The 72,089-nt window shown below is 36.1% G+C and overlaps 1 protein-coding gene and 1 pseudogene across 1 annotated transcript; both read left to right on the forward strand.

Annotated features, from left to right (window-relative positions):
- The first annotated feature begins 20,355 nt into the window (after nucleotides 1-20,355).
- LOC138159201 (pre-mRNA-splicing factor RBM22 pseudogene) lies at nucleotides 20,356-21,201 on the forward strand (annotated as a pseudogene).
- Nucleotides 21,202-38,117: 16,916 nt separating this feature from the next.
- On the forward strand, nucleotides 38,118-56,961 carry LOC138159202 (uncharacterized). The gene is made up of 4 exons (XM_069085444.1): nucleotides 38,118-38,123; nucleotides 38,288-38,435; nucleotides 39,497-39,640; nucleotides 55,888-56,961. Exons 1-4 carry the CDS (start codon nucleotides 38,118-38,120, stop codon nucleotides 56,334-56,336), a joined length of 747 nt encoding a protein of 248 aa, XP_068941545.1. The 3' UTR covers nucleotides 56,337-56,961.
- The last annotated feature ends 15,128 nt before the right edge of the window (nucleotides 56,962-72,089 follow it).

A 72,089-nucleotide genomic window follows, 5' to 3' on the forward strand; every position in this document is an offset into this window, starting at 1 on the left:
GAGTTGGACAAGATTGATGACTTCTTAGGGGCCTTAGAAATAAGATTTGGCAATTGTATGTCAGCCTTTAATAGAATGATATTTCTTTTTTTTTTTGCCTTTTGGAGGGCAATTTGGGGTTAAGTAACTTGCCCAAGGTTACACGGCTAGTATTTTTGTGTGGGTGTTAAGTGTCTCAGGCTGGAACCGAACTCAGGTCCTCCTGACTCCAGGGCCAGAGCTTTACTCACTGTGCCACCTAGCCGCCCCAATAGAATGATATTTCTCCTTAAAAGCACAAATTTCTTTAATTGCACTGGGTTTTATTTCCTCTGCCCTCTCTGGTGTTTGTTTTAATTTGTGTAGAGGGTAGCAGGGGCTGATCAAGGGGTTCTTGATCAATTGATTTCTCTCCAGTATGCAATGAAATCACATGATGTAAGAAGCAAGAAATAGAGAGAAGGAAGAATTGATAAAATTATGGAAATTAAGGTAGGTGACAATAATATGTTGAATTCTCAAAGTATAAAGAAAGGTTTTCCCTCTGTTACTTCCTTAGGAGAAGTGTAGAAATTCCTTAATCGAACTTGATGGAATTATAGGACAAATTGCAACTGGTTGACCAAAGGATCAGCCTTGCAGCTGCTAACCTTTAAAAAGCATGATATGTGCTCTAGGGACTGAGTCCTGACAGGAGTTAGTTCTGACGTCTGAGTTCTGGCAATGGAGAAGATCCTATCAGGATAAACCTGGTTATTGAGAGGACTCTTCAGTTCTTGGGAAAAGAGATTTCTTTCTTTGTTCCTTCTCCCCCTCCATTGTCTCTGGACTGGAGCTACTGCCTAGTAGGAGGCACCTCACCCTGCTCACCTAGCAGCGAGAAGGTCTAGGGAGCCCATTAGCAGTGACATCTCAGCAGAGATGCTGAGTTTCGGGGAATTTGAAGAGAAAGGACATATGGGTTCTTCATTACTGGCCAATTATCACCATGACCACATGTCTTCCTGTACACCCTTTCCATTGCCATTCTGTTTATCTGTGGGAATGTGTGGCCCAGGTTTACAGGGGGAAATCACTTGTAGCTACTGCTCTTATGATTCCATTTCATTAATGCCTTTGGTTTCAGCTAATTGTGTCCCTGGAGGACCATTAAGAGTCAATGCAACAGTGGAGAATCACGCAATATGGCTTTAGGAGTGAAGACCTGCAGAGTACCCTGAATCAGGGGTAGCTGTCCTGGGAGTATCTGACTTGAAAGTTCAAATTGGGGGGTATAGGTCTAGGGCATGTACTTTTCACTGTAGTCAATTTTTTTCACATTTTTTTGTGTGTCATGGTTATTATGATCTTATTTTTGCACATTTAAGTGTTTCTTCATGAATTTTGCTTTAAAATGAGCTCTAAATCTTTAAAATAATCTCTTATGAGTAAAACACGTTGTCCAACCAACTCTGTGTCCAGCTGGCTAAGGTTTACACAGGAAATGAACACAAGGAAGTTCTGTGGTAGGTATAAGATAAACATGATCCTGTTTATGTTTTGCTGATGTTTTGGTTGTTTAGAAGTTAGAGACTTTTTTTCTTTCTTCCTTTTTCTTTTCTTGTTTCTTTTCTCTGCCCCTCCCACCCTCTTTTATTTTTGCTCTGGGCTGTTCTTTACAAAAACCTAACAATCAGGCTAGTTTTCCTTGTGGCTTTGATCTTTTAACAAAATATTTTGTTATAAAAGGCTAAAAGTCTTACAGTTTGTTGTGTTTCATACTTTGTCAGATCATACCCCCTCAGCACATATTATTCACAGATGGTTGGAAGCAAAAGAAGAAAGGAAGGGGAGAGTGCCTTAAAATTTGACATCTCCTGTAATTTCCCAAGAGATTGTTTTATAAATATTGGCATACTTTTCCTGACTTTTGCAGGTGCTTAAGTAGAACTCTGTGACCTTTCACCTAGCATAATTAGCTTTCTTTTATTTTCAGATGTTTACCATATCTTTTTCTAACCTTTATTTCCAGAGTGCCCTTGAAACAAAACTTAGCCAGTTGTATAGACACCTGCATGGCATAAGACAAACACTGAACTTCATTCTAGCCCCAGGACAGGGGTCCCACAAGCAATCTCTGCAAATTCTTCCCACTGCCGTGTATTCTAGGCTGATAAATCAGATGAAGAGATGTAATCAGTCTTTGGAGGAATGCTGCAGTGACTTGCTTATTTTGACCCTTATTGTACCTTCAGCACCCTGGGTGAGTTGAGCTGCAAAGCTATTTTAAAAAAATTCAATGTTGATGAATCTCATTTGAAAAAGATAAAATTCCATCTCATTAAGACTGTATGTTTTGGGGCTTAATAATGTTTACATTTTGGAAATTTAAATTATTTAGTAACATTAGGTTATTGCTTTCATGTGTACTTTATCTTCTTAATCAATTACACATTTTTGCATTTTGCATTTAAAGTAGTTAAAATTAATTAAATTTAATTATGATCTAATCTTTTCATCTATGTGACATACTATGTAGCATCTCCAGATGTTGTCAATTCCATTGATGTCATTTCATAGTCAAATTTTTAATTAAAACAATGCCAAATTTTTTTAGTTCAGTTTCTTTATTATTAATTGTGTTTTGCAAGTCTATGAATTTTGTATACACTAAGAAACTAAGGTGATCAGTAGTGACTTCAAAAACTTTACAACTAGTCACAAAAAGTGTATTGAAGATGTTTTGAATTGTCATGACTACACAGTTACATGAATTAGTTAAGATCAGGATGGGCAAGGATTTGAGGAGGAAATTTCCTGCATAGTTAAGTAGGACCTGGTTCTAGACAGAAAGAGGTCAGATGTATTTCAAATCAGGATAACAAGGCTCCCAATCCTGAACATATACTTATGAATATAGTTTATGCTCATATGAAAATATGTTTCTAATCATGCTTCCTTGTTCATTTTGGCTTCTTGAGATCTAGACCTACTTTTTTTCTGTAGTATCATGACCTTCAATAAACTTATAATAAATTCCACCCATATAGTAAAGCTGAGTCTATAAAAGCAGACATCTATAAATTATATTGTTTGAGCTAATGTTTTTCACCCTCTGGCGTTATTTGCATGCAAAAGTGACTATAAATTAAGTAATAACCACAGACAGTATGACTGGATACAATGAATTGTAAAAGTGGTGTTTTAATGAAAGATGATCTCCAAATTTTGTAGAATAAAGTGGTGACTGTTTCTGTCATTCAGATATATTTGGGGTATATGGCAGCTGACACACATCCATAGAAGAGGAGCTGGTATCTTAAGATAAAAGAACCTTAAGAGCAAAAGCAGAAGACAGAAAGGAAAAAAGGGGGGATTATTAGAGCTGGGAGGAATCACATGTAGGCTGGGCTGAAGGTTGATTGAATATGTTAAAAGTTGGAGTTTCCTGTGAGAGCAGAGCCTATTGGTATAGCAAAAAACCAGCTGTGGTCAATATCATCAAATGCTACACAGTTCAAGATGCATTAGAATTGAGAAAAGGTGATCAGATTTGTTGATTAAGAAACCACTGATAAATTTGGAGTTAGATTGAAGTTAAGCAATAAGTTTGCAAGATTGCAAAGAGTTGAGGAGTGAGAGACTAGGAAGTGGAGGCAATTAAGTGTTGAAAGCTTTTTGTAGGAGCATGGTTGCCAAAGGAAGGAGAGATATATGCTGATAGCTTGAAGGGATGGTAGAGTCAAGTGAAGGATTTTTTAAGGATAGGACAGATTTATAGGGCAGATTTGTAGGAGCCAGTGAATAAGGAGAGATTGAAGATGGGAAGGAGGATTATCATGGGGTTGATTTGCTGGTGATGACAGGAAAGGATAAAATCAAGGATACCTGTAAAGGGGTTGATCTTGACAAGGAGAAGGGCCCACTCTTCATCAAAGACAGGAGTAAGGAGGAAGAGATTAGAAAGAAGGTAAAATATTGGCAAAGAGAATGGTGGGGGGATGATGTTTATGAATTTTGAGGTTTAGAGTAGGGGAGAAGAGGACATTCAACATGAATTGCCTCTATTTTCCTTTTTTTTCTTTTTTGGAGGGGGGAAGGCAGGGCAATTGGGGTTAAGTGACTTGCCCAAGGTCACATGGCTAGTAAGTGTTAAGTGTCTGAGGTTGAATTTGAACTCAGGTCCTCCTGACTCCAGGGTTGGTGCTCTATTCACTGCATCTCCTAGTCACCCTGCCTCTATTTTCTAAGTAAAATATGAAGTATAGTCTTCTGTTGGGAAGGGGAAGGAAGATAAGGAAGACTTGGGAACAGAAGAGGTTTAGAAAAACTTATATAGGATGTTATAGAGAATTATTTAAGAAGAATAAAAGGATTGTCTTGCTTCTGTGAGTCCCCAGTTGAGATTATTTAACATATTTTAGTGATATAATTGGTAGGATTGTGTGATTTCCTCTAGTTGCAATTTTTTAACCAAATTGATAGGTTCCTTTCTTGACTTAGCTGCATTGATTTTGTTCATTGTAAAAGTTGTTCAGTTTCATATAATTGAAATTATTTTTCTTCTGTGATCTCCTCTATCCTGTGTTTTGTTAGGAATTGTATCCCTATGAAAATTTTGGTTGATTTTGCAGAACTATTTGCAGAATTAATCTTTTTCTTAAAACCCCCCACAAAACAACAATCCTTCATTACAGAGGTAGATTGGGGGGGGGAGGGAAGGGAAGAAAGATTTTGAAAATAAAATTGATTTAAAAAATAAAAGCTATAAATTAAAATAAAGTAAAATAAAGCAACATTTAAAATAATTTTTAGACAACAATCTTTAAAAAAAATTATATGTGTAGCCATAGTTATGAAAACTTCCTGATTGTCTTCTATTTCCCTCCTCATAGTGTGACCTTTTATAGTCAGTTTATGTCAACTAGAGAATTCTTCCCAAAATTGTTAATATTCTTAGGTTTACTGAGGACTGGGTTATTATGTTTAGTTGTTTTTACTTCTTCCATATATAGTCTGTTCCACTGGTCTACTTTTATATTTTTTAATCAGTACCACATATTTTGATTATTACTTCTTTGTAATTTAGTTGAAAGTCTGGAAATTTTCCTTTCTATTTCTTCACCATTTCTACTGTTTGTTTTTTTTCTCCCAAAAATTTCCTTTGAGTTTCTAGATCTTGTATTCTTCCAAATGAATTGTATTATTATTATATCTAACTGTATAAAATGGCCTTTTGGCAATATTTTAATGTAACACTAAGTCTATAAATTAATTGTATTATGATAGCTTGTTCCAGTTATGAACATCAACTGTCCCTCTAGTTAACTTAAGTTGTTCTTTATTTCTTTAAGAAATATTTTATAATTGTATTTATTCTGATCTTGAGTATGCCTCTGTAGATTAAATCCTAGATGTTTTATACATTAGTAGTAATTTTGAGGAGACTTCCCTTTCTGTTATGTCATCATGAATTTTTTATTGCTGTGTAAAAAAAGCTGTTAATTTTTGTGGGGTTTATTTTGTATCCTGTTCCTTTACTGAAGCTATTAATCTTTTCTGATGATTCTGTGATTCTGTGCCTCAAGTTAAACATCCTGTTATCAGAAGTGGACATAGCTTTATCTCCTCTAAGTCTGTCTATAGCTTTAATTTCTTTCCCTTTCTTAAATGCTATTGCTAGAATTCCCATAACATTGTCAGATAACATCAGGTAAAGGGGGGGCATCCTTATATTACTCCTATATTTATTTGGAAAATTTTTAGTATTTTCCCATTGCATATAATGCTAGCTTTTAAATCTCTTTTGATCTATCTGACTGCCTCTCCTTTTTATCATACTTCAAAAGGACATTTCATGCCTTTGCATAATATTTTTTAAGCATAAAAAGTGTTTTTTTTCTGAATCTGTTGGTATAATAATATGGTTTTGGACAATTTTGTTTTTAGTGCAATTAGTTATATTTATTGTTTTTCTACCATTCCTGATATAAATCCAGTGTGATCATAGTGAATAAATTTGAGGCTATATTGATGTAGAATTTTCTAGGTACTTATTTAAAATTTTAAATTGAATTTCATTATTATATTGGTCAATAATTTTCTTTATTTGGTTTATCATTCCCTTGTTTAGATATGAAGACTATATATCATTAAAAAGGTTAGGTAGATTATTTTATTTTTTTCTGTTTTTGAGAATAATTAGTGTAGCATGGGCTATTTACTATTCTTTAAACGTCTTATGGAATTTGCTTGTAAATCCATTTGAACCAGTTTTTTTTCTCCTTGGGTTGTTCCTTTCAGCCATTTCAATTTAGTTTCCTGAAATTGGGTTGCTTACTATTTCCACTTGATATTTATTAATCCTATATTTTATATCTTTGTAGTTAACTTTTGATTTCTTTGAAATCTTCAATTTTGTTGGTATAGAGCTATGTGCCAGTAAAACTGAGGATTTAAAGTGTATGATGGGTTCTAGTCATTTAAAATTTTTCTTCTTTCTTTTTTGTAATTTTGCTTTGTTCATTTTTATTTTGTGAATTTAATTATTCTTCCTCTTATTGTTTCATCAAGTTTCCTAGAAGTTTATTAATTGTATTAATCTTTTCAAAGAATTTTTTTAGGGTTCTTTTTTTGGTCATTTCTATAGTCTTTTCCCCTCAATTTATTTTTCCTCTAATTTTCAAGATTTCTTCTTCTGTGTTTGTTTTGGGTTTTATATTTATTGATTTTCTAGTTTAAAAATTTTGATATTCACCACCTTAAACCTATCATTTTCTTTTTTGTTTATGTATTTTCTCATAAATTAACTTTTCTTCTGGCAACTGCTTTAGCTATGTCCCAAATATTTTTGGTATCTTATTTCAATATCGTTAGCATTCTCTTTTACACAGTTGTTTTAATCATTTCTTCGTTGAGAGACTTATTATTTGGGGGTCACATTATTAGGTCTCTATTTTGTTCTGTATCTTTTGCTTGTGTTCCCTGTATTAATTACTAATCTTATTGCATCATGGTTCATAAAATAGGATTTTTGTATTTCTTGCAATTTAACATTTATCAGCTATATATCTATTTATCTGTATAATTTTTCTGTACCCTAGAACTTCATCTATTTTTAATAAAGCACACAAAACTGAGAAACATGCATATTATTTATTCTTTCATAAAGAAGATACCATAGCCTTTCAGTTTTATTCTTCAGCAGTTCATTTGTTTCTATATTTTGTCTAGATTTCTCTTAAATTTGTCTGGAGAAAGGAATGTTAGAGTCTCCTACTATTGTTGTCCTTCTATTTCTTTTTCAGTTCTGTTAAGATTTCCTTTAGGAATTCAGATGCAATGTAATTTAGTGTTGTTTTGTACTTATAATTGTTCATTGTGATTTCTTTAAGCATAATGTAATTTCTTTATCTCTAATTATGAATTTTTATTATTTTATATAACATGATGACAAATCCTGTTTTTTTAAGTCAACTGATACATAATAAATTTTATAGTAACCTCTCATTTTCTATTGTGTGTGTTTTTACATTTTAGACTTTTTTTTGGTGAAAAATAGAATTCTGGGTTTTGTTTCTATTCTGTTACTCTCTTTTATTTTATTGAATTGTTTAATACTTTTGCATTTAAATTTGTGATTGTGTTTTCCTTTATTTTCCCCCTGACCCTTTTTACTTTTCCTCCTTCATTATAGCTCCAATACTTCCATACTGATCTGTTCCCACAGATTCCCGTTTCCCTCACCCCCAATTACACACTATACACATACTGTCTTCCTGAAACAAACCAAAAAAAAATGACTTAAGTATGAAATAGAAACATATCATTTGGAGATTCTTTCTATCTAACTTAAATTATGCCCCCAAATCATTTAAATTGACATTTGTTGGTCTTCTTCCAGTGGCATCCTTATTCAATTTATATGCTATGAGGGAACATTAGCATTTAAATTTTGTTGAAAAGCTTGTTAAATTGGATGGTTATTTATCTCCTGAGTTTCAGGCCCACCTTAGCAGCTACCTGATGGTCATCTCAAGTTGGACATCGTACAGGCATCTCATACTCAATATGTACTAAAAAGAACTCATTTTCTTCCCCCCAAAATCCACCCCTTTAACGAATTTCCCTCTGTTACTGGCAAGGGCACCACCATCCTTTCAGTTACCCAGTTTTGAAATCTCATATTCATCTCAGACTCTCTTTTCTCCCTTCTAGCCCAATTCAATCTATTAACCCAGTTTTGTTGATTCTACTCATGCAATCTTTCTCTCATCCAAGGCTTTTATCTGCACTTAAATATGTGTCCAACACCCTGCTTTATGTGATATTGTCATCTATTGCCTAAACTTCTGCAATAACCTCCAAATTGTTCTCCCTTCCTCCATTCTCTCCCTTATCAAATCTTTCCACATTGATCCACAGTTGTTCAAATTGATGTTCTTGAATTATAAATCTGATCATGAAGTTATCTTGCCCAGGAAGCTTCAGGGCATATCTTCTTTTTTTTCTTAATTAATTAATTTTTAGTTTTCAACATTCATTTCCACAAAATTTTGAGTTACAGTTTTTTCTTCCCATCTTTCCCCTACCCCCACCCCAAAACAGCAAGCCCACTGAATACCCCTTCCCTCAATCTAAGGCATATCTTCTTTAGGAAAAAATAGAAACTTTTATTTTTGTTTTGGTCTTCCCCTTAGGTCTTACATTGTTTGCTGCTGAGTTGGTTATTAATAAATGCTATTAATTAATAGTTTGTCTAATCCTTTTGAAGAAACTATTTTTTTGTGTTGTAAAGATGCCATAATGTTCAAACCAATGAAGTGTTAGAAATCATACTATTATTTGATGTCCTGAGAAGCAGTAGTTTTTATATTTAAACTGTAGCCATGATCATTCAAAGATGGTTAAAATAAGCAGATTTTACAATTCGCATAAAGAATATTGTCATATACTTTGTTAATGGAAGCATGCTTTTCAACCCTATTACTCCACTAGCTTCTAGAAGGACTTAGTGGTTACTGTGGTTGTTTAGACTTGATCCACAGAGCTTTATACATTTGATCTCTAACATTTTTTCTTTCTGTGCTTAGCTTTATCTTGATACTCAGTTCATACTTTGCCCTGTATACTATCTCCTAAGCAAGGCTTTGCCTCTTGTCTTTGCCTTTATTTCTGTAACAGTTGGCCTTTAAGGTTAAACATAAGAATTTTACTTAAATATTTCCAAAATTTTAAATTGTTTCTCTTTTATTCACCTCTGTAAAATATTTTAGAATATTTTAAGAGGTGAATTAAGGGCAGGTTAGTGGTGCAGTGGGTATAGCCCTGGGAGTGGAATCAGGAAGTTGTTCAATTGTTCAGTCTTGTCTGACTGTGTGTGACCCTTTGGACTTCAGTACACCAGGCCCTTGTGTCCTCCGCTATCTCTTGAAGTCTGTTCAACTTCGTGTTCATTGTTTCCATGATATTGTATCCATCCTCAGCCGTCCCCTTTACCTTTTGTCTTCAGTCTTTCCCAAAACCAAGATCTTTTCCAGTGACTTCCATCTTTTCATTATGTAGTCAAAGTAATTAATCTTCAGCTTCAGTATTTGACCTTTTGGTGAATAGCCTGAGTTAATTTCTTTAAGTATTGACTTATTTGATCCCCTTGCTCTCCAAGGGACTCTCAGAAGTCTTCTCTAGCACCACAATTTGAAAGCATTGATTCTGCAACTCTCAGGTTTCTTTATGGTCCAATTTTCACAGTCATATATTGCTACTAGAAAAAACCATAGCTTTAACTATACAAACTTTTTTCTCTGTGACGTCTCTGCTTCTTAGCATACTGTCCAGATTTGCCATAGATTTTCTTCAAAGGAGCATGTGTCTTTTAACTTCATGGCTGCTGTCACAGTCTACCCTGATCTTTGAACTCAAGAATATTAAATATGACACTGCTTCCATTTCTTCTCTGTCTGTTTGACAGGAAGTGATGGGACCAGCTGCCAATATCTTAGTTTTTTTTCATGTTAACTTTCAAACCAGCTTTTAAACTCTCCTCTTTCGTCCTCTTTCAGAGAATTCTTAATTCCTCTTCACTTTCTACCATCAGAGTCATATCATCTGCATATCTGAGAGTTTTGATATTTCTCCTGGCAACCTTAATTCCAGCTTTTGATTCATCTAGCCTGGAATTTTACATGATGTTCTCAGCATATAAGTTAAATAAATAGGGTGACAATATAAAGCCTTGGTGTACTCCCTTTCCAATCTTAAAATAATCAGGAAAACTGGAGTTCAAATCTGGCCTCAGAAACTTATTAGTTGGGTGACTGAGCAAGTCACTTAACCCTGTTTACCTTAGTTTCCTCATATGTAAAAGGAGTTGGAGAAGGAAATGACAATATCTTTAGCAAGAAAATCCCAGATGAAGTCATGAAGAGTCAGATACAACTGAAACGACTGAATAAGAGATGATTTAGTGTAAAAAGCACTGGCCCCCTCAAGTCTGAAAATTCGTGTTTAAGTCCTGGCTTTGTTGTGTACTAGCTTTATGATCTTAGGAAAAGTTATTTTCCCCCCTTTCTGCCTTAACTGTCTGATCTGTAAAATTAGGGAGTTCGAGTATATGATCCTTTCCAAATGTGATATTACTATTTTTTGTTGTTGAATAATTTCAGTCATGTCTGACTTTCCATGACCCCATTTTGGGGTTTTCTTGGCAAAAATGCTGGAATGGTTTGCCATTTCCTTCACTAGATCATTTTACAGATGAGGAAACTGAGGCAAACAAGGTTAAATGACTTGCCCAGGGTCACACAGCTAGGAAGTGTGTGAGACTGAGTTTGAACTCATAAAGATGAATCTTCCTGATAAGCCCAGTGTTCTATCCACTGCACCACCTAGCTGACAACATTCTTATACGTCAATTAAATTGTGATTCAATGTCTGTTGAATCATAGAATCCAGGAAATAGAAGAAACCTTGGAAATCATTTAGTTCAGCCCTCAAAGCATGAATTCATCTTTTTATGTCCTTGATAAAACTCTTCCATATCTTGTTCGAACAACTTGATTGACAGAAAATTTTCTACTTCACTAGAAGCCTGTTCTACTTTCATTAATTGCCCATACCTTATTTTCTGTAACTTCTCACCACTCATATTAGTTATGCCTTCCAGGTCCAAGAAAACAAATATCATTTTTCTCTCACATAACAGCCCTTCCAAAATGTTAAGACCTCTGTCATGTCCTCCCTAAATCTTCTGTTGTCCAGGCTAAACATCCCAGAGTTTCTTCATCCATTTCTTGTAAGGCATCATTTATATTTCTTTTACCATTTTTGTTGCCTTCCAGTAGACTCACTCCAATTTGTCAAAGTCCTTCTTAAAATGTGGTGTCCAGAATTAGATACTATGACTCTATTAATTCAAGCCTAAGCTTGTAGTAACCTATTGGGTTACCTTATGGAATTTTTGAGCTTGCAGTTCAGCAGAACTCAAGTTCTTTTCAGAGTAAATGTTGTCTAGGTATAGTGTCTCTATCCTGACCATATGCATTTAGTTTTAAAAATACAAATGTAAATCTTTACATTTATATATTAAATTTTATCATCTTTGATTTGGTGCATTTTTTTTTCCACAGTTGAAAACTTTTTGGATTCTTGAGCTGTCACTCAGTGAATTAGACATACCTCTGTCACCTGCAAACATAGATAAGTTTTTGTGTAAGTCACTGACAGAGATACTGAGCAGTCAACACTCACAGTACCAATATTCCAAAGATTATTACATAAAAAGCTGCAGTGACATACAAGATAAAAAAGTCTAAAGCTATAGATGTAATATATTTTATCAACAACAACAACAAAAAATTTCTTTATTTTTAAACTCAGCACAGCTACTCTTTTTAAGACCTCAGAAGATATCTAGTTTTCAATCATGCTATAAATTTTTTAAGTTTTATAAATTTATGAATTTCTTATACATTTCTCATTGGAGACATGATAATAAATTATAACCCTTATAAAGGCAATCTTAAAAATTAAACATAACCTAGATCCTTGACCCTGTTAAAAAATGAATTTAACTTGTTTCTTATTAGAGGAATTGAAACTAATCCTTTAGGCAATTCTGTAGCCTTATTCAAAGAAAGCATATGGAACATGGCAAGATTACAACTTTTTAACAATTATATGATAAATTTTAGAAGAGATTTATATTAGAGATGTTTTTGAAATAATCTAATCAAAATATGAACATACCATATTATTATTATTATGTTTAATATTTAGTAGCATTAGCTTCTTGCTTTGAGATCACATATACAGTCACAATTTTAATAGTATTTTCTATGTAGATGATTCATTCTTCTTCTAGATTGGACTGTATTTGGCATCAAGAGGACCTAAGTCTGAATTTTAACCATGCCCCTTATGCTGGTGTAAACTTAGGTGAGATATCTAAACTTTCTGGGTCTGATTTCCTCATGTTCAAAATGGGAGTGTTGGACTAAATGATGTCTAAAGTCCATTCCAGCTCTAAATCTATGCTTCTGTGAGTTATAACTCCAACACTGACATTTCTCTCAAGTCTCATGTCTATATTCCCACTACCTGCTGGGTATTTTCCCTTATATACATCTTGTCTCTTCAAATGCAACATCATGTCTAAAACTCTTTATCTTCCTCCTCAAACTGATTCCTTTAGTTTCTGCCAGTTGCTCTGTTCTGTCAGTAGTAACCTATGTTGTCCCATATGCCAAAAGACAAAGTCATTTTTAATCAATCAACAGACAGATCCACCAGCAGGCTATTGTAATAGTCTAGTTGTGAAGTGATGAGAGCATACACCATAGTGGTGACAATGTTAGAGGAGAGAAGGGGATCTACGAGAGATGTTGTAAAGGTCAAATTGATGGGCCTGGAAAACACATTGGATATGAGGGAGAGGAAAAATAGTGCGGAGTCGAGGGAGTCACCGAGGTTGTGAATCTAAGAGACTGGGAGGATGGTGTTGTCCTCAACAGTAATAAGGAAGTTTGGAGGAGGAGAGGGTTTGGGGGAAAGATAATGTGTCCTGTGTCTGACACATACTTGGTTTGTGACCTGGGGCATAACATAACCTTTTGATGTGCGATTCAACTCTCTTATATAATAAATTGCAGAGAAGATGTTAACTTGCCTTGGTAGTGGAAATCACAAGTTTAGTCCTTATTCTAATTCGTTGTCTATGGGACCTTTAAGCATTCGGTAGTTTCCCTAATTATTGGTCTTAACCACATCTGCTTTCACTTTTTCTTGTATAAGGTCATGAGTATTCCCCCCACTTTTTTGGATTAGGCATAATAGATTCTATTCTAACACTTTGTTTTTAAAAAATACGTTTTTATTGATATTTCTGTTTCTTATATTATCATAGTTATCCTGTGTCCATCTCTCCTCTCCCTGCCCTCCCCCCACCGAGAATTTGGAGACTTTCCTTTTATCAATGCCTTCTTTGGAGTATAAATCCAGTAACTGAGTCTCTAGATCAAAGGGCATGGACATTTTAGTTATTTTGTTTCTACGCTTCCAAATAGCTTTCCAAAATGGTTGTACTATTTCATGGCTCCACCAAGAATGTATTAGTGTGCCTATCATTCCACAGCTTCTCCAAAATTAACTATTGCCATTTTGAGGGTCATTTTTTTTTTTTTGCTAATTGACCTCAGGATTGGTTTGATTTGTATTTTTCTCATGATTAGTGATTTGGAGCATTCTTTCATGAGGTTGTGAATGCTTTTATTTTCTTTTGGGAAATGCTTGTTCATGTTCTTTGACCACTTATTGGGGAATGGCTATTAGCAACACACACATGCACATATATGGGTATATAGATATGTATTTATATGTGTGTATATACATACATAAACATATATATATATATACACACACATACACACAATTATATATCTTGGATCTCAAAATCTTATTGGAGAAATTTGATACAAAGACTTTTTATTCCACTATTAGACCACTTCCCTTTTTATCCTAGGGATGTTCATTTTGTTTATTTATGCAGAAGTTTTTCTGTTTCACTTAATCAGTTATCTTTTGTAATTACGTCTGTTTCTTGTTTGGTTAAGGATGTTTGCTAACCACAGCTGTGAGAAGTATATAATCTGTTTTTCTTCTAATTTTCTTTTACAGTATATTTGCTTATACATGTTATAAAAGTTCCACATGGTGCTGAGGAATATTTTTATTCTTTCTCTGTCCCATTTAGAAAATATCATTAGTCTTTTAACATAAGATTCTCCAGCAATTTGTTCAGTTCCATACTTTTTCCTTTTCTTTATCTCTCTGTTAGACTTAGACTTATCCAAAACCAAGAGAAAGATATTGAAGTCTTCTGTCGCTATTGTGTTACTGTATATATGTTCTTATAGCTCAGATAATGTTTCCTTTATTGTGGGGAGCCAAAGAGGCCTGATCCATGATTCAGATAATTACCCTAATAATAGTGGACTTTAAAACAAGAAGCTCCTTGAGACTTTTTTGTTAAGTTAGTTAGCTCCTGAGTTTTTTGTTATGGGTTATACTTAAAAAGATGTTGTTTGAGTTCTGAGACCAATAGGCTCTTCCCCAAGACTTTAGTTATTTTAGATAGTTGACTCCTATGCTGCTTTGGTTTAGGCCTTGAAGCCAGATCTCCAGAGCATCCTTTGTAATGTGACTGCATATGAAAGGAGCTAACTGACTCTGGCACCTAGAAAACAAAGCCTTATCAAATTATCTATTCTGTGCTACTTCCAGGATACAACAGACTAAGGTAATGATTAGAAAACTTGAGTCTTTTTTGTCTCATTGCTCTATAAAAACTTTGTCCTAAGAATCAATAAATGGAGTTCATGGTTCTTACTTGAACTACCCTCATGGCCTGGTCATTTCTTATTCACGTCTCTGAATCATGCTTAGTGCTGGACAATGAGTAGCTCATGGCACTTTATGAATCTGGATGCTAAGGCATTTGCAGCATATAAGTTTATTACTAATTTTGGTTTGATGTCTGTGGTTCCTTTCAGCATAATATAGTTTCCTTGTTTATCCCTTTTTATTTTCTGAATGTTTGTTTGTGCTTTGTCAGATAGAATTATTGCACTTCTGAGTTTTTTGGATTCACCTGATGCATAGTAAATTTTTTTTCCCATCCTCTCAGTTTTGTTTTATTTGTCATTGTTTTTCAAATATGTTTCTTGAAAGCATCAGATTGTAGGGCTTTATTTTCTTATCCAATCTGTCACTTTTTTCATTTTATTGATTTGTTTCATCTATTCACATTTAAAGTTATGAGTTGGGTTTGTATTTTCCTCCATTTCTGATATTGATTTTTTCAAGTTATGATTTTCCTCCCTATTCTGTTATAATTATAGTTCAGGGTCCCTCAGTTACTTTACCTTAATCTTTTTAAAGGTAGCTTTTTCCCTCACCCTCGATTATCTCCTCTTGTCTGTCTCCCTTTTCCCTTTGGAATTTTCCTTATTAGCTGCTTTTTATCTCTTGCTTTTATATGGTTATACAATTCTTCAAGTGAATTAACCCTTCCTCTCCTCTCCATTCAACTAGTCTATTCATTAACTTTAAAATTTAATTTTTGCATCCCTTTCCAAAAAAGGATTTCTCTCATTGTCTCCATTATCTATTTCCTATGTCTACTCTGGATTTTCGTTCTCTGATTTGTGACCCTTATAATTGTCTGGCTGTTTTTATTCTCTCTATTCTCCATGCAATTAAAACATCCAAGGTATACATTCTAGCTCTCCCCTCCAGGCAATTTCTGTCACTGACTGGTACAGCCTTCCTCATGGATTTCTCTTTTCTATTGTGCCTTGCTCTCAGAACAATGCCAATTATTGCAGGTGTCAGAGAGGACACTTAGGTCCCCTCTTCTACCACATCCCCAATTATACAGCCCAGCACTGATTTATCCTTTCCCTTGGTTACCATTTTTCCTCTCATTACTTCAAATTCTTCTCCTTCAGTCCATGCTCTCTTCCACTTCACCAGGTGTTAATTGCCCCCAGGAGTTCCAATTCTCCTACCTTCCTAGGCAGGACAAGTAAATTTTTTTTTTAAAGCAATTGGGGTTAAGTAACTTGCTCAAGGTTACAGGGCCAGTTATTTTGTGTGGGTGTTAAGTATCTGAGTCTGGAACCAATCCCAGGTCTCCTGACTCTGGGGCTGGTGCTCTTACTGCACCACCTGGCCGCACCGACAAGTAAACTTTTAAAGCACCAAATAGGAGCCCTTATCAGCAGAATCCCATCCCACCAGCAAAGCAAGACCTCCTTCCTATCTATCTCCTTTTTATCCTTTTTAATCTATTCCCTCTTCTCATCTACTCTCTTGAATCTCTTCTCTTTCTGAAACCATAAAGATCACCTTCCCCTCATGGTAGCCCTTGATTTGGCCCAGATACTTTGTACCCTCCTTTCTATCTTCCTCCCCCTCTTCCTTATTTCACACACCCTCTTGTTTTGTAATGTAGTCCTACAAAAAAAACAAAAAGTTGATTCATCTGTAGGCAAGGTGTCACCAAATTCTGTGCATAATGCCCCAGGTCTGCCTCTTCACTGTTACCTCTACTGGATTTCCACCTTCACCCATGCTTCCTAGGGTACTTAGAATATTATTTAAAGCAATTGGGGTTAAGTAATTTGCTCAAGGTTACATGGCCAATTATTTTTGTGTGAGTGTTAAGTATCTGAGGCCGGAACCGATCCCAGGTCTCCCGACTCTGGGGCCAGTGCTCTTACTCACTGCACCACCTGGCCGCCCCAGTGATATTATTGACACTAGTAATAGGATCATATGATTTGGGGGAACAAGAGAGCTTAGATGCTGGGTAGTCCAGCTTCTTCCCAGATGCACATTGCAGATGAGGAAACTGTAGCCCAAAGTGATGAACTGATTTGTCCATACTATATACATTACACATACACAGGGCAGGGATAAAGCAAAGGTTCCTTCTTGTACAATTTCTATCCAATCTTTATCATAAATATTAAACTGAAAGTTTCTCTGGCCTATTCTCTTTCCTTAGTTGTCATTGTCTCTGTCTCTGTCTCTTTTTAATCTGACAATATGGTCCCACTATATTTTACTCAGACAGGTATCAAAAAGATATTACTAAAATTATAACTATAATAAAGAAGAGTCTTTAAATATAAATTATTCAAAACCCTGTGTAACAGTTTTCAGGAGGGAAAACCCATCAACTTTTAATGGGCTATAAATATCCAGTAGATCAGTGCCAAGTATTAAATAGGGAGGTGTTTATTTTAATGAATCACTTTTCTGGATATCACATACTAGGAGGGTAAAGGCCATAGAAGAGCAATTACTCAGATTCTTATGGGGATAAGACAAATCACAGATTACAAATATGGAAAACTTTAACAGGCAGTTTCCTGAAACACCTCTTACATTTGCCTCTGGATCCTTAGAATCAGGCAAAAGTTAAATGAACAATTAGAATTTATGTTCAAGTACCTAAAGAAACTGTAAACATTATACCCTGCCAGCTCCATAATTATAAGGATTGGTTTTATAAATACAATGAATAAATGCAACTTTATTCTGCCTTAATAGGCTCACAGGTCATTTTTCAAGCAAGGACCAAAACCAATATACATAATTGAATTTTCAATCAAAACACAGGATCTGACATGTTGGTAGTTTTGGACACTGACATTTTTTCCCATGAGTGTTATAAAATAAATAAAAATGAGTACAGTAGATCAGTTTGTCTACCCAATAATTTTTCCTAAGGGAAAATAAATCTTTGTACACTGCCTATCCCATTTATATCTAATTCCGTGCTTGAAGGTTCACTGCTCTACTCTAGTGAGCTGGTGTCCTTGGAATTCCTGAAGTAGAGAGAAACCCTTCCAGGAGACGTTTTAAAAATATTCTGGAATTCTGTCAGGTGTTTTTTTTTTTTTTGATGTATTTACTGTGGAACAAACCCTTTCCCCTACCCCAAATAAGTTTCTTATTGTCTGCAATACATATCATGTACCGACTTCAAAACCTAAAGATGCAGTTATTCTGGACATTGCAATCAAGGCAACATAATGTTCTGTTGGTCTCCCAGTTTCTTTTATGACAATTATAAAGGAATGACTGTTCTTAAACTCAGGCGTCCTCTAACTGCTTTCTACTTTGATTGCTAAAATGTGTGTTTACTCCTTCTTGTGTTTTTCTTGTAGTAGCCTACCACTAAAAACAATAAAATTTTGACCTAATGCCTCATGACTAATTTATAAAATATTGAACACTTTATCCTGAGGGCTGGAAAAAGTTAGACGAGTACAAAAAGAAAATTTTTTTTTCCCCTATTTTTCTCTATAGTAAAAAAAATATTACCATAGATTTAGAGCTAAAAGAGGCCTTTGAGGCCACTGAGTTCTGTGGTCTCTTTTTTACAGAAGAGAGAACTGTGGCAAAGAGAGGTTAAATGATGTGGTTAGGCTCACACAGCTAAGGTAGAATTTGAGCTCTAGTTCCAGCAGCCTATCTACTACCCTATGTTTCCTTTACAGTGTGATGACCAATTGAATATTCAATCATATTATTCTCTCTAAAAGTATTATGACTAATAACATTTTGATGATGGCAAAAAAGGGTTTTATATCATTAATAAATAAAATAAAAATTAAATAGTATTTATTTCAATATCCCATTCTTTTAAACTTTTATTTTGTGTTTATTTTATAATATACATAATATCTTAATACAATTGTAGAAGCATAATTAAAAAAATAGGCTAAATATTGAGGGTGTGAACTCACATTTTCTCTTTATATATCTTTTGAGATGTATGATTAACAAACTTTGATAATTTGCTCAAGAAATGCATGTTGATTAATGGAATTGAGACCACTGCTCTACATAGTAAGCAATATTTTTGTACATGATTTTTGCATCTTAAAAGAAATGATATTAGGGGCGGCCAGGTAGCACAGTGAGTAAGAGCACTGGCCCCAGAGTTGGGATGACCTGGGATCGAATCCAAGCTCAGATACTTAGCACCACACCCAGAAATAACTTGCTGTGTAACCTTGAGCAAGTTACTTAACCCCAATTGCTTAAAAAAAGAATGGTATTAATAACTTACTGTACATGACCTCCTTCAACTATTCAGAAAAAATATATATAAATCACAAATATGAAGTAAGCCAAAAAAAATTGCAACTGTTCTTTTGTTTTAATTATATAGAATTGAAATGCATCCTCTCATTTTTAACTATGACTAATTGAGGTAAGGTTTGCCTTTGGAAATAAAATTAAATTATAAAAATCACATATACATGTGTACATTATCAGGCTCATGAAATATATTGTAAGATAGGTTAGCAAAGCATTTTTTTAGACATTGGTCCTGTTATAGCTCCTAGCATTTATATAGTACTTTAATGCTATTTCATCTGATTCTCACAACAACCCTATGAGGTGGGAGGCTAAGAGAGATGAAGTGATTTGCCCAGGGTCATACAGCTAGTAAGTGTCTGAGGCAGGATTCCTTGATTCAGATCTTGACTCCCAAGTTGTTACCTTAATCCACTTTGCCACCTCATTGTCCTACCTCATTCATTTTTCATTTGTTAACTTTTTCATGAAACTTGCATGAGTAGAGTTTAGGTTATATTCTTTGCTATCAGGAAAGTGATATTTTTTATTCCTCAATGCCAAAATTCCTTAACATATATATTTTTGCTAATTACACATTAATATTAACAAAAAGGGCTTTTAAGCTTCAACCTTCTTTTCAGTCAAATGCAAACAAGGTGTGTTGACTATTGGTTTAATTTAACTGCTGTCTTTCATTTTCAAAAATTATATTGCTCTACATGTTCTAGAGTGATATAGATCCTAAAATGTTTAAACCAGAATGCTTGGATTATTGCTATTTCATTCAGATTATGTGAGAAGAAGCTCAACAGTTAAAATTAAACCTACACATAGTGTAGATACCTTGTATATGGTTGAATAATTCATTCCTTGACACATCTTTGTTTTTTTTATTTTGTTGAAAATGTAAAGCAGGTATAAAATTTTTAGTTTAAAATGCTAGTTTTTAACAACTGATTTTGTTTTTCAGGCCAAAATACAAAGTGCCTCCATCCCAGAACTTACTGTAGAGAGTGTTCTAGCCATCCTACCAACATTCCCCAAAGGGGCTCCTCAAGAAAAAGCCAAAAAGGCAGTAGAAGCATTGTTGAAGGCTACTAATTATGCCAAACTAATGACTATGCAACAGGTGAGGGAAATGATTTGTTTTATTTCAAGTTTTGTCTTGTCTTACTCTTTTCCTCCTTACAATGGTGCTTAGGGTTTCCTCCCACCCCCATTTTTGTTGGGAGGGAAGTAGAGATGGACATCAATGAAATTCAGGTCACAAACTTTGAGTCTGTTCTGATCTAGCATTCAGTCTTGTGTCTGCCATTGTTGTAGGGGGTGGGTGAAAGAAGAAAGTAAAAGAGGAGAAGAGGGGCCATACAGATATGAGAAACCTGCAGAGCATGATAATTCTTTTGATGATCAAAGATCACAATTATGGTATTAATGATCCTGTGGCAATTAAGCTTCTAAAAGGGCTTCAGTCATGCCTCATGGACCTACCAGATGATAAGACCATTACTATACTATACATTGGTGACCCTGGGAGATACAGTCAATGGGACAGCTCAGAAATCACTTTTACCAGTTTGAGGAGATCTGAATAACAGATTTGCAGAGGCAACTGCAGAGATGGCTGGCAAGAAGTCCTTCAGCAAACAGATTGTAAATGGGTCAGGCTTTGTGAAATGGGGAAGATCCCAGGCAGCTAGAAGAAAAGAAAAGGAAAAAGAAGGAACCACAGACTCTAGAATTAAGCTGGAGTCTGTCTTATGACTTTCTGGAGCTCTTCCTTCTCCTCCAGCAGTTGAGGAAGCAACCTTTGCCAATTATTTTAGTCTACTTCCCAATGTTCCTCCAGCAGTGGTTAATATTGCCCTGCCCCTGTCTCCTGGGATTGAACCTCCATACCCATCAGATTTTGGATCACACATACTCCACCCAATGGGACGACCTCCTTCCTTCATACGAGCTCTAGGACCCATCCACTATTCTCAGAATCCCCAGAAGATGGAAGCTCATGCAGGAAATCACTGCAGTCCCCAACATCTTGCTACAGTGATTTGGCCTCTGAGGAGGAAAGGCACTTTAGGAACATAATAAATAAATATTGGAGTAAATGGTTTTTTCCTTTGTAAGTTTCCATGGTAGCTTATAACATGCTAAGATATGGGTAAACAGAAAGCTGGAGCCAAGTTCCCAAATATATGGCAGGTGGAGAGCCCTATTAGACTTATATTAACAAATCTGGTCACTGGTGTAACCATGTTCTTCACTTCTTAACCATAGAGAGAAAAAGAGGGCGAGGGTAAATTTGGAGCTTCTGGAGAGCTGTAATTCTTATTGTATTTATTTCTTTGCGTTTTTGAAGGTTTGTCAAACTTTGATCTGGGGTGAAAGCAAACATTTGGAAAGATTTTTTAAATAATTCTTTTGCTAGAACCATTAGAGTCATTAAGTATTATTTCCCCATTAACTGTGGTCACACTGAAAATCAAACACCCTTAGATACCTTTCTTTCTCTTATCCTTTTGTTAAAGGAACCTATGCCACCAGAACAAACTTCTGTTTAATCTTAAGAAAACTCCTACTTATATTCTACCCTTCGAAGTGACTGATGTCTTCACAAAATTGTGGGGTTTCCCTTGCAAACTCATGCCTCCTCTTGTGAGGGAGATGTTAATATCTCTTATTGTGAAATGGACAATTTGTTAGTATGGGTGAGGTGTGACTTATGGAAGGGTCTTAGTTTAACTTGCACCTTCATGTATTTCTATCTAACTTGAGGCTATTACTTTGCTCATTATAGAAATGTTGCCGAATTGTAGGCAAGTAAAAAAGATCAAGGAAATGAGACCTGTTCTGAATTTAAAATTGGGGGAGGGGGAGCAGCTAGGTGGCACAGTGAATAGAGCACCCGCCCTGGAGTCAGGAGGACCTGAGTTCAAATGTGACCTCAGACACTTGACACATTTACTAGCTGTGTGACCTTGGGCAAGTCATTTAACCCCAATTGCCTTTCCTTACCACCTTAAAAATAATAAAAAAATGGTTTAAAATAGTCCAATTAAAAAAAGTATACATATACATACATTTTGTATCCTCTCAGTAGAATATAAGCTTCCTGAGGTAAAGGACTGACTTCCTTTCTTTTTTTTTTTTTTGTCTCACTATCTCCAGTATCTACCACAGTGTCCTGCATATATAAACACTTCCATTCATCTATCTATCTATCTATCTATCTATCTATCTATCTATCTATCTATCTATCTAATCTGTCTGTCTGTCTGTCTAATCTATGTATCTATCTATGTATATCCACATACATGTATACATACACTATATGTGTATGTATATATATATATATGTATCTCTATGCATGTGTAAATCTGCATGTGTGTGTATGTATAAGTTGTGGGAATTTCTATAATAATTAAATTAATCTAAGCTGTCTACTGTTTCCAAAAACACTATTCTCTTTAACACTATTATCCCTCTGATACTATATGGCTGTGAATCATGGAATACCTTGATTTCAGAAGGCCCAAAATTTCAGGTGCCCCAAAGAATAGCAGAAAGATCCTCAGTGGGTGCTAGCAGACAGCAATGAGTTACCAACAAAAATTTGCACACAAGACCTGGAAGAAAGTCTTGACCAATTACATAAATAACCAGAAAAGGAACTGAGTGATGTATCAAACTGCTGATGGGAAAGATTGAGAGCCACCTTGATACCCTTAAGATATATATCATCAAGGGAAGGTTTACAGAGGACCCTGGATAAGGATCAGACAAGATAAAAAGGCATGAAGAGGCATACCAGTGAGATTACACAGTTATCCTAATCATTCATTAGGTCATTTCAGATGTGGGAATATTTTGAGCAATTATTTGTTGAGGAAGCTGTTGAATTTTCATGAAGAAAAAATTGTAGCCTAACACTTATTTTTCTTCTAGAAAATGAAAATGACCCTTTTCATATGGCTATGCTTTGTAGGATCACAAAATTTCAGTCAGCTGATGGAAGGAACCTGGAAATCTAACCCATCTCCTATTTTACAGATGAGGAAACTGATTCACAGAGAGGCTGAATGACTTGCTTGAGGTCGTCTCTCAGCTTTATTTTAACTTACCTATCGGGTTGGAGCCCTGACATCTTTATCTAGTCAACATTTCTGGGTTTAATGTGTTTTCACAAGGAAATTGTGTCATTTTATGATATCAGTTCATAAGATTACAGGTTGATTCTTGTGAAAGTGACTGAAATTTTTGAAAAGCAGAAAAGTTAATATTACTAGCTACTGATATTAAGCTCAAATTGCCTTTATCTTTGTCCCCAAATTAAATATTAAATTATTTAGAAGGTTCTCAATTATACTTTTGCATATATGTGTTTGCATATGTGTGTGTTTTTTTTATTGGTTTCCAATACTTAATTAATAAATGTTGAAAATGGTGTTTTCAACAAAACAAAATGGAAAACCAAAAAAACTTCCCCAAAAGTTTGTAATCTAGTTGAAGAGAAATGAGGAGTACTGTAGGAGTTTGGAAGAGGAAGAGATCATGTGTGTTCTAGTGTTTGTAGAAAAACTCATGTGGTAGGTTTAATTTGAGGTGGGTCCTACAGGATGTTCAAAGTTTGGTTAAGTGAATAAGAGTGGAGGAGAGGTCATTACTATTATGGAGAATAATTCAGGAGCAAAGATTTGACGTGGGAATGACTACCAGCTAAGCACCCTCATAGTTTCACTATTGAATTATGTCTTAACATTTTTAGTTTTGACATCACCCCAAACTGTACCTTTATCCATTATAGGATTTTGGGAATCAGGTGGCTGAAAAAGGGCCGACATTTATTCTCTGTGTGACCTTGAGCAAGTCACTGGGCTAAAGTTTCCTCATCTATAAAATGAGGGGTTAGCACTAGAAGGCCTCTGAGGTTCCTTCTACCTTTAAATCTGCTATCATGTGTTGACATTTTATAGATGGCAAACTGCTATGCTAAGAAAATAGTTTGTCAAAGATTCCCTTGGAATTGGTCAAAGAATCCAAGAAGAGGCACGTTCAGGTCACCAAATTATTCACAAAGCCATGGCATCGTTTTCAACTTTGAGCTATCTTTCCGAATGGAGCAGACTGGTCAGAAACTCCAAACCAGTCCTTTTCTTGCAAACAGATGTGGAATTTGGACCACTTGTGAGATACATTTAAAACAACATTGAAAGGTAGTGGAATTCTGTTTGGAATGTTTTACATGGTCTGATTTTTAAGATGTTATTCAGAACTTTCTTGTACAGATTAACTTTGCCTTGACAAAGAAATCTAGCTGATAGCAAAAATGATCTCCTTTTCAGAATTAAGACCATCAAGATGTTGACAAAGATCTTTAAGCTCATATCAAATGAATGTAGAATTGAGATCCCTTTTTATTTTATTTTATCAACATAAAGATCTATCAAAATTGAGACTATCCAGGAGCGGCTAGGTGGCACAGTGAATAAAGTGCCAGCCTTGGAGTCAGGAGGACCTGAGTTCGATTTCGGCCTCAGACACTTAACACCCACACAAAAGAACTAGAAGTGTAACCTTGGGCAAGTTACTTAACCCCAATTGCCCTCCAAAAGGCAAAAAAAAATTGAGACTATCCAGCCTTTGTATAGCACATTAAAGTTTGCAAAGTGCTTTTCCTATGTTATCTCCTCTTTTCCTTGTAACAGCCCTGTTATTATCCCCATTTAACAGATGGGGAAACTAAGGCACAGGATGCTTAAGCCAGTTGACCAAGGTCACACAGGTAGTAAAGTGTCTTAGACAGGATCAGAATCTAGGTATTCCTCATACCAAGTCCAACCTTCAGTTCATCTTGCCAGCAGATTTAATGGCATTTTAATGATAAATATGAAGACCATGTAAGATAGCTTAATTCATGACACTACAGGATAAGTAGAATGATATTTAATCATTTGTTTTGTCTCCTTTTTATTGCTGGGTAGAGCGAAATACTATATTTGAGCATTTCCACTTGGGAAACAAAGGTGCTTTGTCATTTGTTTAAAATGAACTTCAGTTTGACTTCTTGACATCTCTATGTCAGTGCTGTACAACATCACATTTTGACCTAAAAAGTTATGTCTTACTAGAAATTGATTTCCACAGTAACTAAAGAAATGAGTTGGCCAAATTCCCTCAGTAAAACATGAAATTAAACTTGTTTCCAGCCCAGGGGCCAAATGTACCAAGTGTGAACAAATAGGTGTCTTGCTGTGACCCACTTCTCAAAAAGCTCAAGTCTGAAAGTTTGTGTTATTCTGATGCTGTGTAATGAAAGAGTAAAGGATTGAGTGCTATCTTCTATAGAGGCAGTAGTGATTAAAAGCATTAGAAATTATTTAAATATCCCTACTTTGTGCATATTTTAAAGGGTGCAAAATTGTAGTCAATGCAAAACAAAAAGCACTTATGCCTTTAAAAAAATCATGCATCAAAGGAAATTGCCATAAACAATTGTTTCAAAGCAAGATAGGCATAATCTACAGGGCAATGATTTATGCAGAGAAATATGAAGCCACACACCTAGAGGTCAGTTTGTTGTCTACCTGTTCTTCCTTTAATAGAACAGCTCATCTCCTCACTCTCTCACACTCCTGTTACTAAGGCTTGTCAATTTTACCTTCATGATCTCTCTAGTAATTGCCACCTTATCTCACTGCCACCACCCCGGTGCAGTCCCTCACCACCTCGTGACTGCAATAGTCTGCTGGTCGCCCTCCCTGCCTCAAGTCTTTCTCCTCTCTGGTCCATATTCCACTCAGATGCCAAAATGAGCTTCCTAAGAGCAGCCCCTTACTCAATAAAACTCCGGTGTTTCCTATCACTTCTAGGATCAAAATAAAATGCTCTGGTGTCCAAAGCTCTTCATAACCTGCTTCCATTTCCTGTCCGCTTAGACCACCACCCTCTTTCCATCCAGGAAGATTGAGAAGTTTTTCTACACTTTTCACTCCCTCCATGTACCCTGCAGTCCCCTAATACTAACGCCCTTGCTGTTCTTCACGCAAGGCACTCCATCTCCCATCTCTTGAGTATTTTCACTGACTGAACCCCATGCCTGGAATTCTCTTCCTCCTTATCTCTGCCTCTTGGCAGATCTAACAAATTTCATCTTCTACAAGAATTTTTCTGAGTCTTCCTTAATTCTAATGCCTTCCTTTTGTCAATGACCTCCAGTTTATTCTATGTTTGTCTTGTCTGTATCTAGTTGTCTGCGTCTCCACCATTAGATTGTAAGTTCTCTGAGAGAAAATCTTTTGATTTTCTTTGTAGCCCCAGGACTCTGCACGGTGCCTAATAGTAGGTGCTTGGTGCCGACTAATGTCTTTTTGTAGCTCTTGTTGATCTCTAAAAAGTTATCCATTGTACCATCTGTGCCTCAGTTAGTTAGAATAGCCTCTGATTTGATGAAATTGTTACAGGGAAGTAGGAGCTGAGTACATTCTTAATGATTGCTCCTTATTTTAAACCAGAGCAGGAAATATTTGGCCCTTTGTCTAACTTCATCTGGTCAGTGGCGCAAGAATTGCTTTGGCTCAATAAACTGTGAAAAAATGTTTATCGAACGAATATTTGTTGAATTTCTCAGTCTTTTTATGTGTTTATCTCTATTTCTTTTTCTTTGTGTCTGTTTCTAGCTTATCTTTCATCTCTCCCTTCACTTCCCATTATCATCTTTACTCATCTATCTTTTTTACTTTAACTGACCATAATATAAAACAGAAGTATTCCTGTTTTTTGTTATATCATAGACTGTATTTCATATGGTTTTGTTTTTCTTGTTCTTTAATAATCAGGCATATCAAACATTTTATAACTCTTTTGCAAAAATAAATTGCCTTAGGTGACTTTTACTCATGTGGGCCCAGGTTGATTTTTCTTTTCCTGTGGGTCAGTAGACCTCCATAGAAAAAAAGCTCATCAATTTCTTTCTTAAGCATTGATTAAAGCCAACTCATGAGATGCCCAGTAGGGTGACAATCATACCTCACACACAGAGAATTCACAGATACTTTCTAAATTACAAACATACAGGAATTCTAGATAATACAGAGAGTTACCTGAGGTACCAGCCCCCCCCTGCGTGGCCAGCACTTTTGACTCTCACTTGGTTGATTGTTGTCCTTTGTTCTCAAAGAGGAGCAAAATGCCATCACTATGCTTGAGTTAAGTTACAGTGTGTCTGACTATGGCTGATCAGATCGATAAGAGCGCCGAATGGTCTACCGCCGGTTGGGCACAGATAGTCCATGTGAACATTTGGGGTGGATTCGCTAAATTTGCTCATCATATGTTTCTTTTGAACTACTTCGATTCTGCTTTGCTTATATACCTTCTCCGATGTGGGCATATCGTGCTGAGCAGTCCTGTGCCAGTGTTTCCCATGTCACCTAATCAATTCCAAAGATCCTAAAAGAGACCTTGAGAGTGCCCTTGTGTTGCTTTTTCTGACCACCCTGGGAATGCTTGTCCTGTGTGAGTTCTCCATAAAATGGTCTTTTTGGCAAGCACCCATTTGGCATTCAGACAACATGTATAACCCATTAGAGTTGCACTCTCTGCAGTAGAGTTTGGATGCTTGGCAGTTTAGTTCGAGAAAGGACCTCAGTGTCTGGTATCTTATCCTGCCAGATGATCTTCAGAATCTCCCTAAGACAATTCAAATGGAAGTGATTGAGTTTCCTGGCATGGGGCTGGTATACTGTCCAGGTTTCAAAGGCATACAACAGTGAAGTCAGAACAATGGCTCTGTAGGCCTTCAGTTTGGTAGTCAGACTAATACCTCTTCCCTCCCATACTTTCCTTTGGAGTCTCCTGAATACTGAGCTAGCTTTGACAATGCATGAGTCAATCTCATTATCAATGTACATATCCCTGGAAAGTACACTGCCAGGTAAGTGAACTTATCCACAACATTCTGAATTTGTCCATTTGCTGTAACTGATGGTTCCAAGTATGGATGGTGTAGTGCTGGCTGGTAGCTCCTGTGTTTTCTTGGTGTTAATTGTTAGGGATTGGGAAAGGCTTCTTATAGAAGTTGGGATTTTAGCTGGGACCTGGAGACAATCCGAAATGCCAGGAGGCAGAGGCAAGGAGGGAAAAATAAATATTTAATGAAATAGTAGACTTTTAAACATTCCTGATGAAAAAAAAAAAGATCTGAATAGAAAACTTGACATTCAAACACAAGATTGAAGAGAAGCATAAAAAGATAAGCATGAGTGAGAAATCAAAAGATTAAACTGTCTACATTCCTATATGGGAATATGATACATGTACCTAAGAATTTTATTATCACGGTGTAATTAAAAGGAGGCTACTTAGGCAAAGGGCACGTGTGTGAGGTTATTATATTGAGATGGTTTCAAAAGAAGAACGGAAGGTTGAAAAAGCAGGATGCGCTGCTAGAACAGGGAAGGGAGAGGCAGAATGGACAAAATTATCTCAAAAATTGGTGCACAAGGAAGAGTATTTGTAAGGGGCGGGGAAAATCTGGGAGGGAATGAACAATATTTGAACCTCATTCTAATTAAAGAGCAAGAGTGGGAGGAGGGGGAGAAATAGTATAAAGAGTGTATGTATATATACATGTGTGTGTGTATATGTCAATCTGTATACACACACTTGGGTACAGAAATTCATCTTGCCCAACAGGAAAGTAGGAAAGGAAGGCACTAAGAGAAAGGGGGAAGTGATTAAGAGGGAGGGGAGATTAATGAAGGCAGTGGTCAGAAACAAAACAGGCTGAGGAAAAAACAAGATTAAAAAAAGAGAAGGATAAATAGACAAAAATAGAATGGAAGGAAATATATAGTCATAACTATGAATATGATTGGGATTAACTCACAAGTAAAATGGGAGAAGATATAAGAATAGATTAGAAATCAGAATTCAACAGTATGCTGTTTATAAAAGACACACTTGAAATAGAAAGACACATAGTTTTAAAATAAAGGTCTGAAGCAGAATCTATTATACTTCAAGTGAAGTGAAAAAGGCAGGTGTAGCAATCATTTCAGATAAAGAAACAGGAAAAATAGACCTAATTAAAAGTTAATCAAGTAAATGACATTTTGCTAAAAGGCATCAGGCAATTAATATCAATACTGAACATATATGATCCAAATAGCACAGCATCCAGATCCTTAAAGCAAAAGTTAATGAGTTACAGGGAGAAAAAGACAGTAAAAAAGTACTAGTTGGGAATTCATTTTACCCCTCTCATACCTAGATATCTAATCATAATATAAATAAGACACAAATAAATGATGAATAGAATTTTAGAAAAGATAGATATGATAGAATTCTGGAGAATAATGAATGAGCATAGAAAGGACTATACCTTTTCTCACCTGTACATGACATGTTCACAAAAATTGACATATCAGTGCATTAAAAACCTCACAAACAAATGAAGAAAAACAGAAATATTAAATGCACCCATTTCAGACCATAGTACAAAAAAAGAATCATTCAATAAAGGGCCTTTGAAGCATAGATTGAAAATTCATTGGAAATTAAATAATTGAATCATAAAGAATGAGTAGATCAAAGAAGAAATCACAAACAACAATTTCAATAAAGATAACAACAATAATAATGAGGCAACATATCCTAGTAGGATACAGCCAAAGCTATGCCGAGGGGAAAATTTCTGTCTCTAACTGTTTACATCAGTAAGAGAGAGAAAGAGCAGATTAATGAATTGGGCATACAACTAAAAAACAACTAGGAAAGAACAAATTAAAAACCCTTCAGTTCAGCACCAAAATAGAAATCCTGAAAATAAAAGGAAAGAGAAATAAAATCGAAAATAAAAAGCCATTGAAATAATAAATAAAACTTGAAACTAGTTTTATGGGAAAATAATAAAATTGGCTATTTTTTTAGAAAGAAGAAAACCAGATTACTGGTATTAAAAGTGAAAAGAGTGAATGTGCAACCAATAAAGATGAATTTAAAGCTATTATTAGGAACTAGTTTACCCAACTATGCCCTCAAAATAATTAACAATATAAGTAGAATGGATGAATATTTATACACATGTAAATTGTCTATATTAACAGGAAAGAAAATAGAACATTTAAATAACCCTACCTTAGAAAAATAAATTGAACAAGCCATAGATGAGCTCATGAAGGCAAAAAATTCCCAGAACCATATGGGTTTACAAGTGAATTCTAGCAAACATTTAAAGAGCAAGTAGTTCCAATATTATATAAACCATTCAAAAAAGTAGATAAAGGAGTTCTTCTACCAGGTTCCTTCTGTTAAAATATAGTTTTGATACTTAAACAAGGGAGAGTAAAAACAGAGGCAGAAAATATATACTAAATGCCCAATGAATATTGATGCAAAATTTAAAAATAAAATACTAGGAAGAAGATCACAGCAATATACCTCAAAGGTCATACACAATGATCAGGCTGGCTTTGTACCAGCAGTGCAAGCCTGCCTCAGTATTAGGAAAGCTATAAACATGATTGACCATATTAAAAACAAAAACAACAAAAATCATATGATTATCTCAATAGATGCAAAAAGCTTTTTGACAAAATACAACCCCCATTCTTATTAAAAATACTAGAATGCACAGGAATAAATGGAGCTTTCTTAAAATGATAAGCAGTATCTATCAAAACCAAGAAGTAAATATTTCTGTTATCACCATTATTATTCAGTATTGTAGTGGAAATGCTAGCTATAGTTATAAGACAAGAAAAACAAATGAAAGGGATAAGCATTGGCAAGGAGGAAACAAAGCTATCACTTTTTGTAGATGATATGATGGTATACTTAGAGAACCCTAGAGAGTCAACTAGTTGAAACCATGAACAACCCTAGAAAAGTCGCAGGGTATAAAATAAAGCCATACAAATAATCAGCATTTCCATATACTACCAAACAAACCCAGCAAGAAGAAATAGAGAAATTCCATTTAAAATAACTGAAGACAGTTAAAAATACTTGGGAATCCAGGAACTATATGAATACAATTATGAAACACTGCACACAAATAAAGGTCTTAAATAATTGGAGAAATGTTAATTGCTTATGAGCAGACTGAGCCAATATGACAATGTGACCTAAATTAATTTACTTATTCACTGCTATACCAATCAAACTACCAAGCAATTACTTTATAAAGCTAGAAAAAAATCATCTGGAGAAACAAAAGGTCAAGACTATCAAGAAAATTGATAAAAATATGTAAAGAAGGAGACCTAGCAATAACACATCTCAAAATTATATTACAAAGTGATAATCATGAAAACATTTTAGAAATGTAATGGTTGATCAGTGGAATAGATTATGCACACAATATAGTGCAATATGCAAAGTGGTCAGGGATTCTAGTATTTGATAAACCCAAAGAACCCAGCTATAACAGCAAGAACTCACTGACAAAAAATACTGGGAAAACTGGACAGTAGTCTGGTAGAAATGAGGCATACACCATTATCTCACACTGCAAGAGGGAGCTATCTTATGAAGGATTTTGAAATCTAAACAGGATGTTTCTTTTCCTTTTTTTTCAGCTCCAAACTCTTTCCTTCCCTCCTGCCCCTCCCCTACCTATTGAAGAGGAAAGAAATATATTCCCCATTACACATATGAAGCCATGCAAAATATATTCCTGTTTTAGCAATGTTCCAAAAGAAAGAAGAAAAATAAAGGAAAAATTAGGAAGAAAAGAAAAGTTCAAAATGGGTACATGATGTAGACATAAAAAATGATATAGGGGCACCCGTTCAATCTCGGAATAAGAAAAGAGTTCATGACCAAATAAGAGATAGAGAGAGATTCACAGGAGGTAAAATGGATATTTTCGATTATATAAAATTCAAAAGTTTTTTTTTCACAAATGAAACCAATGCAGCCAAAATTAGCAGAAAAGCAGGGAATTAGGGGGAAATTCTTACAGCAAGTTTCTCTGAGAAAGGTCTCATTTCTCAAATATGTAGAGAATTTAGTCAAATTTATAAAAATCAAAGCCACTCCTTAATTGATGTGCTCAAAGGATATTAACAAGCAGTTTTTAGGGGAAGAAATCAAAGTTATCAGTAGTTATATAGAAATGCTCTAAATCACTAATAATTGGGAGAGATGCAAATTAAATAATGCAATTCTGAAGAACCACATCATACCCATCAGAATGGCTAAGATGACAGAAAAGGAAATGGCAATTGTGGAAAGGGATGTGGGAAAATAGATACACTAAGTTCCTGCTGGCTGATCTGTAAACTAGCATATTGGTAATGAAATTTGAAGATCCCTTTGTATTGCTAAGCTGACCAGTACTTAACACCTACTTTCAAATTAAGCCTCTGTTAAAGAAACAGAAGGTATGAAACCCTATTTCTGACATAACAGAAAGGGGCTGAACAGGGAACCCCTGCTGCTGATGTAACAGCAAGGGGCTAAACAGGGAGGAGCAATACTGTATATAAGGAAAAATCCCAGCTGGGAAAGTCAAAATTTCCTGGGAACTTGTGGTAATGGAGCTTCTTTTAAGGGCCAGCCAAGCTGCTGAGGATTTCTGAGGTCCAGACAAGCTGCTGAAGACTTTCGAGGGCCAGCTGGAGCTGCCAGATGAAGCATGACTGTGGTGTCCGTTGTCTGTTTGTGGCTTCGTTAAGCCTTGGCTTCCCAGGAATAGAGACTGTGAAGGATTTAAGGTGGACTGGACATCGTGAGTTTCAATGTGTAACAGGAGCTGCATGGAGAGCTGAACAAGGAGCTGGGAGCTGTCTGCCTTTGAACCCAGGTGACAGTTTGGTGAATTCAGGTAGGAGCTGGGACCATGGAAGGGGAACCAGGGAAGCTGAGAGCCAGCCTTGAGTCAAGCTGATAGAGGATTTTACTTGGATACTGTGTACTGACTGAGAAGATTATGATTTACTGTGACCTAGGGGTGGAGAACTTTGACTTTTGTACTTTGTGACTGAAGTAAGGATTTTGTGATTGACTAAATGAATGTACTTTGTTTATGAATGGAAACTAATCCAATTGAGACTATTCCAGGGGTGGAGTCCATTGACTTCTGTGTTTTATGTCCCTTAATTGAGTTACTAAGTGATTGATTAAGTGATTGTACTTTGTTCAAAACTATTTAAACACTGTGGTGAAAACTATGTGGCCATTTTAGTGATAGGTTGTTGAGTTGTGACATGGTGAATGCTATATTTTGATTTTCTGTGATAAGTTGTAATATTGTGAATGCTGTACCTTGATTTTCTGTGAATGTTTTGCTTTGATTTGTTATTGAATAAATAGAGAGTTCACTATACTGTATAATCAGAATCTTGAAAGCTGTTCACAGCAGTATTCTGGAAAGCTGCTCATGTTTGGCTTTACAATTAGTCCAACTATCCTGAAGGACAATAAGAAACTGTATCCCATGGGCTATAAAACTGGCGTTGCTTTTGATCCACCAATACCCAAAAAGATCAAATAAACAGGAAACAAATTCAGATGTTCAAAAAAAATTTAAACAGCTATTTTAATGTTGGTAAAGAGTTAGAAACTGAAGGGATGCCCATCAATTGGGGAATAGCTGAACAAGTTGTGGTATATGAATGTGCTGGAATACTGTTGTGCTATAAGAAATGAGGAAGGGATAGTTTCAGAAAAAAAAAAAACATGGGAAGACTTATATGAACTGATGCAAAGTGAAGTGAGCAGACCCAGGAGAAAAATATATACAATATCAGATTATCAACTGTGAAAGACTTAGTAACTGATCAGTTCAATAATTCACTACATCTTTAAAAGACTCATGATGTAAAATGCTATTCACTGCCTGGACAGTGGACTCAGAATTCAGATTGAAGCATAATTTTTCCTTTATTTTTCTTTTTTCTTTTAGAGCATTGCTAAAACAGAAATATATTTTGAATGGCTTCATATGTGCAATGGGGAGTATATTTCTTTCCTCTTCAATAGGCAGGGGAGGGGCAAAAAAAAGAAAAAAATGTCATTTTTGACTTTCAGAATTCTTTGTAAGATAGCTCACTCTTACCTTCCCTTTCCAATTTTCTTATACCTTACTCTATGCCAAACAATCTGGTTCAGTGGCACTGGCCTCCTGGGTGTCCCAGGAGCAGGACACTCCTTTTCTCAACTCTGGACGTTTTCATTGACTGTTGTTAATGCCTGGAAGACTCTCTCTCTTTTTTTCTGCTCCACCAACTGAACTGAACTCCCTGTCTTCCTTTAGGCCCTACCTAAAATCCTACTTTTCCCCCCAACCTCCCTTAATTCTAGTGCCTTCCCTATGTTATTTCCATTTTATCCTGTAGATAGCTTGTTTTGTATTTTTGCTTGTATATTGTCTCCCCATTAGATTGTACATCCCTTGAAGGCAGAGCCTGTCTTTTGTGAGGAGCTGTTTTGTGTGTCCCCAGTGTTTAGTATGATGACTGCCATATAGTAAGCACTTCATAACTTACTGTTGGATTATTGAAATAGTCTCCTTGCTACAAATATCCTTCCACTCCAAATATTTCCTCCACTCAGCTGCTGACATGATCTTCCTAACGTACAGGGCTGACCATGTCACCACCTAACTAAATAAAATCCAGTGGTCTCCTATTACCTCCAGGATCAAATATAAATTCCTCTTTTTTTGACCTTTAAAGCCCTGAACAGCTTTTATATCTTTCCATTCTTCTTATGTTTTACTCCTTTCTATGTATTCTAAGATCCAGTGACAGTGACTTCTAGCTATTCCTTAAACATGACACTCCATTTCTCAATGCTGTCTCTTTTCACTGGCTCTCCTCTCTCTGGGCATCCCATGCTGCCCTCTACACTTATATCAAATCCCACCTTCTGCAAGAAGCTTTTCTTGGCCCCTTCCTCTCCTCACCTCCATCAGCTTCTAGCACCTTTTCCTTACATTTACACTATCTTGGATGTATAACTATTTGTATATGTGTTTGTGTATATGTATGTTCATACACATGTCTTATATGTCCAGCTGTTTGCATGTTCTCTCCCTCATTAGAAGGTGAGCTCTTGAGGGCAAGGATGATGTTTTTTATTTTCTTTGGAATCCTAGTGCTCAGAAGAATGGCAGCACATATGAATCATTTACTAAATGCTGTTTAATTGATTGTTTAATAAATATTATTGAATTGAATATTCTAGCTTTTGAGTTGACATCTAGAACTAAACTGATGGGTGTTGTTACTGTATATGGGAGATACACATTCTTCCCTTTGTCCTTCCACATAGGTCAGCATAAGAATTTTGAGAATAAGTACCTCATATTTTTTGTGATCTCTACAACTCATGTTTTGCTTCCCAAAGTCTGTCTAATCTTTTGTGTTGACAGCATTTTATGATTGAAATAAAATGAGTCAATCTGTGTACTTGACATTTGTTCAGACAAAGATGGTTCTCTTAAACCAGCAAATTGTTTTCTATATGGTATCCACATGTTAACATTTTTTAAAATACCAAAACACTTTATTCCAGCTAGCCTATAGGATTACTCCATAGTAAAACCATATTATGATAATATAATTTGCTTTTCACTAGGTATGAGAATATTTATTTTCTTTTAAGAAATGAATGTTTTGGGGGAGGCTAGGTGGTGCAGTGAATAGAGCACCGGCTCTGGAGTTAGGAGGACTTGAGTTCAAATGTGGCCTCAGATACTTAACACTAACTAGCCATGTAACCTTGGGCAAGTCATTTAACCCCAATTGTCCTACCTTCCCCCCTCCAAAAAGCAAAAAAAGTATTTTCTTAAAAGAAAATAACATTCTATAAACTGATTTTTTTTTAAAAACAAGAATCTAAAACTTGATTTAGGAGACAGAGGGAGGGAAAGAGGGAGGGAAAAAGGGAGAGAGAGAGAATGAATTAGAATATTAGAGTTAAGAGTGAATGAGTGTGGGAGAAGTTAGAGAAGACAAGAAGAAAAAAGCCATAAAAAATCAACTTCCAATTCCTTTTTCTTTGATAAAAGAGAATATATATATATTTAATTTTTTGGTCTTTATTAATTTGTTTCTTTACTTTTAGTTTACAAGATTCAGTTCCACAATTCCTTGAGTTTCAAATTTTCTCTCCCTCCCTCCTTTCCCCCCCTCCCATGGTGGCATACAATCAAGTATAGGATCTGCAAATACTTTCACATTAGACATTAGTCAGGTTATAAGGACAGATTGTATCAGATGGAATGAAAAATGGGAAAGAGGAAACAAAACCTATCAAGAAAAAGAAAAAGAGCAGGTAGTTTGCTTCGATCTGGATTCAAACTCAGTTCTTCCTCTGGGTGTAGACATCTCTCTCCATCACGAGTCTTTTAGCATTGACTTATAACCCTGCATTGCTGAGAAGAGTCTGGTCTATCAAAGTTGGTCATCACACATACGTTGTATCTATAATTGTGTAAAAATTTCTCCTGGTCCTACTCTTCTCACTTAGCACAATAGTATTCCATTACATGCATATACCACAACTTGTTCAGCCATTCCCCAATTGATGGGCACCCACTTAATTTCCAATTCTTTGCCACTTCAAAAAGAGCTGCTATAAATATTTTTGTACATATGGGTCTTCCTCCCACTTCTATGATCTAAAAGAGAATATATTAATGCAGTTCCTCCCATTAAGTTTTGGTTCATAGTGCAATCATGTATAAGTTAGTCCTCTCCTATACAAAGGCAAGTGTTTAACACATAGCAGGACTTAAGAAATGCCAGCTTGAATTGATTGCAATAAAAAGGCAGGTATATATGACTGTGTCTTTAACATGATGAGAAATGTTTAGTAATCAGGCACCTCTAGTCTTTTAGGGGATAAAGATTTGTCATTGTCTTCTGTTTATTATCAAGTCCTGCTAAGCTTATATAATATATATATATATAATTAATTATATAAATATAATATATAATATATTATAATATATAATAATATAATATATAATATTATACAATATAATAACTTAGTCTAAATTTTCATCTTCTCATACCTTGACTACTGAAACATGCTTCTAGCTAATCTTTCTTTAGCTTCACTCTACTCTCATCCATCCTATAGTTTTGAGAGGAATCATTCTCTTTTTTCCCAATTTCTTATTCTTTCTTTTAAAAAACCTATATCAACTTACTAATGCCTAGTGTATCAAAGAAAAATTCTTCTGTCCTCTATTCAAAATCTATCCCAAATGTTTCATTTATTTCAGCAACCTTATTTCTCAATAAGTTTGTTTTTGGATTTGTGGAAAACCCATAGCCTTCATAATATTGCCAAATCCATGTTTTTAGAAAAGTATACTTTACTAAGAAAAGTAAAGTGACTTAGTAGCTAAGGTTATCATAATGCTGAACTATCCTGGATATTCTGAGAAAGACAAGTCTTCATTTGTCACTAATTTGTGATCTTCAGAGTATTTATTTAAAGGCCTGTAAAATATAAAAAGATTAATATAATATGTAAATTATATAATTTCTTTGGAGTTCAAATGACTATGACTGTCAAAGACCAAAGAAAGTAATTTATTTTGAAATAAGTCATACTGCTTCCTTTTCTATGTTTCACATTTTATCTTGAAAACTAGGATTCTATCTTTAGGACTCTTCCTTTTCCTGCATGCAAAGTAGAAATTGAATACTTTAATTAAAAGTGTTTTCTTGAATTTAGGGAACACTAGACATACTTAGAAAGCTATTTCTGACCTAGCTTCTGACCAGCAGTGACTTCATCTCCTAGTTGCCTCTATGAAATGTGCCTCCAGTTGGCTGCCATTTTTTCTTAGTGATTAGAATACCGCTAGACAAACTCTTATTTTTGTCAGTTTGGTTTTTCAAACTATGCTAGTTGTTAATTAAGGCTCACCTAATTCGATTGGTTGTGAGATATTTTAAACGGTTTAAAGTTGCCCAAATAACTGGATATGCATACCACAGTGCTGCTATTTTTTTTTTGTGTGTAGACATAACTCTGCTACTATGGAGGTGTGCTGATTAGACCATTAGGAATCAATTGAATAAATGAACATTTTAAGTCTTTTACCCATTACCTGCCATTACCTGGAAGTAGGCTATATTTCTGGATTATCTTAGTTAATTTAACTTGGCAGAAATAACTATATTTATGTTTTATACATTTTAAATTTCAGATAAATGCCCTACAGGCAGAAGTTAATTTCCACAGAAGTATCTATAACCTCCAAATTAAATACACCAAAGCTGTTTTTGATGGTATAAAGCAAGCCTACCACTCTTTTTTGGCAAATGTTGATGGTGTTCTATGTTCCCCACTAAGAGGTAAGTAACAATTCAGTCAGCATCCAAGTCTTAAGATAATTTCCAGCTGCACATGCTATTTGGAAAGTACCAAAAATGCCAAGCCATGGAAAACCTAGTATTGTAGCAAAATCGAAGTTGTAAGAAAGTGCTTGTAAACTATGAAATATTATTTAAATAAATGGTGGCATTATCATTTTAGCTTTGAAATCACTCCAAAGTGAATATGCTAGAACTTTCACCCTGAGGGTTGAAGTCAATGTTGAAGATCGCCAGTTGTATTATTTTTATTATTGTTCATACTGAATTGAACTTTTATTTGGTATATCTGGTTTTCAGAAATGTAAAAGGTGGCTTTTTCCAACATTCCTTCTTTCCCTGTGACAGTTTTGTTGCTGTAGCTGAAATGTAACTGCTACTATGTAGTAATTTCCTTGTCTACCTTCCCTGGCTCTTTCATCTTCTTGTCATTTTTATTAACTTCAATTTGTGTACAATTGATACTATCTGAGCAAACAAGTAGCAGGTAAGTACATGGTGTATGTGTCCTTTCTTTCTTTCTTTCTTTCTTTCTTTCTTTCTTTCTTTCTTTCTTTCTTTCTTTCTTTCTTTCTTTCTTTCTTTCTTTCTTTCTTTCTTTCCATCCTTTTTTCCCCATCTGGACCGCTGGTTTATGACTTGCCCAGGGTCACACAGCTAGTAAGTGTCTGAGACTGGATTTGAATTCGGGTCTTCCTGACTGCAGGTCCTACAGAAGTGAGGAACCTTGCAGCCTTAGAGCCACATGTGGCCCTCTAGGTCCTCAAGTGCAGCCCTTTGACTGAATCCAAATTTCACAGAACAAATCCCCTTAATAAAAGGATTTGTTCTGTAAAACTTGGACTCAGTCAGAAGGCCACACCCAAGGACCTATAAGGCCAGATGTGGCCTTGAGGGTGCAGGTTCCCCACCTCTGCTCTCACACTTTGTCCACTGCAACACCTAGCTGTGCCATATAAATACACACACATATGTGTTTACATATATATGTATGTGTGTGTATGTCTTTCTCTAAGTATATGTATTTTTGTTCCCTCTTGTAGATGTTCTTTCCTCTTATATAAACCTCACATCTGAACCATCAGACACTGCTTTCAAAAACTTTCTCGCTGTTTTAAGAAACAATGCAGAGCAGATTCAAGAGGCAGTTGACACTTTGACTCCATCAGAGAATCTACAGGATGAAGGTAACAATTTTACTTGTTCAATTTGAGACAGCACAAAATGAAAAATTGCCTTTTTGGCTGTGCTGTGAATCTATGAAAACAAGGAAGGCATCTGAAGAAGAAAATAATTTGTCTGTGTTTGACAAACTGACATCTTAGTACTTTGTAAGTTAGTTTTTCTTTTAGAGGTGACTTTGCATCTTGATCATTATATTCAAAAGTCAGTTAAAGAAATTCTGTTTAGTACTTAACTTTCACTTATATCAAATGAAGGAATGTTTAATATCCCCAGTCAAAGCGATCCTTTGCCCTAGTTAAGAGCCCATGAATAGCAATAATTAATGCCTTTTTTACATAGCACACATTATGCCAAATTGCCTTAAAACTCACAGCCTTCTTGTTCTCTATTCCTTTTCGGTGTTCACCTTGAGAATACTAATAATGCCAATCAAAAGTTGTGGGTAGGAATTTGTTTAAGACTACTAACTTCACTTTCTACTGATGTAATATTGCTTACATTTCTTTGTTAGTTAATACAGTGGTCTTTCAGTTAGTAAATGTTTCAAAGAATGAGATGATTTTTAAGATTCTGTCTAGCTCTGTCATCCAGGTGTAATGGAAGCTTCAGAGATGATTATATTTTATATATGATAATATTTTTAAAAAGTGGATTCAGGAAAAAAAACACAAAATAAAATGACAGAAATTGGCAATGAAACAACAATTTTAAAATTAGAATGTATAGAATATGTCACTAAGTCTATTCTGCCCTTTAGGAATGAGGTATGAGTACTGGAAATAACATGGCATTGCTAATATTGTTAGCATTTCAACACCTAAATCTTTAATAATTTCATTCAAAAGCAAAAAATAAGTGCAAACATTGAGTTTTCAGAAATGAAGTACCAATCCACAACTATATTATGAAGTTTGGGAGATGGAGAATCATCTACTTAGCATTGGCAATTTAACACTCACAGTGTTCTACACTTGAGTTGACTCCAGATTATTGTGAGTCATGAACTCAGTGAAAGGTTTGTATGTATTTGAATTCATGCTTTTTGAAACTGCAATTATATAAAATATGAGAATTTATTCTAGCCCAATGGAAATAAATACCCAGTGCAAATTCGAAGAGATTCATTATTGACACTAACCTGGATCTTAATCAGAATGGTGAAGTTATTCTCTTTATTCATTGTAGGAATCAGTGAAAGAGGAAAGGAAATGTTTCCATAGAGATTTTAGGTGGCAATTAAGGCAAAAATTTCTAATCTCAAGAGCTTTCCCATACTAGAATGTCTTGGTAGGGAGGGAGGGAGGGAGAATATCTTTCCCCAGAAATTGTGGGAAATAATGCTTAAAAGTAACTTTTCTTGGGTGCTCTGAGTTCAGTACTCTTTAGAAATAAAAATATGGATTAGATAACCTTTAAAAGTGGCTTTCAGATCCAAGATTTATTTTTTCTATTTTTCATTACTTCACTGTATTCTATGATTCAGGGAGGAAATCAATTTTTAAATAAATTTGTAAATAGTAATTGCTGTCATTTAGTGGTTTTATTATTAAGAATTATGGCTATTTGAACATTGAACTTAATTGATAGTCTCTATATTTACAATGCCTGGTTTGTCAGTTTTGAAAGAATAAAAATGCAAGTGTGTGTGCGGGGGTATTGATCAGAGGGATGATGGGGGCACTACTCTTTATTAATAGACTCCATGATTCTCTCTACCTCCTCCATGCTCAGGGCAGAAATAACTGTGGCGGAATTTCTTTATGTTTTGCCTTCCTGAAGGTTGTTCATGAGCTTGGCATCATGACAACATCATCCAGCACTGACCCTGATTGGGAAATTTCATAGTAAAATGATATAGAGAACAGAGTTAATCTATCTTTTATTATTTAGAAGTCATTTCAAGATCTTGCACTGTCCCATGGTCATCATTATGAATATCACTTACAATTTTACAGCACCACAGTGCTGTCACTAGCAAAAGTTTAGATCAGCAATGTAAATTGGATGTTGTTGTATGTGAGTATCTAATAAATCTCTGCCATCCACTTGTTTGTCTTTGACATTGAAAGCAGAGTGCAGAACAAAATTGAGTTTTCTGTATTTCAAGATATGGGCTAGGTGATAGTTTAGAATAATTGTCAAGATGATTCTATTGCCCTCACAAATTTTAATATGATGCCACTGAATCTCTATAATTTTATATTTTGGGGGGAGATGAAAGACTAATCCTTACTTTTTTGAAGATATTTATGACCATTGGAGCATATATTTAGAGGTGGAAGGAATTTTGGAAGTCATAATAGCCCAATGCCCTTAGTTTATAGATGAAGAAACTGAGTCATAGGAGGGTTGTCACATGTCCAATGTCATGTAGGTAGGAAGTAGCAGAAGCAGGAAACAGAGACAAGTTGGGAACCATACTCTGACTCCAACCTTATCATTCTTTCCATTGCACCAGGCCACCTCTACTGGGTGGCCATTTTCACATTTAATTTAATCTTCTAATATGAAACTTCTAATTATATTTGAATAAAGTTCATGTTGTCCGACTGACCAAATTTGGTCCTTTGAATCTAATCAAATGGTTACCTCATTTACACTGGGGGATTTTCAGCATAAGCAAATCTGTATCTTTTCCCCTGTTCATAAGGTTTTATTTACTCTAGCTTTTGTAGCAGGAAACAAAATTGAATATGTATTCTTCAGTGCTTCTTGGCTTCATTCCATTAATGCAAAAATAACTCGACTGTATTAAAAGATATAAAAGCTATAGCTGAGTTCTTTATTAAAAACAACCTGCAGTAAATTGGCTGCTGTACTTTGCTTTTCAACTGGATTGAAATCTAGAATTGGTTTAGGGCTATAAAGTCCTATACTTGTTTGGTAGAAAAAAATATTCAGCACTGCAGAATGCAACCTTAAAGAGAACTGTGCTCACTGTAAGATTGTAGCTTTGAAATGGACCTTAGAGAAAGCATTCTGGATCACTTTTTTTTGAAACAAATGAAGAATCCAAGGCCCGAGAATTTCAACAACTTGTCCTATATGTTATAGAAGATGGTAAGGTGACTCCATGGGTAGAGCACTGGACCTGGAGTCAGGAAGACCTGGGTTCAAATTCAGCCTCAGAAACCAGCTGTGTGACCATGGGCAAATTATAATCTCTGTTTGCCTTAATCCACTGGAGAACAAAATGGCAAACCACTCCAGTACCTTTGCCAAGAAAATCTCATGGATGGTGTGGTCCATGGGGTCACAAAGAGTCAGACCTGAATCGATTCAACAACAACAACCAACATATCAAAACTTGTTAGTATCAGAAGAAGAACTCTAAGTCTTTGAGTTCCTCAGTAAGAGCTCTTTCCATCATATCATACTGCCTTCTGAAATGTAACACTGGGAATGGTCCAGATTTGGAAAACATTAAGTAGCTCAGTTGGTTTAATGGTGGAGTAATGGTGAAATTTTACTTTTCCCAAAAGACAATACATGTGAATTTACAAGTTATTTTTGTCTGGGAGAGAAGAAAGGAAACCATGGTTGCCACTGAACTAACTATATTGCCAATGTGATACCCAGAGCAGCTGCTATGTATATTCAGATGTATTTCCAGGGTTGAATTGCAAAATATAATAAACTCTCTTCCTCAAAGATGAAACCAAGATATTTATTCAGATATCAGAAAGTCAATTCCACCATGGTAAAAAGAAGTTTATACACATCACCAATGCAGGAAGCACCACCATCCCTAAGCCTTCTCTCCATTAGACCTCCCAACAAACAAGCTCCACTAGGCAATATTCCTTCCTCTATCACTCATGCTAGCTGCTCTGCCCTTCCTGTTACACCCCTTCAACAAGTTCCTCCCAACATGGGCTCTATGGGACTCAAGCTGTGGGCTGGACCAAAGCTCAAAGCAGATCACATGGGGCAGGGAAGATCACATTCCCTTAACATTACAAGAACCTTAGTGTCTCCTTGCATTTAAAGCATGCTAAGTGCTGTTGTAACAATTTTTCTAATCTCAGTCAAAACACATATTTTAAATTCAATAATTGCTTTAGAAAATGTAAAAGTATGACATGAATTACCAAATTAATTAATAATTTTCAAAGGGCATTTTAAACTTCAAAATATCTAAAGAAATGCATTATACTTCATACATAATGTTTTGTTCAGTTATTGAACAGAAAAAATGATGCCCAAGTATACATGCACAGGGGCTGTACTATAACAGTGGCAATGCAGAAATGGGTAATTATTTTCTGTATCTGATGAGAGTAATTGCTTTCGGATGAATAGTTCTCACAATTAATACCTATTATCCTTGGGGCTAGGAGAAAGAATGCTGTCTTGTTTACCAAGGCTGAAGTTGCAGCTGATTTTGCCCTTAACTGGTATTTACTCTCTACCATTTTCAGTTAGAATTATTCATTCAATTACTCAGCAGGCATCTGTTATGTGCAGGGTACTGTGCTGGGTGCTGGATATAAAGGATAAGGCTCCACTATCTAAAGAGAGGCTGGATGATGTTGGCTTGTTGCATTGTGATCAGGCTAAAACTGTATTTTACCTTGGATTATTGATGTTTGTTCAATGCTAAAGGCAATGTTCTATGTTATACATTTGCCTTAGGTAAAATAATTTCTTTTGACAGTGGAATTGTTTTATTTATGCCTAAATTTTATTTACGTCATTGATTTATGGTTGTATGTAAACACAGGTGATCCTAGAGCAGAGGTGAATTCAAATTCAATTAAAATTGAAATTCAGTAAAATTAAGTACGTACTGTGTATAGAACATGAAACTAGACCATGGGAGGAGAAGGGAGCTCATTTCTTCATGTGGCTTATAGTGTACTTGGAGTACAAAGATGTATAACTGTAGTATATAATATTATATAATCAGCCAACCAGTCAATGCAATTATGAAGCACCAACTATGTACCAGGCCTTATGCTAAGGTGCTGTGAATACAAAGAGAGGCAAAAGACAGTCCTTGCTCTTGAGAAGTTCATAATCATGTAAGTCCAATAGAGAAATGCAAAACAGAGTCCTCCACGAAGACCAAAGGGGGAGACGTTATTATGTATGGGAAGAGGGGTGGCGATTGTAGAAGTCTTTATGGAGAGGGAGCATTTTTGAGCTGGACCTTAAAGGAAGAGTAGAAGACAATCTGGAAATAGGTCAAGGCTTGGGTAAAGTTATAGTGGCTGCAAAGTATGGTCTTGGTACAGGAAATAGAAATTAATTCAGTTTGAATGGAATGTAGAAAGGAGGAGTTGTGGAGTGGGGAAGAAATATAAGATGTAAAGGTAAGATGGTCCTAGATTGTGAAAGACTTCAAGATCCTTTTGCTTGATAAGCAGTGGAGAACCACAGAATATTTTTGAGCAGAGGAATAACATGTTCAGACTAATGTATTACTAAGAAGTCTGTCATTGGTGTGAAGACTGGTATGGAGGGGAAAATAGTAGAGGTATACTGTCAGAAAACCTTTGTAATAGTCTAGGCAAGTGGTAATGAAGCCCTTGACTTTGGTTTTGACATTGAATAGAGATGAGAGAAAGGATTTGAGAGATTCTGAAGAGTCAGAAGCAAGAGGACTTGGTAAATGATTGGATATAAAAGGTGAGTGAGAAGGGAGAGTTAAAGATAGTACCAAGGTTTTAGACAGGGTGTTTTATGTTGTTCCCCCTCCTCCCCCCCCCCCCCCACACACAATGTGAAGAACAAGAGTCAAGCAAGCTCATAAATTTGGTTTTGACATTGGTGAGTTTGAGTTGTTGGTGAGATCTCAAGGTGGAGATGTTCTGGAGAGATGTAGGTGGCCAGCTCTGAAAAGCCAGGGCTGGAGTTAGAGCATTTCAATAATGAATTCTTTATTAAATATAATTATTAGTTATAAGAGGCTTAAGTTTTAAAAATTTATTTAGATTGAATTTTAAGAATTGAAATTGAAGAATTACTACTCTTTCAAATTTTTATACCAAGAGATAAAATGTTAATAATGAATCATAGATCCTAAGCATGTTCTTCTGTATGTATTTGGGAAATGGTATTTTTTGAAACTGCTCCCCACACAGAATAACCTTTACCAATGGATGATTTTCTATAAATCTTTAAGACACGTTACGCGTTTTTTCTTTTTTCTCTTCTCTTCTCTTTCTCTTAATTTCCTTCTAAATCATTATTTATTTTAAAGATTCTTTTATTTTTAAATCTTGGGTCCAAAATTCTCTCCTTCCCTCCTCACCACTCCTCCACCCATTGAGAAAGAAAGCAAGATGATAGTAATTTTACATGTGGAATCATGTAAAACATTTCTATATTAGCCATAATACAAAAAAGCAAAAAAAAAAAAAGGAAAGAAAGCAAGGAAACTACACTTCGATTTGCACTTGGAGTTCATCAGATCTCTCTCTGTAGGTGGATAGCATTTTTTATCCTGAGTCCTTTGGAATGATCTTGAATTGATTAGGATAGCCAAGTCTTTTCACAATTGACCATTTTATAATGTTGCTTATTTATGCATAGTGCTCTCCCAGTTCTTCGTACTTCACTTTGTATCAGTTCATATAGATCTTCCCATTTTTTTTCTGAAACCAACCCTGCCCATAATTTCTTATAGCACAATCATACTTCATCACAAATCATATATACCACAGCTTGTTCAGCCATTTCTCAACTGATGAGCATTCTCTCAATGTTCAATTCTTTGCCACCACAAAAAGAACTTCTATTTTTGTTCATATAGGTCCTTTTATTATTTTTTTAAATCTCTTTGGGGTATAGACCTAGTAGTGATATTACTGGGTAGAAGGATATACAGTTTTAATTTGGGCATAGTTCCAAATTGTTCTCCAGCATGGTTGGAGCACTTCACAACTCCACCAATAATTTATTAGTGTACTTGTTTTTCCTGATCCCCTTCAGGATTTGTCATTTCTGTTAGGTGTGTGATGGCACCTCAGAGTTGTTTTAATTTGTCTTTCTCTAATCAGTAGTGATGTAGAGCATTTTTTCATATGATTATAGATAGCTGTGATTTCCTCTTTTGAAAACTGCCCATTCATATCCCTTGACCATTTATCGATTGGGGAATAGTTGTAATTTTAAAAAATTTAACTCAGTTCTCCATATAGTTGAGAACTGAATCCTTTATCAAAGAAACTTGTTATAGCAAGTTTTTAAATGTTTGTATATAATATAAATATTTATATTTTTATATATAATTAGTGGTATTAATTCATTGTTTACCTTTTAGCAAAATGTAGTTTCCTTGATTAAGTCTTTTATTAGTTTTATGATTGCTTTTGCTTTGTCTGAGATTATGATCGCTGACTTTATGTTTTTTACTTCAGTTGAAGCAAAAAAGATTCTGCTCCCGCCCTTTATTTCAACTCTGTGGGTGTCTTTCTATTTCAAATATGACTCCTGTAAACAAAATATTGTTGGATTCTGGCTTCTAATCCATTCTGGTAGCCACTTCTATTTTATGAGTGAGTTCATCCAATTAACATTTACAATTATGATTACTGTGTATTTTCCTCCATTCTATTTTCTTCTGTTAACCTCTCTCCTGGGTCTCCTCAAGAGTCTGTTTTACTTCCAACTGCTTCCTCCCTTAATCTGCCCTTTCTTTTATCATCCTCTTCTGTGCTTTCTCCAATCCCCCACATCCCTATTGGGTAAAATAGATTTCTGTATCCAATTGAGTGTGTGTGTGTATATTTATGTACATTATATATGTATATATATATATATATATATATATATATATATATGTTCATCACTTTTTGAACCTGATGAGAGTGACATTCAAGCATTGCTCACACTGCTCATTTCCCCCTTCACTATAAAAAAGCTCTTCCTTGTATGCCTTTTTGATGCGAGAAAAATTTCCCCATTCTGCCTCTCTCTTTCTGCTTCTCCCAGTGTATCCCTCTTTCTTTTGAAACCATCCCAATATAATTGACTGACACCTGTGCCTTCTTTGTAGATTCCTTCTAACTGTCCTACTAATGATAACATTCTTAGGAGTTACATGTGTCATCTTCCCATATTGAAGTATAAATAGTTTAGTGACTCTCTGATGATTACTCTTTCAGATTTACCTTTTTTATGTTTCTCTTGAGTCTTGTGTTTGAATGTCTGATTTTCTATCCAACTCTGGTCATTTCATCAGGAATGTTTGGAAATCCTCTATTTAATAAAAAAATTCATTTTTTTCTCCTAAAGGATTATATTTAGTTTTCCTGGGTAGGCTATTAGTTGTAATCCTAGTTTCTTTGCTTTCCAGAATATCATATTCTCAACACTCTAGTCCTTTAACATGGAAGCTATTTAATCTTGTGTGATCCTGACTGTGACTTGATATTTGAGTTGTCTCTTTCTGGCTGCTAGAAATATATTTTCTTTGACCTGGGAGTTTTGTAATTTGGCTATAATATTCATCAGAGTTTTCATTTTGCTATCTTTTTCAGGAGGTGATCAGTGGATTTTTTTGATATCTATTTTTCTCTCTGAATCTAAACTCACAGGGCAGTTTACCTTTATAATTTATCTGAATTAGGATGTCTAGTTTTTTTCTGATCATGGTTTTCAGGTAGCCTAATTATTCTTAAATTAGCTTTCCTCAATCTCTTTGCTGTATCAATTGTTTTTCTGAAGAGATATTTCACATTTTCTTCTTTTTTTCATTCTTTTGACTTTGTTTCATTGTTTTTGTTGCTTCACAAAGACATTAGTTTCCACCTTCCCAATTCTAATTTTCAAGGAATGATTTTCTTCAGTGAGCTTTTGCACCTCTTTTTCCATATGACCAATTCTGCTTTTCAAGGAATTCTTTTCTTCAGACAATTTTTTCACCTCTTCCATTTGACCAGTTCTACTTTTTAAAGAGTTCTTTTCTTCAGTATTTTGTGCCCTTTTTACCTAGATTCTCTTTTCATAATTTTCTCACATCCTTCTTATTTCTTTTCCCAATTTCTACTGTACCACTCTCATCGATTTCTTTCACTCTTTTAGGAATTCTTGTTGGGTTTGGATCCAATTAACATTTTTTTGAGGTTTGGTTGTAGCTGTTTTCACATTATTGTCTTGTGAGTTTATGTCTTGGTCTTCCCTGACATTGTAGTAGCTTATATGTGGTCAAATTCTTAGATCCATGACTGGTGCTACTGTTGTGCTCCAGGCTGGTTCCCACCCTGGTATCACAGACCTCACCTACTGATCTCCTGTTTTAAGTTAGAAAAATGTCTCATTTTAATCTTTTATTGGCTCTGCCATGCAAATTTGATTTGAGGAGTTATTTTAAAATTGTTTGGAAGGGAATGTTGGGAGAGTTCAATTAGGTTGCTGCCTGTACTTTGCCATCTTGGCTCAGACTCTAAACATTTTTCTAAAGATGCATTGAAACCCTAGCTAGTTAGCTGACCCTTTTCTTTAATAACCTAATCTTGAATCTTATCAATGTTTCCTGTATCTGAAAAGGAACCAAGAAGTTTATTTTCTCTTTTACCTTTGTTCTCCAGCAGTGCCACTGTCGGTTGCTTCCTGTGTAAATACTTCTTGGTTTTATTTATTTCTTAATAGTAGCCTTGTTATTAGAATGTCTGCTGTGCATTGTACTGTGGCAGATGGGAAATTTAAGCATCTAAACTACGTTTTCCATTTAGTTTAGCAACATGTAACTTCATCTGTTCCCCTTTGTTTCTTCTTTCATATTTATTACCGCCTTTGACAGTATTCCTTTCAATTTTCATTTCACTTAAAAAAATAGAAAGCCAAAGCACTGCAACAGTTAGTTACCACAAACCTTTAAAAGGATTCATAAGGCCTGTTGACAATGATTGTAGTTATGTGTGAGCACTCAATTTAGAGTTAGAAAGACCCAGGTTCAAGCACCTCTTCTACTTGACTTTTTAGAACCTCAATTTCCTCATCAGTAAAATGAGGGTGATCTTGTATTAGGTAATCTTGAATGCCCTTTCACAACCAAATATTGTGATCCCGTGGTTATAAGGTATATGAAAATAAAAGTTATTTTGAATAACTGGTTGATATTTTTGAAACACAATTGTCATCCATTCCCTCCCCCCTCCCTCCAAGGTATATGTAATGAAAGTAAAACCACAAATATTCCTCTGTGGATATAATTATTGTAGTTTCTTAACACTTTTGTTATTTTGCCCTGATGAAGCAATGCCTTTTGTTCTATCCATCTTATAGAATGTGTAGAATAATGGGGAATTCCTTCTCATGAATAGGCAAATAGAGAGGCTAAACCCTCCTGAGCCTCAAGGAGCCAGATCTAATGCTGACCCTGTTCTAGTTCCTTCTGACTGTGATTCAAGGATTGGGAAAAAGTTTATGAAGTAAGGAGGGGAAGGGTTAAGGGGCATAATATAGTGATAACAAGTAGGAGATGACACAAATAAGCTACATTTAGCACCTTGCTTAAGCTTACAGGAAATACTAAGAAATAATTAATCATTTGATTAGTAAGCATTTATGTATGCACTCAGGAATATAAAACTTCCCCTAAGAACTGCCTTTGCTGCATCCCACAAGTTTTGGTATGTTGTCTCATTATTATCATTCTCTTGAATGAAGTTACTGATTGTTTCTAAAATTTCTTTTTTGACCCACTCATTCTTTAGGATTAAATTATTTAGTTTCCAATTGGTTTTTAGTCTATCTTTCCATGGCCCTTTATTGCATATGATTTTTATTGCATCATGATCTGAGAAGGATGCATTTAATATTTCTGCCTTTCAGCACTGAATTGTGAGGGTTTTATGCCCTAGTACATGGTAGATTTTGTGTATGTACCATGTACCGCTGAGAAGGTATATTCCTTTTTATTCCCATTCAGTTTTCTCCAGAGATCTATCATATCTAGCCTCTCTAAAATTCTATTCACCTCCTTAACTTCTTTCTTGTTTATTTTGAGGTTAGATTTATCAAGTTCAGAGAAGGGGAGATTGAGGTCCCTCACTAATATAGTTTTGCTATCTATTTCTTCCTCTAATTCCCTTAACTTCTCTAGGAATTTGGATGCTATACCACTTGGTGCATATATGTTAAGTAATGATATTGCTTCATTCTTGATGGTGCCTTTTAGCAGGATAGTTTCCTTCTTTATATCTTTTACTTAGATCTATTTTTGCTTTTGCTTTATCTGAGATAAGGATTGCTGCCCCTGCTTTTTTTTTTTTACTTTAGCTGAAGCATAATATATTCTACTCCAGCCTTTTAACTTTACCCTGTGCATATCCCCTTGTTTCAAATTTGTTTTTTTTGTATACAGCATATTGTAGGATTGTGGTTTTTAATCCATTCTGCTATCCACCTCCATTTTATGGGAGAGTTCAACCTATTCACATTCACAGTTATGATTACTGTCTGTGTTTTTTCCTTTATCCTATTCCCTCCCCTGTTTATGTTTTTATTTCTTCCTTCTCCCTTCCCTTCTTTAAGGGTTTTCCTTTTGACTACCGCCTCCCTCAGCATTCCCTCTCTGTGACCCCCCTCTTTACCTACCCTTTCCCCTTACTACTATTTCCCTCCCTTCTAACCACTGCCCCCCTATTTGTCCCCACTTACCCCTCCTACTGCCTGTAGGGCACAATGGACTTTTATACTTAATGGAGTATGTTATCCCCTCTTTGACCCCAAACCAATGAGAGTAAATTTCAAACAGTGCTCCTCTCCCTCCCTCCTTTCCCTCTATTTTAATGAGTTTTGTGTCTTTTCACATTATAATCTTAAACAACTGATTATGTTGTTCACTCTTTGAACCAGAGGCAATGAGAATAAAGTTCGTATGATGTTATCTCCCTCCCTCTTTCCCCTCTAGTATGTTTTTATGCCTCTTCATGTGGCATAATTTACTTTTTTCTGCCTCATCCTTTCCTTTTCTCCCATTACAATCCCTTTGAACCCCTTAATAAGGAATTTTTTTTTATCATCAGATTACTTCATTGGTACCCACACCCTCTATCTAGGTATATCCCTTTTAAAGGTTGTGATAATCATATAAATTTAAATATTGACAGGTATCAGCTTCTCATATAGGGATGTAAACAGTTTGCTCTTATTGAATCCCAAGTTATCTGCATGTGTGCGAGAGTGTGTGTGCCTGCATGTGTGTATTTTCCTTGTTTACCTTTTTATGTCTTTCTTGAGTCTTATAATTGGAGATCAGATTTTCCATTGAGCTCTGGCTTTTTCATCAGAAAAGTCTGGAAGTCCCTTATTTTATTAAATGACCATCTCCTTGCCTGAAAGATAATGCTCAGTTTAGTTGATCCTTGGTTGCAGTCCTAGCTCTTTTGCCTTATGAAATATCCATTCCAATCCCTCTGATCTTTTAATGTAGAAGCTACTAGGTCCTGTGTGAACCTGACTGTAGTTCCACAATATTTGAATTGTTTCTTTTTGGATGCTTGCAGTATTTTCTCCTCAATCTTGTAATTCTGGAATTTGGCTACTACATTTCTTGGAGTTTTCAATTTGGGGTCTCTTTCAGGAGAAATCTGGTGAATTCTTTTGATAACTATTTTACCCCCTGATTCTAGGACTTCAGGACAGTTTTCTTTGACAATCTCTTGGAGGATGTTGTCCAGGCTGCTTTTTTCATCATGGCTTTCTGGTAGACTAATAATTCTTAGGCTATCTCTCCTGGATCTGTTCTCCAGGTCAGTTGTTTTTCCAGTGAGATATTTTATACATTCTTCCAATTTCTCAATCTTCATGTTTTGTTTGACTAACTCTTGATGCATCATAAAGTCCTTAGCTTCAATTTGACTGATTCTATTTTTTAGTGAATTATTTTCCTTGGTTAGTTTTGGAAGTTTCTTTTTTAGGGAGGTATTTTCTCCAGTTAGATTTTGAACCTCCTGTCCCAGCTCACTAATTTTACTTTTTGTTTTCTTCAGTGAGATTTTTTTTTCCAGTTTGGTCACTGTAGCTTTAAATTTATCTTCTACCTCTCTAATTTGGATTTTAAAATCTTTCTTGAGCAAGAATGCTTTTTGCTCTGGAGACCAGTTCATATTTCCTTCTGTGGTCTCAGGTGTGGATACAGAGTCCATGGTGTCTCCTGAAAGTGATTTTTCTCATTCACAATAATAGGATTCAATTGTCTTTGGTCTTCCCTTTGCAAGTTGCTTCTAGAGCCCATTGGGATTGCCTATTTCCTGACCTTTAAAGTGTATTTCTGCTTCTGGGTTATAGAGGGCTCTGACTCACACTTCTCAAGCTGGGAGCTAGGTGTCTGGTTGTTGACTTTGTGTGCTGTAGCCTCTGGGTGTCTAGATTTAGGCCAAGGCCAGGACTCTCAGTGTTTCCTCTGAATTACCCTGAGGCTCACAGAGTAATCTGTGGTGGAGGGGTGGTCTGGCCATTTCAGATGTCCACCTCTATGCCCCTGGGCTACAGCTCAGGCAGGCTCAGCATCTGGCAGTGCTGGTGTCTGCAGATTCCTCTGGTGATGCTAAGGTCCACCTGGGCTTGTGTTGTTAGTGCTTGCTGGCTCCTCCACCCTGGGCTTTGGGAGCTCCTGCTGGTTAGAGGAGGTGGGGCTTGTTGAGACCCCTACCAGCCTTCACTTTAGGCTCCTTACTCAGTTACACCTTTCTCGGTGACTCCTAAGCCTGAGGCTATTTACAATATTTCAGGATTTTACTCTGGGTGGGACATTTATCTCTGTTTTTTCTGGGTTAGGGAGGGGCAGTCAGAGAAGCTAGGGTTTACTTTGCCATCTTGGCTTCTGAAAGATCAGGTAGTTGATTTTTGAACTTCTAGGCTGTGGGCTGATAGCCCCAGGAGAAGCTGCTGTCTCTGTTGCAGTCCCTGTGCTTTCTCTTACCCAGCTTCAAGGGATCCTCTGTCCTGGAGTGAGAGGGCTGTGAATTGCCCTTGGGGTTGGTGAGTCTGCTGTCTGGGTTTCCTTCTCACTCTGCTGTAGTCTGCTCTCTGGTCTGCGCTGATGCATCCCCCCCCCCCCCCCCCCCCCCCTTTCTCCTGCTGTCCAGACCTATGTGGGCACTTTCGTGGGCTGGATTCTGCCACGTTCTGTCTCCCAATGGATTCTGTCACTCTAAAATCTGTTCAAATTCACTTTTAAAGGTTAGTGATGGAATTCATGGAGGAGCTTAGAAATGGTTCCTGCTTCCGTTCCACCATCTTGGCTCTGCCACCTCAGTAAGTGTTTATGAAGAGACCATCTTGTGCTAGATACAATGTTAGTAGCTAGGTATACAGAGAATCAAACCATCTCTCCTCTTAAGGATGTTAAATCCTAATGGGGAGATGACAAGTACATATGTAAGTATATACAGAATAAATACTAATAGAAAAAAGGGACAGCATTAGCAGTTGGGGAGAATCACGGAAGGCTTTGTGAAGATTGGTTGGTTGTTGTTCTTCTATCTCAAAGAGGACCAAAATTTTAAAAATCTTTAAAAAAAAAAAGAACATAATGACAAAATAACCCTTATTTCCAGCAAAAGGAAATTCACTTTAAATCAGAATGAGGGAATTTGAGTAAGATGTTAACAATAACATTGTATAATGGAAAGAATGCTTCTTTTGGAGTCAGAGAGTCAGGATTCAAATCCCAACTTAGCTTTTTTTTTTTTTCGCATTGCATGTGGGAGAGTAAGACTGTGAGTCTCAGAGGATAGAAAAGCCCATGACCAGAATTGGTCACAAAGTGATGGGATTTTTTTTCCAGTCATAGCAACTCATTATCATTTGGGTATCAGTTCTATTGATGGGCTCCACAGCTTTCTGTTAGGCTGATACTCCTCAATTGTCAGATATCAAGTATGTTGTGAGATCCATAAGCAGGGCCTCTCCAGCATGGAGGACCTGCCAAAATCTGCGTTCTGTATACCTAACCTTTGAGCACCCAGACATTATTAAAGGGCTTTAGTGGAGAAGTTTTATCATTTTAGTCAAAATCTGCTAGAGTAGAAGTTATTCAAAGGCAAGGACAGTTTCAATTTTTTTTTTATCTAAGTCCCAGGGCCCAGCACAGCAACTAAAAAGGGGTGAACTCTTAATAATGTTTGTTAATTGCTTAGTGAATTCTCTGCCCCTCCTAGATCAGTGGACCAAACTTTATTTTTCTGTGAGGTTATTTCCAATATGTACCAATACATACACAAAAAAGTGTGATAAATTTTTACTATATACAGAGAGATTCATATGAGAAAAGCTGTATCTAAGTTGTCATGACCAGGGATGATCCCCCTAAGTACATGCTTGGAAGGACTTAGCACTACTGAATCCCAACTCAGCGAGTCAACTAATAGGGAAAAAAAGAGAGTGGTCCTGGCATCAGATGCTAAAATAAATAAAAAATTAAATAAGCTGAGGCTTATATGTGTGAATAAATACAAGTAGCCCCTGAAACCATCACCACAACAAAGAAGTTAGGATGATTACTCCTCTTTTCCACTTACTCTTCTCAGGTTACGTTGTATTTTGGGGGATAATTTTCAGGGCTTCCCTTAATGCCAATTTTTTATGAAAAGGTAAAAATTATAAGGATTTTGGTCTGCTAGATTAATGGAAGAAACTATTTCTTGTTTATAGTGCTAGTAAAGTAAAATATTCCAATACCCCATGTTACTTGAAAATAAAATATCTCATGAATCACTGTGGACCCTGAATTCCTCGTAAGAATCTCCATCACACACACAATTGTTAACATTTTCAAATGTTTAATTCTTTGAAGAATAGTGGTAATAGGTAATACCAAGGGAAATAAGATTAAAATATCAAATGACCAAATGTATTTTTGTGGGACCACTAGCATTTATCAAACTCTCTTCCTCTGCTTCAAGTGGGATATCCCAGAGTCATGTCTAGGGAAGGGCTACCATGGCTTTGGTCCAGGGCAATACATTTAGAAGATACTGCCAAAACTTGCAGTTCTCCAAGAGCAAAGAAGCAACCAGGTTCAGGACCTAATTATCAAGGCTAACAATGAAAATAGGAACGTACCAGCTCTCTGTCATTCTAGTGTGAATCCCTTCTCTTAGTCTGTGAAACAGTTCACAGTCAATGTCCTGAGGCCTCTGTTGCAACCCAGCTCCTCTTCTAAAGCCACATTTCAGGTAGCTTGTCCTGCCAAGGTTTTTTGTGTTTGCACAGGGCTGAAAACTTCTCAATCATTGCTCTCAAAATATGCAATATGATGTAGCTGCTGCTGCTTCTTTTTCTTTCTCTCGAGGTGATGAGGTCTTGTCGAAGTTTGGAAGAGAGTTTTTCCTTTCTTTAGAGCAGTCCCTCAAAGACTGTGGAGAGCAACGGGATAAAGCAGCAAGAGAGGTGGAAGTCTTGAGGATTGAGCTGGAACAGGCCGTAGCAGAGCTTCAGTCTTTAAGAAGGGAACGCAGGGAGAAAGGGATGGAGCCCCCTTCAAGGTTTTCCAAGTGGAAAGGGGAAGGTGGAAAAATGTCATGGACAGAAGACATGCCAACCCAAATGTCCACAACCCTGTTTGCTTCTCAGAGGCAGAAACTGGTAGTTAATCCTATTTTTTCAAGTAAAGCAGAAAGTTCTAAAGCCTCCTTCTTGCAGCCTCAGGAAGAAACTATTGAGAGGACCCCCAGCCGCACCCGAGGGAAGAATTCCAGGAGTAAGGGCATAAAATTCACCAGACTGTCTTCACTAGATTAATCAGGGATCCCCATTCTATCACCCCTGTAGGACATCTTTTGATATTTGTTCTTTGTGCTGGTAAACCTCACGTGCCAAAATGGATTTCAAGCCTAAAAAGTAATTTTGAATGGTAAGATTTTCTATAGATAAATCCTAAAGAAATGAAATGAAAATGGGAGAAAAATGATGATTTTTGTTTATTTTCCTTTAATTTTTCACTTTTGTAATTTCAGCATATGATTGTATATCTCACTCTGTGAATCTCATTCTGGAACAAATAGATATGAATCCTCCCTGTTGCCTTTACTGGCTCCATGAACAAGCATTTCTTAGATTTCAACCATCTGTCTCTTTAATTTAATGACTATTGAAAAGAATTGTCTTCAGTTTCTAATGCTGCTGGAAATAATAAAAGATTACACTATCTTACTTGAAAATAATAACACAAATGTACTAAAAATGTTTTTACACGGAGCAAATGCCTTCAGAAATGCCCACTTTTGTTAAGTATAATTAAAGAAAGTTTAGCAGAGGAACTTATAGCATGTAACTAATTTGTTTTTCAAGTAGATATTTTCATTTCCACAATCTCTTTGGATATTAAGGATATTCAGATTTTTGAGTTGATGTTTTGTTAACAAACAAATAAAGTCAAAATTTCAGGGCAGTTTCTGAGTTTTAATTTTTTTTAAATTAAAGTCACTTTCCTCTTTTTCATTGCAACCAGAAGGCAGAAGGATCTAGCTAAATGTTAGTTTTTCTAAGAATTTAAATCATGAGTTTCTAAGAATTTTAATCAAGATAAAATATGAATATTGATAGCATGCTAGTCTTGTCTGTTTTGCCAGAGGCAAAATTACATCTGTAATAATTAAGAACATACATGTGGTTAATTTGCTAGCTATTCCATAAAGATATAGTTTAGAAAACAAAACAAAACAACACTGGTCTTTGTGTTTATACATTTGTCTTATTTTTAAACTTGTTAAAGGAAGATGCTTGGCCAAATACATTGATATTTTTTCATACTGGAAAATACCACAATACAGGTATCAGAACTATAGGTTGAAGACCTAGAAAGGACCTTAGGGATCATCTAATTCAAATATTTCATTTCAGAAATAGGGAAATCAAGGTGTAAATAGAAAAAGTAATTTGCCCAAGGGCACAAAGTTAGTTAGTGGCAGAGATGAAACTAGACACATGTATCTCAACTCCTTGAAGCAATTTCATTTCCCCTATACCATACTGCCCCTCATTCTTTCATGGGATTCAAGATAGTCCCTAATGGCAAAAATACTGATTTTGTATTTATGTTGGCAAAGCTGTAACCAAGTTGGGACAATGAGACTGTGAGACAGCTAAAGACTTGTCTCAGTGCATCGAAATTTACAGGGTGTACTTCATTTCCTAGATTTCTGATATTCCTTTGACCAAATGTTGTTCATCCTTTGTTCTCAAAGAGGACCAATGACCTCAGGAAGGTGATGTCTTGACTTGCAAGTGAATTGAATTTAAGTGAGGCAGCGCTATGCAAAGTCACCAGCTTCACTCCTCTAGAGCCATCTGGGTCCAGTGGCAAGATATAGATCAAGACAACTGGAGATGACCCTGGATAGAGAGGGAGATCGTGGCTGTGCCTCATTAGCCTTCCTCCCCACCACCCCACCTGCTTTCTTTGCATGACTCCCTGTACCCTAGGAGGGAAATGATTATCCTGGCTTCTTACCTTGCTGGAACTTCTTTTGCCTATCACCCTCCCATATGGGAGTCAGAATCTGTCAGCTATATTGTGGGGCTACAGACCAGATCACCCTTACCTCTGAGTGGTTGCTTCCAACCCTGTGTGACTTGTATAAAACTTACCCAGGGTACAGTGTGCCCAGTTCATGCTAGAGGTGGAATCCTGAAGCCTCTCCACCCTCCAGATAAGCTCCTTCTTCACCTGGCCATGCCAGGGGTGACCTCTCCAGCAATAGCTTCATATTACCTCCAAGGTTTCCTTCCCTTCTCCCCCAAGCTTGGCTAAGGTGCCTTTTCTAGACTGCTTTACACAGTCTAGAAAATCTGAATTGTGTTCAATTCTCCTAACTGCCCTTTGTTGTAATCCTTATGCAAAATAATTCCCATTTCTTTTTTTCCCCCTTCTATTTCATGACCATGATGTGATATTTACCATTACTTACTTATATAGGTTGGTTTTGCAGTCATGCCCCCTTAGGGGCTAGTACTCTAATATCCCAAAGCTACCAGCAGATGGCATTGATGTCTCAGTTGATAAAAAGATGAACTCAGCTTCATATGGCATTTTAAAGATTTACAAAGCACTTCCCTCACAGCAGCACTTTGAAGCAAGTAGAACCAATAATATCCCCATTTTACTGATGAGGAAACTGAGGTTCATTGAGGTTAAATGACTGACTCACATTTGCTCAATGAATAAATGTAAAAACTGGTACTCAAAAAACCATTCATGATACAATCTCAAACTCTATTACCCTAAATAGTCTTTGCTGTTTAGCATACTTAAAGGTAAGGTTAGTAGCGATAATCACATCATCATCATCGTTATCATCACCATCATCATCATCATCATCATCATCACCATCATCATCACCATCATCATCATCACCATCACCATCACCATCATCATCACTATCATAATCATCATCATCACCATCTCTATCATCATCATCACTATCATAATCATCACCATCATCATCATCACCATCACCATCACCATCATCACCATCATCATCATCATCTTTAATATTTATATAGTGCTTACTGTGTGCCAGGCACTGTGCCAAGGTGCTTTACAATGATTGTCTCCCTTGATCCTCACAACAACCCTGAGAGGTAGGTTCTGTTATTACTCTTATCTTAGAGATGGGGAAACTGAGGTAAACAGAACTTAAGTAGTTGCCCAGGGTCCCATAGCTGGTAAATTTTTGTGGTTGAATTTGAACTCAGGTCTTCTTCACTCCAAGCCCAGTGCTCTATCCATTCTGCCACCTAGCTACTTCTATAATAATAATAATAAATAATAGTATGATAACAATAATAAGTATTAGATTGAATTTAATTGAATGCTCTTTAAAATTTTGAAAACCATTAAATGAATTAGATAACCTATTTCTGTAAGACTTGAACAGTGAAAGAGAGACACTGAAGAAGCAATATGGTAAATGGGGGAAAAATACATACCTACACATGGATATTTACTTTTTTTTTTGAGAGGGGATAGTAGAGCATTTGGAATTAAGTGACTTGCCCAAAGTCACATGGCTAGTTTTTTGTGTTAAGTGTTTGAGGCCACATTTGAACTCAGGTCTTCCTGACTCTAGGGCCAGTGCTCTATTCACTGCACCACCTAGCCACCCTAAAATACTTTTGACTCTCCACGCATTTTTTTGTTTGCTTTTTGGAGGGACAATTGGGGTTAAGTGACTTGTCCAAGATCACATGGCTAGTTATTGTGTTAAGTGCCTAAAGCTGCATTTGAACTCATGTCCTCCTGACTCCAGGACTGGTGCTCTTTTCACTGCACCACCTAGCCGCTCCTGGATATTTACTTTCTATCTAACTTATCAATTGCTATTTAATAAAGTCTCTTGTAAAATATTAGTTTGCTCTAAAATTTATCTTAAGACCTAAGAACCTATTCACTCCTATAAAATATTTACGATTCCTGGAGAGTTTTGTAAATGTGACCACTTTGGATGGAAGCATTTTTAATCTTCCCAGTTGCTGCAAGCAGGCTTTAGCTATGCTTTATTCTCTTTGGCCATACCAGTCACAGTGGAAACTGCACTCCTGCATCAGTGGTTACAATAGGAGGGAAAAGTAAACCCCTATTTTGTAGCGCAGACTTGTGCTGTGTTTCCTCCATGGGGGATGACCTCTCTGGCCATCATACTCCTGCTCAGAGACTCTTTCTCACTTTTCATCTCACACCTGCCTGAACAGTTGCTTTGTATTTAGGATTAAGGTGGCTATACTTTGCAGCTACCATAATTTCTAAACCCAGATTCTTCTTGGGCAAATTCCTCTAAAAGAAGACACCCCCCCCGCCCAAGAATTTTAACTATAACTTCTAAAATATACAAATATTTAAAAATTGGTTCTATAGAGCAGACGTGTCCTCAAACAGAGTAAGTAGGTGAAATGTAACAGAGATTTTGGCAAGTATGTTAGAGACCAACTAAAACCAACTTTTCCCCCTTAAACTGTGCTTCATAGCTTGAAATAATCTCTGAAAAGGAGGATATTTTGAAGGAAAGAAATAGAATAACTCTGGAGAAATTTCCTTTTCTCATGAAAGCTGCTTCCTCTTCTCAGCTGTATTTTTATTCATTTAGGTTAAATTTAATAAGGCTTGAGCATTACATGTGGATGATGACAATTACATAACATCCTTTGTTTGGGCACACTCACTGAAGAAACAAGCATCCACGCTGAGAAAGAAGACATGAACTTTCTTTGGCCATTAAAACTGATGGGAGATCAAAACTAAAGTTGAAATGTCATAGACACACACACTACAGTTATTTATTTATTTTTTAAATAGAAGAAATCTGTTGTACCTATTTCTTATTGAAAAATTGAGTTTGCCATGGCCTGAAAAAGAAAAAAAAATAAGGGGCAAAACAACACCTGCTGTGTCATTCAGTGTGTTCCTGGGTATTTAATTGTAAAATCAGGTCCTTTGCATTTGAGACCAAGAATGGCAGCACAACATAGGGAATAGAGAGGAGGCCTTAAAATAGGGTCAGCTCCTACCTCTGACACATACTGGTTCTGTTCCCCTTGGCAAATTTGCTTCATGTCTTAATGCTCTCTAGAAAATTCTCTAGAAGTATAACTTACAGAAAAGGGGTTGACTGGCATTGGTAGAGAGAACTTTGTCATCTAATAGTTCCCTATAGCAGTGAAATCACATGTAGATTCCAGAAGATTGAATACTGTGGACTATCCTCACCTATAATACATGTGGACTCAGTATGTACGGAGGACAGAGTGTCTTCCTGTCCAAGTGGAGTTAAAAGAGAGGGAACCCCAACTGGTGACAGCCAGGCATGATGAGGAGAATGACATTGTGTATTTGAGCATGAGGGGAAGGGAAACCTGTGTGTAAACGTGTCCAGGTCAGTGCACATTCCCCCTGCCCTCTGTCATCATCTACTGGTCTTCATCCCATCACACTCAGCCAGTGCCCTATATCACAATGATTTCTACCAGTTCCATTCTGTTTTTTATCAGAAGATAGTCACTAGCAAGGTTTATCAGAACCATAGGTACTTGAATAAAAAATAATGTGACCTGTTATTCTTTCCCCATTTGAATCCTTATTCCCAAGAGACAATCTTAAGCAGCTCACATGCTATTAAGTTGTGCAAAACTGATTTTTTTCTCTTTTCTTTCTTTTTCTTTCCCTTTTTCCTTCTTCCCTTACTTTCTTTTTCTTCTTTATTTCAATCCTCCTATCTTTCCTCCATTTGCTTGCTTCCTTCCTTTTCCTTCCCTCTTTCTTTCCCTTTTTCATTCATCCCTCCTCTTTCCCCCCTCCCTTTCTCTTCTTTTTCTCCTTTTTTTCCTTTCCTTCTTCTGTTCCTTTCTTCTTCCCTCCCTTCCTCCATCCTTCCCTTCTTTCTTTCATTCCTTCTTTTTTTCTTTCTTTCTCCTCTGATTTCATAAATATAAGGAAAGATCCTGGTGAAGAAATTCCCTCAACCCATACCAATCAATAATTCTTCTGCAGTCTGTCTTCTTGAATCTACATAATTGTCTGAGTTATTGACACCTTAAATGACTTGCTCAGGGTCATGTAGCCAGGGTCAGTCTTGATTCTAAGGCTGGCTCTTTGTCCCCTAAGCCATGCTGCCTCTCTGATTCATCCTATCATGTTCAAAAAACACATCACAAATTAGTTTCTCTGCAAGCAGTTCTCACTTAATTCCCTTCTAAAAAGAATTCATCCCCTAAATTCTGTTGGTTAGCTCTAATAAATTACTGGGCTCATTTATTCAGTGCATTTATTCATTGCTTTCACATGTAAATAACCATCTACCCTCTGGTCTTGAATTGTAGCTTAATAAGATTATGCTCATTTAAAAATTTATTGAACTAGCATGGAATATATTTATATAAAAATTAGCTGCTTAAGTACTTCCTTGATGAAAAACATAGCTGTTTTAATATTATTATGAATTTTAGTCAGGGAAAAAGAATGACCTTTTAAATTTTCTTTTACCTCATTTCATATTTTGTGTGTCTTTCTTTGTATGATTCGAAATCTTTGTGATTTAATTAAATTTTAAATAGAAAACATGTGCCTGGACAGTAAAAGTTTATTTGGAAATAACCTTAAGGAAACAATTAATAAATTAATTTGAGCAATGAAAGACCTGTTTTCTCTGAAAACACCCATTCTGATAGGCATCCATTTTTATAATAAAACAAGCTTTAGTTTGTTTTTGAATCTTTTTAAAAAAGTCTTTGAAGTAAGTCCAAAGATACTCGGTGCTCCAATTTTCTGAAGAAAGACTCCTAGCCTTATGGAAGTCATTGTAAGTATTCCCAAGTACCTTTTTACAGATCCCCAAATATCTACTCATAAAGTTTGCTCTTGGATAGAAGAAAACTAAATTTTAAAGCGAGATAGGGGCACTTTATTAACCCTTTATCTCTTAACTCTAGCATTTTAACTTTGTCTTTAATAAGAAGAAAGAATACATTTTTTGGGTGTTCGGGGATTAAAAAAAAAACTAGGGTAGAAAGACATCCCAAGATCATCTAAAATGTGCAAGTTTTTTTCAGATGATTACCAATAAGCCAAGCCTCCTCTGTCTTGTTCTTATGCAAAATGATTTTTTGAATCTAAATGGAACTTCATATTTACCTTGGTTACATTTTACCTTTTATGGTTCCTCAGATGGCTTCTTCTGATATATCACCAAGGAATTCATTCTTAAAAGTTACATCTGCAGAGTTCAGGTCCTACTAAGTTGAGAGAGAAAGTATGGGCCCAAGAGTTGACTATATCAGAAGAGAAACATTATTGGGAAAGTAAATGTCCGAGAGTGGCATTTGAACTTCTGTACTACAAATTAAAATGTAGAGGTGACAAATCTCTCCTGTGCAGAGATGAATATCTAACAAAAGTAGATAAGAATTTCTTTCCTAGGTGCTCTGCAAATATACTTTAAAAGTATATTAAAAATATTAAATATATATATATATATATAAAAAGTTAAAAGGAATGGGGAAGGGAGAAAGCTTACTATACATATCTCTCCCAAACTAGATACCATAGAGAGAATCAACAACAGAAAAATAGCAGTTGTGATGCCTAGAAGTTTGCGGGAGAAAAACAAATTAATGAAAGGAGCCAAGAGTAAAACTCATACTCTTAAATGTCTATATACAATGCCAAAAGTTTAAGCAGCAAGGAAGAGCAATTAGGTACTCAATTCAGGGAAGCAAATTTGACCTCATAGGTATCAATGAGACTTGGTGAGATGAAATCCTTTGAAACCCATGACTGAACCAGATCTCTGACTGGGTACATGTTATTCAATGAAAGCATTTATCAAAGGAGTGGGAATAGCACTTTATTTAAAAGAGTATATTAATGTGAGGAAATACAGAAACCTGAGGCAGGAAGCATGATGTAAAGTAAAAGTCAATGGAGATATAGTCATATGAAAAAATACATTAAATTACTATAGAGAAAGGCAAATCAAAACAACTCTGAGGTACCACATCACATCTATCAGATTGGCTAACAGGAATATGATAAATGCTGGAAAAGATGTGAGAAAATTGGAACACCAGTGCATTGTTGGTGGAGTTGTGAACTGATCCAACCATTCTGGAGAGCAATTTGGAACTATGCCCAAAGGGCTACAAAAATGTGCATACTTTTTGACCAAGCAATACCACTTCTAGGTCTGTATCCCAAAGAGATCATACAAATTGGGGGAAAAAACAGCACATGTACAAAAATATTTATAGCAGGTTTTTGTGGTAGCAAAGAATTGAAAATTGAGGGGATGCCCCTCAATTGGAGATTGACTGAACAAGTCGTGGTATATCATTGTGATGGAATACTATTGTGCTATAAAAAATGATAAGTAGATGGACTTCAAAAAAACCTGGAAAGACTTAAATGGACTGATGCTGAATGAAGTAAGCAGAACTAGGAGAACATTGTACAAAGTAACAGCTACATTGTAAAATGACAGACTTTGATAGACTTGGCTCTTCTTAGCAATGCGAGGTTCTAAAAAAACTCCAAAACATTTATGATGGAAAATGCTGTCTACATCCAGAAAAAGAACTATGGAGTCTGAATGAAGATTGAAGCATATTGTTTTCTCTCTTTTTTTTGTTTGTTTCTTCTTTCTTGTGGTCTCTCCCATTGGTTCTAATTCTTCTTTACAACATGACTAATGTGAAAATAAGTTTAATATGAATGTATATGCAGAGCCAATATCAAATTACATGCTGTCTTGGGTATAATGGGGAGGGGAGAGTTGGAGAGAAAATTTGGAACTCAAAATCTTATAGAAGTAAATGTTGAAAACTAATAATAATTTTTTAAAAAGTCAATGGTGATAGAAATAGGAATGATTTTATCATTGGAATATACTATAAACTACTTGGACAGAAGGAAGAAATAGATGAGAGCTTAAGAAATAGTTCACAAACCTAGTGAAGATGTATGATATGCTAGTGAAGAATGACTTCAATTATCCAGTCATATGTTGGAGCTCTCTCTTTGTCAAAAGCAGAACAGCTAATGATTTCTTAATTTACCTTAGTCAATTTAACCTTCAAAAAGTAGAGGAAACAATAAGGGAGGATTTTATTTTAGTTCTGAAATTCTATTCTGGGTCTAATTCTCACCAACCAGAGGAATTGGTTGCTTGAGTGAAAATGGTGGGAGCCCTGGGTGGTGGAAATAGGAGGGTTGTTTTTTTGGGGGGAGGGCAGGAAGTGACTGTTGCCTCCTAGAGTTTGTGATAGAGGAAATGAAATCTGAACATGGTCTTAATGTGACATGTGCCCTGAGTTTGGGAAATAAGATGGCAAAAAGTTCAGAGGAAAAAGATAGAATCTTATGGATTAAAACACTCCAGGGAAGTCAGCCTGGGTTAGGAGATGCTCAAGAATGAAATTCTGGAGAAAAAAGGAAACAGTTCCATTGAAAAACGAAAAAAAAGATGAACATTAATGTGCAGTAAACTCAACACTGAGCTTAAGTTTAAAAAAAAACATACCGAAGGTAGAAGTAAAACCAGGTAATAGATAATAAGAACGTGACCCAGTCCTGTAAGAATAGTATCTGATGTTGTAAAACTTGGGATGAACTAAGAATGGTTAAAGGGGTTAAGGACTACAAAAGGGGGTGGTCTTTTTTGTTTTGTTAGCTGTAACAGTTGTAACAGGAGGAACTTTGAGTTGGATGTAATGATAACAATAGAGATCAGAGAGAAATTCAGTTCCTATATTGCATCAAGCTTCTCTGTTGAAGAGAATGAAAATGGAAGAACAAAAATATCTGATAGGGAGTTGATAACTAAGATCAGTGAGGAAATAGAACACCTAGTGACTTGAGGAATATGTATATATATATATGTATATACACGCATATGTATATATACATATAACAGACAATACAGAATAAAAGAGTTCTCCCATAGGGAGTGAGATAATTCAGTTCAACCAAGAGAAAGAATCCTGGATCTCATCCTAGGGGAAACTCCTCAAAGTCTTAGAAATAATAATCATCCACGTTTAAATTGAGTGATAGTGTTTATAACGTGCCTTTTTTTTTTTCAGCAGCCCTGGGAGGAAGGTCATTCAAGTATTTGTTTTTTGTTCTTGACTAAATGTGTGATTTTCTCCCTATAGGAAGGTCCTGGGGAAGAACTTACTATTCCTAGGCAGACTGGCATCTTCTCTGCAATTGAGTCTTAAGGAATGTCCTGGGGGTACTGAAAGGTCAAGTGACTTTTCCTGAATCACACACAGCAAGTATGGTACATGGGGCTGTACTTAAATCTAGGTCTTTCTGACTCCAGAGCCAGTCTTCAAATCAATACTATTATAATTATTATTATTATTTTTTTACAAAGGAGCAGCCTGAGGCCTAGTGTCAACCCTGCATCTGACAATAGCTGTGTGACCACTTACCCTGTCTCAGCCCCAAATTTCTACATCAATAATACTTATAACGCTTATTACACAAGGTTGTTAGGAAGCTCAGTTGAGATAATGTGAACCTTTACAAACTTTCAAGGGCTATATAAAATGTTAGTTATTGTGATCATTATTATTGATAGTTGGGCTGGATAGCCTGAGGTTCAATCCCTCTCTGGATCCTACAGGACTTGTTCCAGGTGATATGACAGCCAGACTGGAGAGCACAGGATCTTCCTCGGGATCACATTGCTTGGAGAATTGTCCCCATGATCCTGGCTCCTTTTCATTCAGCTCCTGCTTTCCTGAAGTCAGGAGCATGTAGGATAATAGGATCATGAATTTAAAGTTGGAAGGGACCTTCGAGGTCAGCAATTCTGACCCCATGATCTTTTACCAAAGAGGGGAAACTGAGGCTATGAGCAATATAACTGGTTTACCCAAAGTCACATAAGTAACAAGTGGCAGAGTCAAAATTTTAATCAAGGGTCTCTGATTCCAAATCTAATATTCTTTTCAGTATTTGTTGTTCAGTTGTATCAGTGGTGTTCAATGATTCATGACCCTATTTGGAGCTTTCTTAGCAAAGATACTGCAGTGGTTTGCCATTTCCTTCTCCAGTTCATTTTACAAATGGGGAAACTGAGGCAAAGAGAGTTAAGTACCTTTTCCAGGGTCCCACAGCTAGTAAGTGTCTGAGGCCATATTTGAACTCAGGTCTTCTTGCCCATCACAGTGTGGAGGTCCAGAGAGTGCATGCTTGTAGGATTCAGAGGGCATGACATGATCTTAGTTAGTGGAGAGCTAAGTAAATGGCAGAACTAGAATTGGAACCCAGGTTGTTTCTTATAAGTGTCCTCAAGTACTGAAAGGACTTCAGTGCAGAAGGATAGATTACACTTACTCTTTGTCTCCACAGAGGGCAGACCTAGCAAGAATAGAGAAAAAAGCAGCCTTCAGTGTATGGAAGAACTTCTAACAATTAAAATGATCCAAAAATTCAGTGTGATTTTTTAAAACAATAATTAGATCTTTGTAACTGGAACCATTCCAACAGAGATTGGATAAGGTAATTAACAAGTGCTTGACTGATTATCGTAGAGGATTTCTGCATATGGTTAAACCTGGTAACCTCCAAGATGCTTTCCCTCAGTAAGAATGATTTCATTTGCACCAGATCGGGGTTCTTGTCCTCTCAGCAGTTTTTAAAAGGCTATGCTTTTACCTTCATCCCCCAAACGACTTTAAACCTATTTGGACATACAGATTTAGCAAAGCAGAATAAACAAATATAAACAACTTCCAACTCTAGTTTTCCACACACCTACAGAACCATTATAAGAGTGTCAGATACATATCAAAGTCCATTTTTCTTCATTACCCAGAGGCCAGAAAACTAACAACTATGAAAGATGTAGTAGACTTGTGGAGAAACTTTAGCTCATCATGTTATTGAAAAACACACTGAACTGTTCACAAAAATAAATATAGTTCATATTACTTTTCAGTTTGATAATAATTGACTAGCCCTCTTTTCCCACATTGCTTTACCAAGAAAACTATAAAGAGTACTTACATGAAAATAAATACGTGTGCCATGTTCATTGACTGACTAATTAAAGGTCAACATGAACTGACAAAGCCCAATTCAACACTACCTGACATCTCTTGCTGTCAAGCTTTTTCTTCTGTCTAAGTTTGCATAGTTGAAATGGTAGATCATATATATGCTAGTGAAGTACCAATGCACAGTCATTTTCTGAATTTACCAGAGTTTACTAAATAGGCAGATTCTTCCAGAAAGCTGTAGCTATGGAGTTAATGCAACCGCAATTTAATACAGCTCAAAACATTAACATGTAGCCGTGTAACCTTGGGCAAGTTACTTAACCCCAAATGCCCTCCAAAAGGCAAAAAACAAACAAACAAACTCCAAAAAACCCCATTAAAATGTTTCCTATGTGTAGAGCATTGTGATAGCCAGTGGGGATTCAAATAGAAGTTGGATGGGGTCTTTGTCTTCAATGAGAAGTAGGGTAGATATGACAAATTGCCTTCAATACTCCCCAAACCCTCTCACCAGTGTGGCCCCCTTCTACCTATGTAGATTTAATTGGATTCACTTTAATTTTTTAAATTCTTTTATTTCTTTAGTTTACATCATTTCCACAAGATTTTGAGTTACAATTTTTCTCCCCAGTGACTGTATATCTTATTTCCCAGTTATATGTAAAATAATAATAATAATAATATATATATTTTAAACATTTGATTTTAAACCTTTGAATTTCAGGTTCTTTCTCTACCTCCCTCGTCACGCACCCTTACTGGGAAGATAAGCAATTCAATATAGGTTGTACATGTGTAGCTATGCAAAAGATTTCCATAGTGGATGTATTGTGAAAGACTGACTATATTTCCCTCCATCCTATGCCACCCCAACTTGTTCTATTTTCTACTTTGATCCTATCCCTTTTCAAAAGTGTGTCCTTCCAACTTCCCTCCCCACCAGCTTGCCCTCCCTTCTACCGTTCCCCCTCTCATACCCTTCCTCCCTATTCTCCTGTAGGGTGAGATACCCTATTTAGTGTCTATGTCATTGCCTCCCTAAGCCAAATTCATTGAGAACAAGGTTGACTCATTCCCTTTTGCCTTCCTGTTCTTTTCCTCCATCATAACAGTTTTCCCTTGCCTCTTCTAAATGACATAATTTACCCCATTCTATCTGTCCCCATCTCCTCTCATCATCCCTTCCTATTCAACTGGTCCTGTGCCCTCTGTCTGTGTATACCTGGACACATATATACACATACTCACATATGTATTCATATGCTCATATACCCTCTTATATAGACATATATATGTATGTATATATATATATACATTTCTATTCCCTTCAACTATTCTCATACTGAGAAAAGTTTAATAATTTACAATTATTGTTTTTTCCATGTAGGAATGTAAATAGTTCAACTTTATATGTTTCTTATGATTTCTTTTCCCTGTTTACCTTCTCATGCTTCTGTTGCTTCTTGTATCTCAATGTCAAATTTTCTATTCAACTCTGGTTTTTTTCATCAAGAATGTTTGAAAGTCCTCTATTCCACTGAATGACCATATTTTCCCCTGAAACATGATACTCAGTTTTGCTGGGTAGGTGATCCTTGGTTTTAATCCCAGATCCTTTGACCTCCAGAATATCATATTCCAAGCCCTTCGATCCCTCAGGGTAGAAGCTGCTAGATCCTGTGTTATCCTGATTTGTGTTTCCACAGTATTCAAATTGTTTCTTCCTGGCTGCTTGTAATACTTTCTTCTTGATCTGGGAATTTCAGAACCTGGCTTTAATATTCCTAGGATTTTTCTTTTTGGGATCTTTTTCAGGTGGATTCTTTCAACCTCTGTTTTGTCCTCTGGTTCTAAAACATCAGGGCAATTTTCCTTGAGAATTTCTTGAAGGATGATTTCTAGGTCCTTTTTTTGATCATGGCTTTCTGGTAGTCCAATAATTTAAAAATTATTTCTCCTGGATCTATTTTCCAGGTCAGTGTTTTTTTCAGTGAGATATTTCACATTGCCTTCTATTTTTTCATTTGTTTGGATCTGTTTAATAGTATCTTGATTTCTCATAAAGTTACCAGCTTCCATTTGTTCCAATCTAATTCTGAAGGAGTGATTCTCTTCAGTGAGCTTTTGAGATTCTTTTTCCATCTGGCAAATTCGGATTTTTAAGGCATTCTTCTTCTCATTGGCTTTTTGAGACTTTTTACCATTGAATTAGTCTATTTTTTAAGTTGTTATTTTTTTCAGTCAGGTTGTTGACTCTCTTTTCATGGATTTCTTGCATCATTTTCATTTCTCTTCCCAATTTTTCCTCCACTTCTCTTATTTGATTTTAAAAATCCTTTTTAAGCTCCTCTATGGCCTCTAAACAACTTATTCTTTTCTTGGAAGCTTCTGGTTCAGGAGTTCTGACTTTGCTGTCTTCCTCCTGTTCCATGCTTTGATCCTTTTTGTCCCCAAAAAAGGAATCTCAAAGTCGGACCACTGTACTTGCCTTGCTTCCTCTGCTTGCTCATGTTGGCACTCAATTACTTGATTTTTGCCACATTAGAAATCTGCTACCAGAGCAGGGAGCATTGTTCCAATCACTGGGGTTTTCTCAGCTGCTGGAACTTTTAGTTGGGTGCCCTCTCTAAAGTCTCCACATGCTCTGGCACACTGGTCACACATCCCAGGACCTCTACCCCAGACAGTGACCCAGATCCAAGCAGGTTAAAGCAAGAGCAATTACTCCTCAGACTGGTCACTTGGTCCCCCTACAATCTGCAGGCCCACAGCTCTGAAGTAGTCATGTGGCAGTGGTTGCATGGCTACAGCGCCTCAGCCGCTTCTCCCTCCAGGGTGTAAAGGCCAGATAGCACTCCTGAACTCACAGGTCCCAAAGTCCACACTGCACTGACCTCTCACTTTGTCCTTAGCATCTATGGGTTGATAATTCTGGAAACTGCCACAGCTACTGGTGATTTGAAGTTCCTCCAGGCGAGGCTGGTTGTGGCTGCCCTGAGGCTAAAACCTTGGACTTGCTTGGGGTTGGGCTGCTCCCAAGAGCACTGTGCTGGCCCCTTCCTGGCAGCCTGCCAGACTATCTTCAGTTAGAGATTAGCTTCTTTCTGTCATTTTTAGGTTCTATGGCTCCAAAGTTTGTTTAGAGTTATTTTTTACATGAATTGGAGGAGGTAGAATCAGGAATCCTGCTGAAGTCCCATTTCTACTCTGCCATCTTCACTCCACCACCTTGACTCTGTCCCAGATTCACTTTATTTTTTATTTTTTAAAGCAATCAGGGTTAAGCAACTTGTTCAGGGTTACATGGCCAGTTGTTTCTGGGTGGGTGCTAAGTGTCTGAGCCCAGATTCAATCCCCAGGTCATCCTGACACTGGAGCCAGTGCTCTTACTTGCTGTGCTACCTGGTTGCCCCCAGCCCCAAGATTCACTTTAATTTAATAAGCTTGATTTTATTCTAGCACCTAACATAGTACTTTGTACATAGTACACAGCTTAACCAATTTTTGTTAAATAGATTGCAGTATCTTTGGGCCTTAATAGATGTCCTTCATAAGTTTTTGACAAAGATAATTTCACCCTGTAGCTCATTTGGTGATGAGCCTTCCCAAACTTAACTGTATTGGTCCCAAAAGATAAAAACAAAGTCTTTCATGGGAACTATACCTGAAATATTTTTCAGCTCAGTAGGACTCTAGATTAGAGCTTGTTTTTCATTAGTAAACATAATCTTTGAGGATTCAGGATCAACCTTAGACTATTAGAACTTTAGTGGAGTACACATACCCAAATAATCATTGGTGGGATGATGTGTTAAACAAACAAGGTACTTAATAATTGTTTGTTAAAATGAGTTGAATGCATGCTAAGTACTTCAGAGATGTATAATAGTCTGACTACATGGTCTCCTTAAATAGATTAGAGCTTTTGAACTCAGAGTATATTTCTTATAATTTTTTCTCAAGAATTCAAATTAATTCTCAGTCTTGGAGAATTCC

This window comes from Petaurus breviceps, unplaced genomic scaffold, assembly GCF_028583685.1.
Source record: "Petaurus breviceps papuanus isolate PSGF00001 unplaced genomic scaffold, PetGlider_PUasm1.0 175, whole genome shotgun sequence".
NCBI lineage: Eukaryota > Metazoa > Chordata > Mammalia > Diprotodontia > Petauridae > Petaurus > Petaurus breviceps.

Excerpts from the sequence above, each read along its gene's own strand:
- LOC138159202 (XM_069085444.1), top strand. Across the intron at positions 38,436-39,496 it reads TCTATGTTCCCCACTAAGAG|ATGTTCTTTCCTCTTATATA; the intron begins GTAAGTAACAAT and ends TCCCTCTTGTAG. Across the intron at positions 39,641-55,887 it reads AGAGAATCTACAGGATGAAG|GTGATGAGGTCTTGTCGAAG; the intron begins GTAACAATTTTA and ends CTTTCTCTCGAG.